Source organism: Rhipicephalus sanguineus, chromosome 6 (genome assembly GCF_013339695.2).
Source record: "Rhipicephalus sanguineus isolate Rsan-2018 chromosome 6, BIME_Rsan_1.4, whole genome shotgun sequence".
Taxonomy (NCBI): domain Eukaryota; kingdom Metazoa; phylum Arthropoda; class Arachnida; order Ixodida; family Ixodidae; genus Rhipicephalus; species Rhipicephalus sanguineus.
In genome coordinates this window covers 70,913,568-70,985,656 of record NC_051181.1, presented here as the reverse complement: position 1 = coordinate 70,985,656, position 72,089 = coordinate 70,913,568, and the positions used below count along the sequence as shown (strand labels likewise).

At 47.1% G+C, this 72,089-nt stretch overlaps 1 protein-coding gene and 1 long non-coding RNA gene across 2 annotated transcripts; one reads left to right on the top strand and one right to left on the bottom strand.

The window, feature by feature from the left end:
* Window positions 1–30,866: 30,866 nt before the first annotated feature.
* On the top strand, window positions 30,867–67,941 carry LOC119397901 (uncharacterized). The gene is made up of 3 exons (XR_005184663.2): window positions 30,867–30,914; window positions 65,400–65,462; window positions 67,862–67,941. It is a non-coding gene; the product is annotated as an uncharacterized LOC119397901 (long non-coding RNA).
* Window positions 54,076–54,773, bottom strand: LOC125758985 (uncharacterized). The gene is made up of 2 exons (XM_049416802.1): window positions 54,577–54,773; window positions 54,076–54,521 (listed from the first exon to the last, which is right to left on the bottom strand). Exons 1-2 carry the CDS (start codon window positions 54,631–54,633, stop codon window positions 54,204–54,206), a joined length of 375 nt encoding a protein of 124 aa, XP_049272759.1. The 5' UTR covers window positions 54,634–54,773; the 3' UTR covers window positions 54,076–54,203.
* Window positions 67,942–72,089: the final 4,148 nt, after the last annotated feature.

Below are 72,089 nucleotides of genomic sequence, written 5' to 3'. Positions count from 1 at the left end.
GCGATAGCGGAGGCTTTTTGTCCTTCCACTCACATCACTCGGCCGAGCACAAACGGTCTGTCGTGAGGACGTTCTTGTCCCGTTGCGACGCTGTTTGTTCTCATCAGCACTTGCGGCGACATGAGATGGAAAATATGGTCGGTGCGTTGGAGCAAAGGCATTATCTGAGGACGTTTATCAACGACACCATGAGACGTATGCGAGGGGGAACAAGAAGTGCGGCACGAGAAAACACAACATCCATTGTTTCCACCCCCTACGTTCAGGGCGTGTCAGATTCTGTTCGGAGAGCACTTCGTCCGCTGGGCATTAAAACCGTTTTGAGACCTCATTGTACCTTGAGAAACGTGTTCACTAAGCCCAAAGACCGCACCCCTGCGAACGATCAAAGCGGGGTTGTCTACAAGGTACCGTGCGGGGACTGCGACGCCACATACATCGGCGAAACAGGCAGGAAGCGGTCAACGAGGTTCAAAGAGCACAAAGGGGACGTCGCCAAAGCCACCCATGCCACGCATTCCTAGAGCGAACTCGTCGAGCACTGCTGGACGACGGGGCATGCCTTCGACTTCAGTAATGCGACGACGCTGGCTCGGGAACAAAGGTGGGGCAAGAGAAAGCTTCTCGAGTCGTGGTTCATCCGCCGTGACAGGTCGGCGTGCAACAGCAACCGTGGCCCCCTACCGGATGTGTACAGAGACATACGAGACTAGAAATAGACTGGGTTACCTTCGCTCATTTGGTGTCAGTTCATACTGAAGATGCCACCCGCATAGGTGGCGAAACGTCCGTGTAGTTTTTTGTTATATTTTGTTGGGTTAAGTCGGAGTATCTATTTTAATCATGAACTCTCCCGGCTTTTGGAACATTTTTGCATTTTTTGCATTTATATTCGGAGTAGTCGAGCCTTCACTACACAAGGACAGTGCCAAGGCCACTCCACTGGCAGGGCTTCCAGGACTGGCTACTTTTCGCCAATTTGGCTACTGTTATTGGCCGCTGGCGGCGGAAAACACGTCTTGACGACTTTACTACTTTTTGTCTCCCTTGTTGCCCCGATTCGAGCCAGATTATCAGTATGTGATGTCGTCGCAGTCGTTGGCTTTCTAGTATGCGGTGTCAAAACATAGCGACTGATGCGTGTTTTCAACACCCAAAAATGAATTTGGCAGCTGCATTACACAACAGAAAATACTTTTGGATACATGATAGGTACTCGCCGGAAAGTGTTGCGTGGGGACTCATTTTGCAGAATATGTATTGCTGAACGCGACTTTAAACCGCAATGGGAAGTCATCAAGGCAACTAAAAGCGCTCCGTATCCAGTGCGCTTTGCACTAATGACATCAGGAATCGGATGTGAAGCCAGCGCTTGTCATTTCTAAGGTTTAGGTACGAACTCGAGAATAGTAAATGCTCGGATTTCGTCATCATGCAAGAAATAACTGCCAAAGTGACTATAATGTATGTGTCAATCCTATCAATGGTGACTCTCAGCACACCCATCCTGTACTCGTTTTTGTCCTCACAAGGCGCTTTCTTTTGGTCCTTTTAAGTGAAACTAGGTAAGACGCGTGAAGAGAGTAATTTCTGAAACAGCGCAAGGATCTGTCATCCTGCGCCAAATGGTTGCTAATGCCAACAATTCATGCTTGAATCTAACAAATTACGTTTTTCGAGTGTTCATACTGTTGTTATTTACATTTTCGGTTAGAAACTTCTCAATTTAGTCATGCAAATAAAAACGTCGCAGTTTTTTTCACACACGCTAGGCTACTGTTGCTGCCCTTGGATAAAGTTCGCTAGTTTTTGGATAGCTTTTTTTTCAGTTCTTTTTTGGCTAGCTTTTGTCTTTTCGGCCTGGCAAGCATGTTCACTGGCGCCTGCATGTACTTAAGTTGCAGGTGCCGGGCGAACATGGCCAGGATTAGGTGGGGAGATTGGAAGGCGACAGTGTACTAAACGCGTCGTGGCGTGCAGACAACTAGCAGGTTATGTTTGAGCCACCGTGTAGGATCTGTGCCCATGGCGGTAAAAAATGCGAAATTTTGCAAACAAAACTCCCGAAATATAAGCACATGCCAGAAAATAGTGGAGGTCTTTGACGTTAGTAGGCTTTGACAATTTCGCGATAGCACGAAGTTTCTCTTAGACAGCTCAAACGACATGTTTGTTTAACGACTAAGCCTTACATGCTAAGACTTACATGTTACGATCTCGTGCGGCAAAGCGCAACTTTTGAAGTAATGTGGCAGGCTGGTGCTGGTCCAAACATGTCCTGGATGGGCAACAAAGTGAAGCGTGGAAATTGGAATGATGTGAACGTAAGATGTATATCACGACGTATACCATTCTGGCCTTCTAACACATCGCTATATGTCGTCCAAATGGGACAGATGTGCTAAAAGATAAAAAAAGCATAAACAGCTCCATACAGAAATAGCTCATGCATTCCGTCAGGTGTAACTAATCCACGTTTTTGACGATAAGCTTGTATTTTGTATGTCAGGCTATTGCAGCCGCCCCAATTTCTTAGTATGTCCTACTGTTGCGTTCTACTCTGCAAATGGAACTGAAAGAAATCACCATTGTCTTTCCTTATTTCTCTTTATTGATAAAGAAAAAAAATCTCACAGGGTCCCTTAAACATTCATCTAAGACGACTGAAAGGCGAAAGTAATCTTCTTCTTTTTCTTCCATTCAATGTATTGAACATTCCCTGCCTCCCTGTGAGATATTTCTGCGCCTAACGTGGTTTTCTTACAGCCTCAAAGATCGAAGGCAGTGCAAGCTTTCTGCACATCAGCGGAGGCATGCACTGCCTCCGTCATTGGCCCATTTTGACGAAGCGAATATGTAATATGACGACGTCACAAAATTTTATGATCTGATATCGCTGCTAGTTTGATTACTAGTGATCTATTTTAGGCAGACTCTCATACGCCATCGGGATCACTTCGAAAATGTCCCACTCGTGGCGCTCATCATGTGATACATTTAGCTTAATTTCTCCGTATGTAGGGCACTGCTGTTGATAATATTGTCGTTTTAGACGTTGTCATACATTGAGCTTTCACTCTGACATAAATTGTTATTAAATGCGAAGCATTTCTTAGCGAACCTCTGGCACTTTGAGCGTTTCTATCTACGTATCTATCTGTCTATCTATCTAGCCGCCTACGTCTGGGTGCTCTCGTGATTGCCTCCTTAACTTGGTGTAGACCAAAATTAGCATGGGAGGGTAAGAGGACTTGACGAATAAGACGGCGTGGTCATGACATGAATAACGTGAAAATCATGTCGCGCGCGTCGTCAAACCCTTTCCTCCAGACACGTGTGGCACATACCCATTTACCACCGGCCGCAGTGTACGGGTATGCGCCACAGGTGATTGACAGTCTATATCTACCCAGGAACGGCGAGAACACACAATGGTAATTTAAATGCGAGAGCGTCAAGAAAAACTGACATCAGCAGCGTTGACCCGACGAATGGAAATAAAAATCAGGATCGAAGCAGGAATCGAACCTAAGCATTCTGCGTGGCAATCAGTTATTCTACCACAAAGCCACGCCAGGTCTACGAACTGGTTTGGAAAAACAGCCTATGCAGGCCTGATGACGGTGCAACGTCAGTTGCGGTTGTGGTGCTGGGTATCTAATTTTAAGTTGGTGTAGACCAAGTACATATGTAGGGCAATAAGCACTACATATGTAGTCCTACAATACAGGCGTCATATCAGATTAACGTCCGTGATTCCAGTGTTGGCTCCACTTTTATAGCAGTCTAATAAGCATTACATTTGTATTCCTATGATTCAGCAAGCTATATTGAAGCATTGCTCGACCCCGGAGGAATACATTAATGAAGGTTTCGTATGATATTCACATCATCGCAGCGTAAAGTGCACTAAGTCCGCCAGAATGACGCAGTGTCCTCTTCATTTCTTACGAGGCTGAGTAATGGCCTCATGCTGACCGAGAATGATTACAGATTGATTGACAGCCGCTTTGTAGACTAGGCTACGTAGGTCACATACACCCATGTAGCCTACGAATACGACAAGCGTCATCCAGTAATGTTGGTCTACGTAGCCCTATCCAGGCCTACCAGCCTCAACGGCCTAACCCTCACCAACGCGATGGGTGACTTCATATTTCGACATGTCGCCGGCTCTACAGACAGACAATTTGTCGACGAAATGACCGAGGCATCCACTATTTCAAACAGCTGTAGTATAACGCATACTTCACTACACATGGACCCCTCGCCCCCGCGATCGCGACCGGATCTGATAACAAGTCATGAGCAGCGTCTAGTGCCCACTGATCACGGTAATGATGACATCGTTCAAGAACCGTTAGGAACCTCTTCCACACATGCACACGGGTTCGTGAAACGTGCGTGCTTTGTCCACGATAACAGCAAGTATAAGCACTACATATCAGCTTACTGCTTCTGGTGTTGGTAATACCCACGTTGCCGTTGCCAGCGTTACCCAACTGTGAACAACTGGCGTATAGCACATATGCGGCTCTTCAGCATATATGTGTGCGTATAAAATTTATACAAATCTTTAGCATCTTTTCGTGTGTTTTGCTCAGTAAAAAAATTACGCCACAGTCACCTTCCCGCCGCATGCTTCGCATAACGACGACTCCCACGGTACGTGGGATCTGCCGAATTTTTTGCGTTTAGTGTCCCTTTAAAGGGCCCCTCACCAGGCTACATAGCAAATTTTAGTTAGACGCTGGAAGTTGTTGTGTGCCGAATGAAGAGCAGAATGTCGCAAGAATTTTTCAAATCGGTTCACTACGAGCTGAGAAAAACAATAATTTGTAGCGGCGCGAAACCATGATGCGAGGAGGCGAGATTCAAACCCTTGCCACTCGCTTTGTGTAGCCTTCGCAAGCCAAATCCCTTCCCTGCCCTCTTCACTTAACACATACGCATGAACACGTCATGCGCATCCATGGTCACGTGCGCATGACGTGCCCGAGCCAGCCCGAGCACGCGAGCGGCGTTGCACGGTCGCTACCTTTTTTTTATGTAACGGCCGTGGGCGTTTCGTCGGCGTTCTTTGTGGTGTACTGCCTGTTTCTGCGGGACGGGCACGAAAGTTGAGACATTTGTACGGGCACGAGAGTGGCGGTATCATGAGCCAGTGCAGCATTAACGTTTACTTGGACGCGGTAGAATAAATGAGCATAATGGGTGCTCGAACGCGCCAGAACATTACTTTCGTTTCCAGGGCTGGCGTCTGCTCGATGCGCTAACCGCGGGGACACGAACGCACGGGAAAGGGAGGCACATTAGCCCCGCATCTCGCTGCAATTCAAGATAAAAAATGAAAAAGACGCACACATTCCCTTTGTGTGTCTCTATATTTCTCTCAAGTTTTATTAATCTATTCAAGCAACAAATTACACAAACTACACATGTTGTGTCAAATAATAATCGCAGTGTCACGTGCTACTGTTGGCGACGTCAGAGCACAGTCGTCTACGTCGCGGAGCGACGTCACAGCACTACCATCTACGTAGGGCCATTTTCTCATGTACGTCATCCCCTCATTCTCTAAAGCGCGCGCCCGCGAGAGGAAGGGCAAGCTAGTTCACCTTGAAATTTGACCCATTTCCGCGGCGCGTAGCGTTGCAAATTTTGGCAGACGTGATCGTGAACGCCCACTGTATGCATTGCGCTCGTTAGCTCAAAATTGTCAAACCTGGTGAGGGGCCCTTTAAGAAGGACGCAGTAGCGTCATTCTTTACAGACTACCCTTCACGTTTGCAGCCCAAGGTAGCAACTGAACCAAGCATGGCAAGTATCCCTAAACGTGACCGTGTTGCGTCCGAACAGTCAACGAATGCATGTAGTACCAGTAGCGACGCTGCCTCGCGATCACCGCCATGTGCATGTAGCGCCATGTGCATGCAGGTCCCGAAGCTGAAGAATCGGAGCCCATGGACACCGCATGCGTACCGGCGAAACAACCGACAATCATTATGTATAGTGTGACAACAAATGAGTGCACAAGGCTGAGCAGGCTGCCCCATGCGACAAAAGCGTACAGGTCGAGAGCCATTCGGCCTGTATACATTGCTCACTACCGAAAAGAGCATATGGAAGAGAAAAGATACCTGAGGAGCCAGATAATGAGGCTACAACAATCTGTCGACAAATACAAAGACGAGCTCAAGCAACTGACAACAAGCCGCGCCATTTTAGGGGCGTAGCTCCTCTTAACTAACCTTGTCCCATGTCAGGCGTAACCGCGGCAGCATCTCCCGAACAGTATTATAGATGGCGCTGTCCCATAGAAATGCATGCAAACTGCAGTTGGGTGACGATATACTAGATGGCGCTGTTCCATAGAGATAGAAAAGAAAAGAAAAAAATGTATTAAAAAGTAAAATAAAAAGATAAGAAATAATAAATAAATAAAATAATTAAAAATAAAAATAATAAAAAACGTAAAAATCAAGGAAAATGAAAAAATAAAAAAGAAGGAAAAGCGGAAAAAGGAAAAATAATCAAAGCGGTGTATCGCTTTCATTACTGCTGGGCAAAACCACTGAACATTTCATGATGATGATGAAATGAACTTTATTTGGTCCTGGAGAACCCCGATCAGACAACCCCCGAAGGAGGGTCCGCCGCAGTTGCTTGCCGCGCCCACGCCGGTACTGGAAGACCGTGGCCCTCCGCCCGTTCGCAGGCCTCCTGGACTGCCGACAGCTGGACTGAGAGCTCGTGGCTTTTAAGAGCCCTCTCCCAGTCCTCTTCTGTGCTGAACTTTGCGCTAAGTAACGCCGGGCACTGCCAGAGCATATGAGCGAGTGTGCAATTTTCCACCCCACAGCAGGACATCCTGGATTTATGCCTTCAGCAAAGTGGCTAAACGTGCTGCGAGACGGGAAGGAACCTGCCTGCAGCATCCGGAGAACCGACGACTGCGGCCTAGTAAGCTTGGAATGCGGGAGGGGGTATCGCCGCCTTGACAGTTGATAGTGCGATGTAACTTCGTTGAAGGTGCCAAGTGGATCCCTGAAGCTCTCCGTGAAGCCGCCTCCGGACCCGCCCGCACCGCCGCGGCACGTGATTTCTCGCGCACGGTTATGGGCAAGTTCGTTGACGTTGGGAACTATCGGATGAACCCTTGAGCCCATGTGGGCCGGGAACCAGGTAATTGTGTGAAAGCCTCCTACATCCCTCGAACTGAGAATAGCGGCAGTCTCTCTTGAGACCACACCCGAAGCGAAGGCCCCGAGGGCAGCCCTAAGTCGGTGAATATCTCAGGACGCCAAGGGTCCTTCATAGCTAGAGCTATCGCTACCTGCTCTGCTACGGAGGCAGACACCTTCCTAACGGAAGCTGAGTTGAGTACGCGACCGCGATGATCAACAACCACGGCCGCAAAGCTGTCCGAGCGGCCATACTGCGCCGCATCGACGAAAGCCACCTTTCCCGGGGATTTAGCTACGAAGTCAAGCAGAGACTTCGCCCGTGCCGTTCGCCGGCCAACATTGTACCGCGGATGTACATTACGCGGGAAGGGTTCCACCTCATATGTACCCTTCATTGTTTGTGATAAAAATATCTTATGTTCCGCACTGCCCGTATGATGGCATCCAAGCGACTGTAGGAGACGCTGCCCAGCCTTGGTGGAGGAGAGCCGCGCGACCTGAGCTAGTTGCTGTGCCTCAATCACCTCCGAGAGGGTGTTGTGCATGCCCAGGTTCATGAGCATGTCCGTGCCGGTACTCATGGGGAGTCCTAGCACCCTTTTAATAATTTTCCTCAATAAAGTGTCGAGTTTATCCTCCTCGCGTTTAGACCAATTTAGAGATGATGCGACGTAAATAATATGGCTCATGAGGAACGCGTGGTAGAGCCGAAGGAGATTACTTTCCCTCAGCCCTCCCCTGCGGTTTGAAACCCGTAAAATAAGCCGAATCATGTTCTCCGTCCTGGAGGTGATGCGGGCCAAAACCTGTGTGTTTCTGCCGTTGCATTCAAGAAGGAAGCCTAATACCCGAATGCAGTTCACTCTGGGAATCGCTTGCCCGTCCCTTGTGGTTAGCACAATCTGTACCCGATCAAGCGGTGAGTGGGGCCTCCTCCCACGCCTAACATGTCTGTACAGAAGCAAGTCCGATTTGGAGGGTGAAATCCGAAGCCCTGTACCCTCCAAAAAACTTTCTGTGATAGACAGTGCCGTCTGGAGCGCTTCCTCCACCTCAGCATCCGAACCTCCCATGCACCAGACAGTAATGTCGTCGGCATATAGGGCGTGGTTTGTATTGGCTACAGTGGAAAGACGCTCCGAGAGGCCTTTCATGGCTATGTTGAACAAGAGAGGCGAAATTACCGCACCCTGTGGCGTGCCCCTCGCACCCAGGGTGAAGGTTCCCGATTTTCACTGCCCAATCTTTATGGTTGCTTTGCGGTCCCTGAGGAAGGCGCGAGCATAGGCGTGGAACCTTGGTCCCAACCCCATGCTCTCGACCGCCTCCAGGATGAACTTATGTGAAATAGTATCAAACGCTTTGGCGAGATCTAGGGCCAATATTCCCCGAATATCTAGGGTTTGTCGGTCGATAATTTGCCTCTTAATCAGGAGCATCACATCCTGGGTGGACAGACCCGGCCGGAAGCCTACCATGTTGTGTGGAAAGAGCTCTTTATCCTCGACATACCGAGAGACCCTGTTGTGTACCGCATGCTCCATCACTTTCCCTACGCAAGATGTTAGGGAGATGGGACGTAGGTTCTCCTTGGCGAGTGCCTTGCCCGGCTTGGGAATGAGTACCACCGAGGCGGTCTTCCAGGCCTCCGGCACTCGGCCTTCTGCCCAGAGGAGATTGACCTCCTCGGTTAACTTATCGATGGACCTATCATCAAGATTACGCAGCAGCCTGTTCGTAATTCCGTCAGGACCCGGGGCTGAGCGACTATTAAGCGCATGAAGCACCTCTTCGATCTCAAGTTTCGTAAAGGGCGAGTCGATTTCTTCCAGCGGCCCTCCCCGGTAGTCCGGGTAGTCCCAGTCCCCGGAGGGGCCAATCGGAAGGTATCGTTCGGCCAATTACTCCACTGCTCCTCTGTGCTTGGACTAATCGGTCAATTGCCAACCTCTGATTACTTTTCGAGTTAGTTTCATTGAGGAGTACCTTCAAGAGATTCCATTTGCCTCCTGTGCGCATCTGTCCGTCTACTTTTGAGCAAATTTCATTCCACTGCTGCCTAGATAATTCCTGACTGTAGTCCTCGATTTCTTTATTGAGAAGCGCTATGCGCTTACGCAGCCTCCTATTGAGCTTCTGTGTGCGCCATCTCTCAACCAGCGATTTTTTAGCCTCCAACAAATGCGCAAGACGCGAGTCTATTGCATTCACCTGTAGGTCAGTCTGGACCGTCTTGGTTGCGAGGAGCGCATCCTCCGCTAATCGCGAGAAGAGTTCCTCCAACGTGTCATATTGGGCCTGATCAGCCTTGCGGCGCTTTCTAAACTCGTCCCAGTCCGTCACCTTGTACTCCTTATGTGGAGCCACCCGGGTTTCCTGCGTGACCGAGAGGATAAAGTGATCGCTTCCCAGGCTTTCCTGCAAGTTAGCCCACTGTACTCCCACCGCGTTTTTGGTAAATGCCAGATCCGGAGTGGTGTCTCTCGTAACGGAATTACCCACTCTAGTGGGGAACTGAGGATCCGTGACCAGCTCCAAGGAACAGTCCGTCATAGCTTGAACAAGGTTTCTCCCCTTAACAGTGGTTTTTGGATATCCCCAGGCCTGGTGGTGGGCGTTAAAGTCCCCGACAGCTACAAGCGGTGACTTGCCCGCTAGGGTAGCCGCCTTTGCGACCACCGAGGAAAACGCCTGCTTGTGATTCCGAGGGGTGCTGTAAACATTCAGTACGAATATGCTGCACTTAAGCCAATTATTCGGGATGCTTTCGACGAGCTGGGCCTCCAGAGTAGAGTTGCCTAGCGCAAGCTTGTGTTCTAAAAACGCACATTTCCTCGAAACCAAGACAGCCAGACCACGTTGCCCGTCTCCCCTAACCGCTACAGATCGATAGCCGGGCAAGGCAACCGCCGCGTCAATGGTTTCCTGTAAAGCAATTACATGCGGCCTAACCGCCAATGGGGCAATGTACTGCTGGAGGGAGGCCTTACGCTTCCTAAACCCCGCGCAGTTCCACTGCCAAATGACAAACTCATTTGCGTTGGGAGCCATGACTACTACCACTGGAAACCAGCGAGACGGGCGTCACCGGGACAAAAGAGTTCTCGCCTAGACCAAGCCTGCTTTCAATCATTGCGACTTTACATGCCACGAGGTCAAAGCATTCCGCTTGCCGCGCTAGCGACTTTTGCAAATCCCTGATTGCTCCAAGGACGGCCGAGTCGGACGCCGCCGCAACCTCTCCTTCCGTACCTATCCTTCGCTTAGCCGGCCGCGGCTCTGCTGACGAAGGCCGCACCGGGGCCTGTGCTGAATTTTTGAGAGCTTCGAACTCAACCCTCATCTGTTGAAGCTGAGCTTTTAAGCTGGCGTTCTCCTGAAGTAAAAATGCGATCCTAGGATCTTCCTTTTGCTCTGGCAGTGCCGCGTGCGTTACCTGCGCTGGCTGCTGTGCCGGCCTTGGCTTGGCTCGTTCCGCCCAGGTGGTGGGAACCTCTTGGAAGCGCAGCCTGGAGAGGGAGCGCCCCTTGGAGCGAGGGCGCCCGCGGGAGCGAGAGCGCCCCCTGGAGCGGCTGCGGCGCTTCCCAAAAGCTGGCGAGGGAGAGCGCAGCCTTGAAGGTGGTGCCACGCTGGAATCCCGTGACGTCAGACCCTCCTGGCCCCGAAGGTGTTTCTTGGCGCGCTTTCTACGCCGTCTTCTTTGCCTCACCACGAAGGGTACTTGGAAACGATGCCTGCAGGACTTGTCGGCCGTTAGATGTCCTCCTCCGCACAAGGCACATTTCGGCTGGCATTGGTGATCTTCCGCAGGGTCATTGACAGCACACCCACGGCACACTTTCTTCGTCGGAGTGGGGCAAACATCAGCACGATGGCCGAGAGCTCCACACCCATAACAAACGTCAGTCTGTCTCTTGTACAAAGTACACCTTAGCATGCTCGTGCCGCACATAACGTAGTTAGGTACCTTTAGACCACTGAAGAGAATGACGACTGTAGTCGTATCCTTGATGCGATGCACTTCCATGGCTTTAGGGTTGCGCTGGTTGACAATCATGGCCGCCAACTGCTGCGCATCGATGTCCACGTCGACGCCTCGGATGATACCTTTGCAGGCATCGTCGGAGGCTGCCGTGTAGGCAGAAACTTGATAGTCAGTGGAGCCAAGCCTGATGAGACACAGCGCCGCATAGGCGCCCGCATTCTTTGACTCTGGAGTAGAGACCACAAGAATATTCTGAGTTAAGTTTGGGCATACGATATCCTCCTTTGTGTCATCCGGGGATAGGTTTGCCGCCGTCGCCAGAGCTTGGGCCAGACGAATCAGGCTAACCTTCTTGAGATCCAGGCCTCCCTTCGGTCGGACAATGACTGGAATATGGCTCCGCGGCAAGCGGGGAAGCCTCGATGCGGCTGCAAGACGCCGAACGACGCCTTGCGCGGTGGCCGTGCAGCGGCCAGCCGTTCCGACACTTTGAGTAGAAGCACCCTCTTGCTGCCGGGGAGAACGCTTATTCTTGCTTAAAGTGGTCTGCCACCTAGGCGCGTTAGCTTCTTCCTGGGAAATAGCTTCCCCTTCAAACATCTCCACCTCCGGCATGATGCCGTCCGTCGGCGCGGGCCGGCGCCCGGCCCAATCAAAGTCTCAAAAAATGGCGAAAAATGGACCTACCGGGTCCAAACTGAGCTCGGTAGAATGGTGCACACATGATTGCTTCAGGAGCTTCGCCCAAGCTCTTCATTCACCCGTGGATATGCGTCTGTTCACACACCTCGGTCAGTGTTGCAGGAAGCGCCCGGCATATCTAGCTGTTCTTGTTTGTTTTTCGTACCATCACGATTTAACTGCTTTAAGCTCTGAAATGGTGGAATCACTTGGCATAGTTCCTCATTTTCTGGCACCAACTGTTGCTTTCTGCCGGTTGCAACAAATGTAATTCTCAAAAGGTTTACGAAGGGAACGGGCGATTACGCCTATCCCTGAAAGCAGTCTGATGACATTTCAAGCTATTTAGCGCATGAACTCCAAGCTTGCGTATAGTGTGCTACACCAGTAGAGTGCAGCACGCATCGGGGAACTTTTAGCACCCAAAGTTTTCAGTATTAGCTCTAGGGAAATGCTGCTTTCGAAAATCGACTTTCAGACAGTAAAAAACCTACTCTCAGTCAAGCGAACGTAACGGTGACAAAACAATTTTCCGCGCATCACTGGCATGCGCTCTCTGGTATCCGGCTAGCAAACGACGCGCGAGCGTCTCTATCAAATAGCCCCGAAAGACACATGCCTTCGAAATGGGCTGGTTGCCCAGAACGACAAGGGCTTCATTATTCTAGTTTTGCAAGTTTTCAATATACTTTAAACAACGCGAATACAGCCGAAAACTGAACCATATGGCAGCTTGGAATGCAGCCACGGCATTCGTTCCGCGAGCGACGACGCGTCGGCGGGTCTATTATGGTGGCGGTGCCCGGCGGCTAAAAGCCGCACTAACGCCGACGGTCGGTTCCCATTGCGCTCCGCTCCTTCGCCCAGGCACAGAAAAATAGAGGAGGCGCTGTTCAAACATGTCCTGGATGGGCAACAAGTGAAGCGTTGAAATTGGAATGACGTGAACGTAAGATGTATATCCCGACGTATACCATTTTGGCCTTGTAACACATCGCTCTCAGTCGTCCAAATGGGACAGATGTGCTAAAACATAAAAAAAGCATAATTGAGCTTCATACAGAAATAGCTTCTACATTCCGTCAGGTGTAACCAACGCACGTTTTTGACGATCAGCTTCAGCCATCGGGTACTGCGTCTTGTCAGAGCGCAAGCCTAGCGGCGAGAAATATTGATCTTTCAAGGCAGTCGAGTGCGTCGTTGATGTTCGCGGAACACGCCTCTGTTACTGCTGACCCTAAGGTCACGGAATCGAATCGAAGCCGCGACGGCCGCATTTTCGATGGAGGCGAAAACGCTTGAGGCCCGTGTACTTAAATTTAGGTGCACTTTAAAGAACTCCAGATGATCGAAATTTCCGGAGCCCTCCACTACGGCGTCTCTCATATTCAAATCACGGCTATGGGACGTTAAACACCAGCAATGATGAAAAACGACTTTGCGCGCTACCTTACCTTCGACGCAGAAGTACATAGGCCGGTCCATACTGCGAACGAGCACGAAAGGAGATACGAGGGGATGGTGTGGTGGTAAAATAGTGCCATGGTGTTGCGTATTCTTGACATGGTTTTTAATGATGTGGCTTTTGAGTAAAGGATGCTGTAAACTCCGGTTATTTTAGTGGCGCACTTCTATCGAGCGGCTCATGGGCGTCTGAGGAACCGTTTTATGTAAGTCTATGAATAGTCAAATTACACATAGCCCGCACAAAAGTTGGCGCGGTGCTTTCACTTTTGCACTAAACAGCACCTATGCGGGCTCATACCTAACCATTAACTTAAAATTTGGTGAACCTTTGACAGATTCAAGTTTGAATAATAAGGGAAGGGTGCATGCACTCACAGACGACAAAATATTATATTTATTTCACTGGTTACGCTGATATGTTGTTGCGAACTATTCGCTCCTTCGTAATAATCAATGGACACTCATCATTTTTAATTCACATTATCGGGGCGATCGCGGCGGCCAGGGAAACAGAACTAGGAGAAGGAAACTTGGGGCGCGCGTTTGCTTTGCGCTCGCACTCGTGGGACAGTGGACATTCAGCGCTCGGCGATCGGGTATTTTCTTCTTTTGGCTCGCCTTGCTCCTTCCTCCCCTCTGTCGATTCGTGTGGGTTTGGTTTCGGTTTCATACACCACTACTTTGGCCCCAGTGGGCGCTGGACCGGGGTATACATTAGATTGTTGCTTTGCATAAACAGTTCTCCGCTCGGGTCTCAGCTGCTGCCTTCTGCGTGCTCTTAAGGCCGGCTCTCAAGACGCGCCGTTCCTACACTCTGGCGACGAGACTCAATAATCCGCATGCATCCCGTCTACAAATAAGTCTTCCTCCTTCCGTCTTCTGCAGTTATTTTCTGCAACTTTCTTCCGCTCGACATGAACTGTATTTTTTGGATTCCTGCACTGAGTGACTTAGAATCATAAGAAGCCTAACCTGCTCGCTTCGCTTTTCTGGCCGAGTGTCGCGTCCCTTTCTGGGGGCAGTATACATGTTGACACAGTCACACATTTATTGTACTAATTGACACATTCTATTGTGTTTATCAAAAGACAGTAAGAAGATCTTTGATCATAAGAATGTTTTGATACGAAGTGTACGCTGTGAATCAGTCAGTAATAGAGATACCTTGCTGTAGAGATGGCGCACCGTTTTCTGCAGGCATGCCCATGAGGGTTTCGTGGCGAAGACTTTTTGCTGCAACTGCAAATATTTTGACTAGGTATTCTGCGCGCATATGATAATTTATGGAGTGTTTTTTTTTTTTGCTTTCAATGTATCCAGCTTTGACTTTACTGAACTGCCAGAGTAGCTCGTAGGTAATAAACAAAAACACATTCCCTGTTCTGCGATTTTACTTTTCTTGCCCCTTATTTCACCAATCACAATTTCTCGCGTTGGTTCTGTCGAGCGGATTTAGAGAATTAGTATTTCTGCGTAATACGCCTGTCTGAACTGGAGTTTGATGACCGACAAAAATACTTTGTAACTGTGAAAGGCTAAAATGCCATGAGGACGTTTGCTAGGTCTCATAGTAGCAGATATCGCAAAAGAGTGTTCTGGAGTTACTTTTTAATTGCAGTCATTCAAATAGCTGATTCTCCCTGTGACAACGGACGTCTCATTTTCTGGAGTAATTTGTACACTGTAGGATTCATGTCATTCACGTAAACTTTTAGCCTCAGAGGTCTCTTCGCAAATGCGATCGGCTTTAATAGGCACAGGTTAAACGGACTTAGAATGAGAGCATATTGCGTAATTTTCAGTTCAAGAGATTCCTGTGTTCAAAGAGCACAGGAATGTATTTCGATATTTTACTTTGGTATTGAGCGCAGAAAAATAAATTTAAAAAATGGCAGCATGAGCCATATACACGTTGTGACATTAAAAGCAGGTACTATATGTGTATATATCTTGTAACGGAAATGTTTTTCCTCAGTAAATTGAATCGGTTACAAAATAAAAAATAATGTTCGACTGTTTCGTCCCTGTTGCAAAACGAGCCAAGAGGGGAAGGAGCCAGACCAGCTCTATGCATATAAAATTTAGTGCTGGAACGCGACATCGCAATTTTGTAAAAAAAAAACCTTCGCTTTTTGTGTTGAATAAAAATTCCTTCGCCAAGAGAACATAAGGTGTCGATATTCATTTCGATGAGTGAATAATGTTTTACCAGAACCTTGAATTATGGCACGCGTTCTAAATCTGTAACGAATGAGGGTGTGGGACAACTGAGAACGGCTTTAGCCAGAGTGTCTGACATTTGATACATTTTTATCTGCTTGTAGCCCGGTACCCAGATTAATCTGATTAAAGTTACGTGGGTGGGAACGAGAAAATAAAAAGTACGTGATAATTGAGAATGTCTATTTGCTGGGAGCGCTGAACACAAAGATAAAGAATCTGTAAGTATAGCCACTCTTGAGGTTGATGGGCTGAGTTTTCGTCAAGCCATAATCACCACTAGAAATTCTACAGAAAATACTGACAAGAAATCGGGAAGTCTTAATGAAAATGACCAGGTGAAGGTCTCGGAAAAAATCCCAATGGCAGATATTTCTTCGGGTTGTGAGGGATCTGTAGCCGGATATTTGCTGTATCTATCCTCTCTAAATGCCTTTGTAGAAGGCTGTTTAATATCTGGTCAGGTCAATTTTTGGCATGAGTTGGATATATACCGTCAAAAATGATTTCAAGGTGGTGTCTTTCCTTGTCAATGGAAGGAACGTCACTCAGTTTAACAGCTAATGGTCCAACAAGCGCTTGTACGTAGCCCACCGGCGGTGTATGAAACCGATGCCAGTAAGATTGAAAAAATAATGCTGGCTGAGACATGAAAATAATTGTGAGTTTTATAGGATATCGATACATCTTTAGGAATGTTTGCACCGTTTGTATCGTAAATCTGCATGAAAAAAGGACAGTCTTGCCTCTAAGTAGAGGAGATTATTGGCTACGAATTTTGGTAGTCCAAAGCATAACCTTCGGGCCTCCCTATCCAGGAGTACAAGAGGACGCAATTTGTTAGCCGGTGTACCCGAATATAAAACACATCCAATTTCTAATACTGGGCGTACGTACATTTTGTGTATCATAATTTATGTCCCTTCGCATCCCCAATCGACTGTTGCAGAGTCTTCGTAAGACTGCTAGCGCCCATACTCCTTTCTTGGTTATGTATTCAATGTGTGTATGCCAAAGGAGGCGATTATCATAAATTAATCCCAGATATTTTACCGAGTAAACTTGTGGTATGTTCTGCAGGTTGCAAGTTAGTTCGACATTAATTGGGTTTTCAAAAGGGAAGACTATCACTGCGCTCTTTGAAACATTAAGACATAAATGGATAGCCTGTAACCAGCTTTCAAAGGCGCACATATACGTTTGTAAACGAGCATATAGCGAATGTATATGAGTGTCTGACTGATGAAAAAGGATTTTTAACAGTTTCCTAGTTATTCCTCACCACCTGGATGGCAATCAGGAAGTTCTTGCATTACCGTGGCCAGTCCAGTCATTGATATATCGTTAAAATCATCACCCGGTATTGCACTACGAGTTTTCCTTGATTTTTGTTCATCACGAGCATCTGATAATGAGGAAACTGCAGATATCCAGCCATTCTTGAATTTGATGTAGTTGATAAAAGTCTTGGTTTGTTCAGCAGCGAATGTCACTGGACGGGAAATTTTATAAATTACTGGTAGATGATCACTATTGATGGCACTGTCAATAGTCGACCACGAAGATACAGAGAGCCTATTGCTAGTGAATGTTAGATCGATTGTAGAGCAGTTCAGGCCTCGCACGAATGTGCATAATCCAGAGTTTTTGCAAGAAAAGTTTTTATCTAATGACGAGTTTCACAGCCAATTACCGCAGGAATCTGATTTGAAACCCCAAGAAATATGATGTAAATTAAAGTCCCCAGGAATCAATATATCACGCCCGAAAAAAATTATTGCCCTCTCAAGAAAGCTAGTACTCTGAACACCGCAAGAGAAATAAGTGTTTATAATTTATATCGGAAAACACCCGGGAAAGACCATCTCTACGGTAAACATTTCACAGTCAGGATCCATAATTTGAAAATTCATTTTCGCCTTATGACATATTTTCCATGAAATGAATCTGATTAGAACTCCACCTCTAGCAGGTCGGTCCAACGAAAACACCGGTAAGACTTTAAATGAAAATTTTTCTAATTAGTTAACCAAGTTTCTTGTAGTAAAGTCACATCCGGATGAAGTTGATTAACAAGACAGAATAGGCCTACAGAAGAAGCTGAGAAAATGGAGTGGCAGTTCCACTGAAGCACTTTCAACGAACATCTGGTGAAGAAAGTGCAGCAGTAGAAATTGCCTTCTCTAGTTTACTTTCTTTCTAAATTGATTTAGGCTGACTTTTCTTCGATTTCGTTTGAGGTAGAGAGGACAAGTCCTCGCTGGCAGACGACATGGCTCTTTTGGGCCCTAGCAATATGCTCTGCGTCTCTCATTTCCATATCTTTGACGGACTAGTTTTCAAGCACAGGAGGAGTAAAAGATGAACTCATTGACGATATATCACACTCAGAGTTGGGTATCTGATTTCTTTCCTCACTGGTACGCTGGGTAGGTTTAGTGGTCAAAGACGGTGCCGAGCATTGGCCAGCAGTTTGCATAGCGGTACTCATTTTTTCGAAATATCCTGTGAAATGCCATATCCCGTGCTTGCCAATAGCTGGTCCATAGCCTTCGCTACTGCTTCCTGCACAGCTGCTTCAACAATTGTAGCGAGGGATTGTTCTGAGACTATTATGTTTAGAGGCAACTCCTGCATAACCAAATGCCCTTTCGTTCCCAGTGTTGATAACTTCTCTCCTAGAACATCGTCGTTTATCAATTATTTCCAGAATCCGTACTTCTTCGGCGCGAGCTGAACAGTTGGGAAAATCAGCAGCGTGATCTCCACCACATAGGCAAGACCACTCATCGTTTGAAGCAGTCTTTTTGGGCATGGCCTTCCCCACATTTGCAGAAATTCGCCCAAATTACAGCCGCCAACACTGACCAAATCGCCAGCAATTATGACACTGAATAGGACGCAGAGCTAGCTGATCTACACTGAATACCAGTGGCCATATCTTAATCTCTGAAGGGCATGTAGTTGCCGCAAAAGTGGCAATCACAGACTCGGAGGCACCCTAGTATAATCAACTACTTTATTACAGAAATTGAGCGCATGTCGATTCATGATGATGATAATTTTCTAGCTACGACGCGCGGCAAACCTCGACCATAACAGCTCTGCTGTAAGCTTGGCGCGATTAAACCTTCCCAAATGAAAATATTTTTTATACCCTTGCAAAGAAACACAAGCGTACTTTTTCACTTGGATCGAATCAACAACCTGCATGTCCCTCAGTAATTTCACGCGTTTTTTCAATGCTTGTCCCCCTTCCACTCATTTGCATCCTCTTTCAGCTCTTGTCAATATGCTCCGAACGAAGCTGCTTAACTTGAGGGCGGTGTCGGAGATATCGATGGAATCATGGGCGGCCGGATAGAGGGAATTTCGTCGCGTCTGGATCATACAGTTATGCTTGCAGTGTAACGCTGAGGAGGATAGGCTGATGTTCATAAAGTAGTTATGGCACGAAAGTGACTTCTATATGTATGTGCTCATGTAAGGGGCATACGGAGGTTGTTAAAATCGCGGATTTGAATATGCAGTACTGTGGCCGCCATGGTGAATTGTGCGTATTCTGTGACGCCACAATCCGCAAAATTGAGTGACGCACTTGCTATTGACTTTCGCAGGTCGCCAGTTATGCCACCCTCGCCACCACCCTACAACAGGCCCCACGCCTCGCCGATCATCCGACCTTCATCGCTGGATCCTTGCACCATTTCATCACTCGCTGCGAGACTTTCCGCACGAATCAAATTTGTTCGTAGCCTGACTTCACTGGTGTATATATATATATATATATATATATATATATATATATATATATATATATATATATATATATCTATATATATATATATATATATATATATATCTATATATATATATATTATATATATATATATATATATATTGTAACGCGGCGCTGGCAGAGCGCGAAAGATGACCGAAGAAGAACGGGCGCGAGGAATTTGGTGCTCAGCATCATCGGATCGTCCCGTGTCTTTTGCCTGCCGCGTTACATATATATATATATATATATATATATATATATATATATATATATATATATATATATATATATATATTTTCTGGTTTGCCATTAGGCAAAAAAGAATGTAACCTCGGTCACAAAGCAAAACTGGAGCGTAGCTATCGTTCACAGAGAATTTCGGAAAATTACCTGAAGCTGAATGTTCGTTTATAATCGTAGGCCATTAAGTTTTGCTGAGAAATAGAAGTGCGCATTGGCTGAAGTGGCTATGTAGTGAAAGTTACTGGTTTGTTTTTTAATAAAAATTGATTACATCTGCATCCATGATTTGCCTCAAATGAAATAAGTATTTAAGAGGCCTTCACGAAATACCGAGCGCTATTATACATGAGAACACAAACATTTGGACGAGTTGGAAGCTGCATATGAGGACAGCGACAGCGTCCCTAATAATGTCTTCGTTTAAAATGGCGATGTTTATTTTCCAACGCAATTAAGGCACACGGTGGCGGGGCGGAGGGGTCTTCTCCGAAGTTTTTGTAAAATCCTTTACGATTCATATTTCCAAACGTGAGCATGCATTGTGCAGGGCTCAACAACCTTAACGTGGTAATCTACCCTCACTGTTGCCGGCACTTTTAAACTACATGTGAACGCTTGTGGAACGGATCTGGCTCATTCTAATAGAGAATGAAAACGGCACCCTCGGTTCCTCGTTGTGAAAGTGTGAGAAGCGAACACCCATCACTCAACGGCGTGATGAAAACGCTACAGTCCCTCTGCTGGCCAACGCTCACATCCCGTTCTCAGGGCAGTATACATGTTAACACATTGACATATTTATTGTACTGATTGACACATTTTGTTTTCTTGCGATAGCAATTATATGAACAGTCTCGGCTGCTTTTTACGTCGCCGCCGTCATGCTGCGTATATGTATAAGTATGTATATATACATCAATATCCCACAGAAGAAAAAATCAGAAGAATGCTTCCGAAGCGCGGAATCGAACCACCGACCTCTCACTTTGCAGCTCGGTGCGCTAAGCACTACTCCACAAAGCGCAGACCCCTCAGATAGCAGCACTGATCTCCACTAGGAGGAGCTGGATGGCGCATCGAGCACGCGGGCGTGAAGCCACCGGAAGCCGCCGTTTTTGTCCCGGAAAAGAACTTTTCTCTTCTTTTTTTTAAGAAATACCTGCTTGTAGCGCAGTAAACTGTACGAATCGACCGGAAAAGTCGTCAGAGAAGACATTTCACGCGTAAGTACCTCAAAGTTGCATTACTTTTTATGCATTTTGTACGTTGCAGCACTCCGCCGTATTCGGACGGTGTCGGCACGGCGTCTGTCATCTTTCGTGTAGCGTTCGTCGGCGTCTAAAGCGACGCGTAATCGCAGAGTTTGAAAAAATAAAAAATAAAAACGATCATAACAACAGCTGCCACCCGAGAATATTTGAATTGCGCGACTGAGACGCACAGAAGACGCCGGCTTCCGGGACAAAAAGGGCACCTTCCGGTGCCTTCACAAGCGCCCGCCTCGCAGAGCGGGGATGCGCCGTCCAGCCTTTTTAATGGAGGTCAGTGGGTAGCAGAGACGGCAGGCGCTTCTTCATTACCAGTGAGATGGCGATAGGAGCGCGACGAGCGTAGAGTGCCCCGATTCGCACGCCCCCGCTTAGAGTGATGTCAGCTTTTGAAAGGGCAGGTGCCGCCTGCTCGGCCTTGGCGGCAGCGTGGCCGCCATTTTGAATCCCTCGCCCGGTCACTTGCGCGTGGCGCGCGTGCTGTTTTAGGGGCGAAGCTCCTTAAGGCAGCACCCATTCGTCCCTCGTAGTCGTAGTAGTGCGTAACCAGTCGTAAACGATCTTGACCTCCAAGGTGGTGCCGGTGGGAGATTTTTCCTGTGCGTTGTTGAACAATAAAAAATTCGCAGCGTGCGCGTTAACTAAAAGCCGAATTCTTCTGTCTCTCATTCCCCATTAGCAGCCATTGGCATGTTCCAGTAGGAAACGTTAGTAGAAGTAGAAGTGTAAGTGTTAGCTAAAAGCCGACTTCTTCTGTCTCTCATTCCCATTAGCAGCCATTGTTTACCTCCACGGTAGTGCCTGGTGAGATTTCTCGTGTGCGTGATTAAACAATAAAAATTTTGTTCAAAACGCCGTTGATTGATGAAATAAACCAACGAAAGACGCCAGATGTTTTCTAAAAGCAAAACGAAAGAAACGCCAGATGTTTCAAAAGCAAAACGAAAAGACGCCAGCTGCTTAACGAAAGACGCCAGAAGTTTTCTAAAGCAGTGGTTTTCTAAACAATGAAAATTCACAGCGTACATGTAAAGTTAAAGTGAGCTGCAAGTCGTCATAACTCTCATCGAACCTTTAGTATAAAGGCGCCCGATCTCACGTCAGTGATGATGTACTGGGCAGAATTCGCGGAAGATTCACGGTTTACCGATGAACCTCCGCAGCTTCGCCCACTCATCATCATTCACTCCGTGGATATGCTGTGATTTTTTGCCTTCGCTATTTTTGTGATTTGAAATGTATCATGGAATATATTATGCGTGTTTGTCTGCAGATCAGATCCTTGTTTTTTCCTAATAATAAATATTTGTGGGAATTTACGTACTAAGAATCCCGGTATGACTATGAGAGGCGCCGTATATAGTGGAAGGCTCCCGAAATTTTGACCATCTGTTGTTCTTTAACGTACACCTAAATCTAAGTTCACGGGCCTCTGTCATTTCACCTCCATCGAAATGGGGCCGCTGCGGCCGGGATTCCATCCCGCAACCTTCGGGTCACCAGTCAAGCACCATAACCAAAACCACGCCGGGTTCTTGTTTTTTATATTCCTTTCCGTGTTTCAAGTACGTCTTCCGTGCTGGTCTGATGCGCATGCATGTATGTGTGCAGTTAAATGTTTTTTATCCTTCCCCGTTTCTGTGTTTCAAGGTTGCATTTTCGTCCAGTCTTAAATATTTACGCAGTTCCTGTTTTTTTAAATAATTTACGATCACTGTGAATCGACTAGTGGTAGTTTTGTTGTATTGTGTAATTTGCGTTTTATTTGTGTACTTGCTTCTGTCAGCGCATCATTAATGCGCACAAATAAATGGCCTGTACACTGGATATTAACGCGCAAACGCGCGCACACACGCGCACGCACACACACGCGCACGCACAAAGAAGACGCATGAAAACAACAAGAAGACCGGGAAGCATTGTGTACAGTAGACACGCTGTGTCAGTATAAAATACAAGAAACAAAGTCAAATTGTACAATGAGTACGTCATGGAAAACCAGTTAATGAATTAAAAACTCACAGGCTCCCTTATGCGTTCGCTTAAGACGGCTGGAAAGCGAAAGACATCTTAGTTTTTTACGCACAAAGCGCGGTTTTGAATTGCCTCCAAGATCGGAGGCACCTTACCTGGTTTTGCACTGCCTCCGTGATCTGCCCACTTTTGACCATACTACGATGTCATGTGATAACGGCATCATATGACGTCACGTCAAAATTTGTGAAGACATGATGACGTCATACGGTGACGTCATCACGTGACGATGACTTTTTGCATCCCTCGTCCCCGACGTCGTGGTACGCTGACGCCGTAGACGCGGGACGCCGACGGTAAAACTTCGCGTTTGATGAGGCATTTAAGGCTTTCGCCTTAAAATATACGTCCGCCACGGTGGTATAGAGGTGACAGAGAGGTGATTGTGTTGCGAATGGTAAATTCTTTCGATGAAGTTATATGAACTACATTCACGACACTCGATCACACACTTCTGAGAAAGCGCGCGCACTCGACAGATGATTGCTTTAGCGTATACGTACGTCTGTCGCTTAACTAAAGCTAAATCTATATGTATATGTGTAGGACACAGAATAAAATAACATTTTAAAATATTCTATAAGTTTTTCTTTCGACTTCTGGGGACTCAATACCAAATTTTATACGAAATCCACCCAGCGCGCCCAGTTTTTTCCAATGTGCTGCCAGTGTTCCCTGTGAGCGGGAAGACACTGTACAGCGTGGCCAGCGCCTCTCAGTGCGTTGTAAGACACTGGGCCACACTGTACAGTGCTCGTCAAATGAAACTCGAACACCGGCAAGCCTTCGCAGTGGTGTAGTGCGCGTCGTACAGTTATTACCATGGACAGGCGCGCATATGCGCAGTGCGGTTAAACCGGATGCGCGCGCCTGTCAATGGTGATAACTGGACGGCGCGCACTATACCATGCGAAGGCTTGCCGCTGTTCGGGTTTCGTTTGACGAGCACTGTACAGTATTCCCATCCCAGCATCTTTCAGCGCACTGGACGGCACTGGCCACGCTGTACAGCCTGTCTCAGTGCCTCCCAGCGCGCTTTAGTACACTGGGACACACTGTACAGCGTTTCCAGTGCCACCCAGCGCGCTGAAAGGCACTTGGAGGCCCTGGAAACGCTGTTTCTTCCGATAGGGTAGCTAATAAAAGACACACGATTGATCCCTCCATCATAGGCATCTGTGCAACACGAAAGTGAAACGTGTCCTTACAGAAGTAATTGAATGTTTACTGTATATTGATATAAGAGAGCTTGCACAGCGTCTATTGGTGTTTGGCAGCACCGTGTAACGTGCATGCAACCATATTGACGCTTGGTGGCACAACTCCATCCCGGAGACTCACGTCCATGATCAATGATTAAACGAACTTTTGTGGTAGCTGTAATAGTTGACAGTGAGAGCGTAATCAGAGAAAGCGGTGTGAAAGCCAGAAGAATTAACGTCGCTTATTGGACGAATAACTTGGGCTAATGTCACTGTCGCGCGGCAAGTCAAAGAGTAAGTTGCACACCACGGGTGACTAGAGGAAAAGGTAACGCGCGTCGTGTCTTCTCTCTTGCCCGGCAGCGATTTTTCTCGAGGAGAGCGTAAGCGGGGACACGCTGTTACGGCCGGGCGAGCGAGGCGCGCGTCGCAGAGCTATTTTTTAAGGAGGGAAGCTCCTTAAGCTCGAACTCATGCGCGCCGTCGAAGCTCCCTTATCTTAAGAATCGCTTTAGGTTGCAGTTACCGATGATTTACGAGGAAATGTTGAGGCGTTGAGCGGTTTCGTTCTAGCGCACCAGAAGTTCGAGAGAGAGAGAGAAATAACTTTATTTATAAAGTCCAGCGAACTTGACTTGGGGTAGGCCTCAATCGAAGTTCGAGATTAAAAGAAATAAGGTCTTTGCAGAACTCGTTGTAATGGTCGCCTTCACTTTCACCATGCACTTTTGCCGTGGATTGTGAAATGACAACCATCATTCTAGCGCACTACGGGCGCTTTGTCGAAGGTAGTAGCAGACGGTCTTCCCACCCGGCGCCGGCGCAAAAAGATAATGAAACGCTGCGCGCGCCGAATGCCGCGAGCAGCGTTCTGTCGCCGCCGCATCACCGCTCGCACCCCTCTCCCACCTCTCTCCCTCTGCTTGCGCTGCGCGCGCCGCACACTCACTCGCTCAGTCGTTCCCGGCACCGAGCGCAGCAGACGTTCTCCCCACGCGCGCCCCACCCTACCCCTTTCATGAAAGCCAGCACCGAGATCAGGCGCATAGTCGTTTCCGTGCTATTTCTACTAAGGCTCATCAATTGTATTGGTACACGGAACAACTGCTAGTTTCATATGGATCGATGCTCTGAGCGAGGCCGAGCGTTGGGCTGCTAAGGTCGTCACCTGGCAGTGCGTTTAAGGCCTTGAGAAAATGGCGCGTCTCTTATTGGAAACGCGCGGAATGGGACGAACGCGAAGCTAAGGTCGCGATCTCACGGTGTGTTAGAGCGTTGACAAAATGGCGCGTCTCCTATTGGAAACGCGCAGAATAGGACGGATGCGAAGCAACGATGCATTGCTGGAGGTAATCACGGAGCTCAAAATCATGATGCATTACTACACTTTAGCTCTCCCAGAGGAGGACGCCACCCATCTCCCAAGAGCACTGTGAGAGGAAAGTGTGATAGAGAAAAGGCGCATTTGTAACCCGTCCATAGTATGTTACGGAGGCGTAGGGAATAGCGTGCCTGGTGTCTGTTGTCACGGACCGATAGGCCATGGATTCGACTACCGTTGATGGAACTTTTCTTTGCCATCTGATCGTGTGAATACTTCCGTGACGGAAATACGTCACAGAACTCTTGGTGGACCCCGGCATAAAACATTTTCGTCTAAAATACACGTTGACTGTGCTGCGATTTTACCTTTCGTGCCCCTTATTTCACCCATCACAATTTCCCGCTTTGGTTCTGCCGAGCTCATTTAAAGAACTACGATTTCTGCGTACTCTGCCTATCTGATCTGGAGTTTGTGGGCCAACAAAATTACTTTCTAATAGTGAAAGGCTGAAATAGCATGAACGTTTTGCTACGTCTGATTATAGCAGATATCGTAAAAGAACGATATGGTGCTTCTTTTTTAATTGAAGTCCTCGAAATAGCTGATTCTCCCTGTGACAACGGATGTCTCATTTTCTGAAGCAATTTGTACACGGTAGGATTCATGTCACTCACGTAAACTGTTAGGCTCTGAAGACCCTTCGCCAATGCGACAGGCTGTAATAGGCACGGGTTAAACGGACTTAGAATGAATAGCGTATGCCACATTTTTCAGTTGAATAGTTTCGTTTGTAACGACATGACTGATGTATCAATGCTGAGCACAGGAATCCATGCTCGTGTTTTACTTTGGTTGGGGAGAGGAGTAAATTACATTAAAAAAAAGATCGCTCCAAGTGCTACATACCCATTGTGACATTAAAACGAGGTGTAATATATATACCTATATTTATCAGAGTTGTCAGATGCGACCGAGATAACAAGCACATAATCATCATAAAAGAAGCCCCCAAAAGGTGGCGTGACGTTCGCGTAGCAGCCCTAAAGATGTGGAAATATATTGAATTTTCACCTTCTTCAAAATATGTAAATTATAATAAAGAAAGATCACTCAAATACAAAGGGCAGTTGAAAAAATTCACATTATATATATTTTACAGCAAAAATATGCGCAACTATGAATGAAAGCACATATTTAGAGAGCGAAAGAGCGAGAGAGAGATGAAAAAAGGAAGGCCGGGAGGTTAACCAAATATTAGCATCTGGTTTCCTACCCAGCACTGGGGTGGGGGGGGGAGGTGATTCTTAAAAGGAAGAAGGAAATGAAAATGGAAATTTGGTGTGGAGTGCACGATAACTGTCTCTCAAGTGAGGACACCTCAACCGATACACTCACGGGGGATTGGGGATTGAAGGGACAGTGAGAGTGAAAAGAGTATGGTAAAAGAAGAAAAAGAAAGGTATGAGTGGAAAAAAAACAGTGAGGGGGTGGGGGGGGGGGCAGGAGAACGGGCGTCCGAGTCGCCGTGGTGAGCGGCTAGAAAATTCGTTCGACTAGGCCGGCATCCTCGAGAAAAGCGAGTCGCAAGAAAGAGGGTGTAGTGAGAGAGAGTGAGAGAGGAAAAAACTAGGAGAAAAAAAAGCTCTCGTACACACACAGGATGAAAAACAACACACACAGGAAGGGCGTTCTGGTTAAAACATTCAAAGGCCGGTCGATCACAAGAAGCGCACTAGCGCTTGCACGGCCTTCTGCGACGTTGTGTCCTGCCGATGGCGTAAAATTCTTTCCTCCGCGAAAGGCCGGTCATCCAACTTGTTGAGCGTGTTGCTAGTTTATTTTATTTTATATAGAAAGAAACCTTACAGGCCCTGTCGGGCATTGAGAAAGGGGGGCATTGTTACAATAACAGGTGAAATACAACGGAAACAGCTCGAAAATACATTAAAAGAAAACACACACATGATGAGCAAACAGAACAGCATAATAAATCAAGGCAGTTTAAATAAGAAGTGAGTACAGACGCTCTCGAAATATTTTGGGATCGCTTATCGAGACAACTTGATCAGGAAGACCATTCCAGTAAGATATGGCACGTGGTACAGCTGATAAATAGAAGGCAGTAGTTTTACCAAAGATGTGTTTGAAGCTGAAATGATTATGTAATCTTGATGACGTGCGTGTGGGAGTTTCGAGGGGTAATATGCGTGGCTTATCAGAATGGACATATTTGTGAAGCAGACAAAGCAAAGGAATCCTGCGATGGATATCTAGGTTCTGTAGAGAAATATTGAGCTTAATTTGTGTTAGCTGGAGTTCCGATCGAAATTCCGAGTGATATACCGGGCAGCCCTATTCTGTACGCGTTCAATCGTAGTTACTAAATATTCTTGGTATAGTGACCATACAGCCCATGCAAATTCCAATTGCGGGCGTACATAAGTCAGGTAGGCTAATTTACGAACGTCAGCAGTTGAAGTTTGCAAGTTGCGCCTCAGAAAGGCAAGTGTTTTCCATGCAGTAACGCAAACATTGGTAATGTGCGATGACCAAGAAAGGTTAGTAGTGAGGCTCACGCCAAGGTATTTGTAGTTACTGGTACGTGACAAGGTCGTATTATTTAAGCAGTATGAAAATATGGAACTATTGCGCTTGCGTGAGAACGATATAATTTTACATTTAGAAGGGTTTAGAGACATTTTTTATTTGGTGCACCAGTGTGAAGGTCACGTTGCAAGGTATCGTGATCGTTAGTGGAATTAATTGCTCTGTAAACAACACAATCGTCAGCAAATAATCGTATGCAAGAGGAAATGTCTGAGGGCAAGTCATTAATAAATATTAGAAAAAGTAAAGGCCCCAGGACACTCCCCTGTGGTACACCAGACGTGACCTCAGTAATGGAAGAAGGACAATTGTTGACAACCGTGAATTAATGACGAAGTGATAAAAAGTTTCTTAGCCAGGAAAGGGTCAGTGATTGGATACCTAAATTAGATAATTTAGAGATGAGTCGGCAATGGGAAACACGATCAAGTGCTTTAGAGAAATCTAGAAAAATGGCGTCTGTTTGTTGACTGTGGTTTATGTTGAAGTGTAGATCAGTGGTGAATTCGAGTAACTGTGTATCGCAAAAAAACACCTTTTCTGAAGCCGTGTTGTTTCTGAAAGAAAAAGTTATTTTTTTCGAGGTGGGTGTAAATGTGCGAGGCGATTATGTGTTCAAGTAGTTTACATGATACCGATGTTAGCGATAATGGACGATAGTTTTCAGGTTTACGTTTATCTCCAGTTTTGAAAATGGCAATGACTTTCGCAATCTTCCAGTGTGCGGGCAAAACACCGGATGATAAGGAGTGCTTAAAGATATGGTACAGAATTACACTTGAAATAGATACTGTGTTTTTAATAGCTTAGTGTTAATATCATCGATACCGCAGGCAGATGTTTTTTTTAAGTTTGTTTTAAATTAATGTCTTTGTGCAGAAACTGTGGGCAGTCGAAAAAATATGTCCCGTTGTTTATGCGTTGCCACAGTGGTCACAGGCTGCGTTGTGGGCCATCCCGATGCGGAAAGCACAGGCGTCACAATGGAATCAGCTGCAATTCAAGCATGTTCGATTGCACTCATTTGACCCTACCTTAAGTCTTCAAGTCCCATCGAGGCTTCGCCGAGCAGACGCGACCCTTTTGTGTAGGTTGTGGTCGGGCGCTACGTTTACCAAAGCGCAGATTTACTTTTTAACATTGTCTCCAGGGCAGCCTCCATTCGGTGGAATGCACGTTCACCAGTGATGATTACTTGTTCATTCCCCCAACGTATGTTTGATTTCAACGCTCAACTACTCTAACTCATCGAACGCGCAACTAGAGTACGACAAGCGCGCTAGTGGTGAATGAGATGATAATGAAAATACCTATATTAACGCGACAGCGTCAAAGGGCTCGTTTCGTAGAAATTCCAGAGTCGGTGTTGGCGTGGGTGTCGGCGTCGTTGATTGTGAGCGAAAAATCATCAACTTGTCCGTGGCCGAAAAATGGAGAAAGATGCAAATAAAATAAATACTAAATTTTTGGGTCCGAGTGAGAATCCAACCCAGGCCGCCTGCGTGGCAAGCAGGTGTTTTACCGCAGAGCTATGCTATTTCTTTAAACTGCTTCAGAAAAAAAAAACACCATACGAATGTCATCTGGTGCAAGGAGTCTCCTTAATTCATCTAATATTGCGTGGTAGAAGCGCAGAAAGGCGCCAGGCATCAAAAATTGCGAATTGCGCAACGAGTGTATGTTTTAAAGACCCACCCATTACAAAGCGCTCACACATATTTATTAATCATCATCAGTAAAAGCATGAACAAGATGAACAGCTGCGCCGGTTCGTCTGTCGCCTTACGGACGCGCAATGGGCCCTTCGCTGATTCGCAAAAGGAATAATTATGACTTTGTGGGCCGTTAACAACTTTACTTGCAGTAGATATTCTAGGAGACCTTGAAATGGCCAACGTTACGCGCGCAGTCACAGCTTTACTTACGGCACGGTTGAGGCAAGCGCAGAGAACCGAAACTAGGCTACCACTTGAGGCTCGATTACTCTATCGCGTTTTGCTCTTGAAGGTGAAGCTCAAGCGTCCTCCAATTTTTTTTTGCTGGAAGAATGCAAATAAGCCCTGAACACGCCAGAAGCAGTTGCAAAATTTTACTACAAGCGACACCGCGAATAAAGAAGCCCAAATCCGCTTACTATAAACGCAACTGGCAACTCTCATATATATATATATATATATATATATATATATATATATATATATATATATCCTGTGCGTTGCATGCTCTAGAGTCAAGAACGTAGACTGAAGACGCTGGCACGAGGCTCAGCAAGGCATGGTGCTCTTCTATATACGTATAATGGGGGATTAGCGTTATTCGAAAAGAATGTACATTCTATCAAGTGAATCTTCCTTGGTATGTCTTGGTATTATTAAACGGAGTACAAATTTATATTCGCCAAGCCTTCAAAGGGCTGCTTGTTGTTTGTTGTAGCTGTGAAACTAATAATGAAGCTTGAGAAAACGAGATAATTACAAACTAAGCGCTGTAAAGCGCTGCTTTACAGCGCCTCGGCAATTGAAGAGCATTCGACCGAAGGCTCATGGCAAATGATCAAATTACCATGGCACTGGTCACATGTATCCAATTACTTTTCTAATTGGAACAGAAACTGAAAGGAGATGCATTTTTCACAAAGCCTTGCCTCTTAATTAGAACAGTGTGATTGTGTTTTCGAAAGATATTATTGTACTCATTTCTCTGCTCCTATTTTTGATTGCATTGTAAATGAAACATGTAAGGCGGTAAAATTACCCGTCACAATCAGTGTGCTTTAATAAAGAAATATGGCACGTGCTCGTCCAATTACAGTTTGCAGTGACACGCCAATATTGGTTAGGGGCAGCATATAAAAGCCACGGGTACAGACACTGCTGTACCTAACCTTCCATTGAGGCTGCAACGGAAGAACGCTTGTGAGTACATCTTTGCATATTGCTGACTTTGACCACTGAGTTGTAAAAATATGCGAGGCCACATTCGTGGTGCTTCTCGTTGGTAAAACTTGACTGGTGAGTACTTGGCCCACTCAGCTAACGTTGTTACGGAATGCAGAGCGACAGAAATATGCTCTTAAGCGCATTGGATATAAAAATAACATATTTTAATTGCAGATTGTGCATTTCGTTTAAGTGGAATCACTCCTAAAACAAAATCACCTTTTCCGTGTGTGGGGATCGAGAGCGTCCTCCTACCTGGCGCCTCGTTCCCCAGCTGCCGCGCGCGTGCCGGCAGCGTAGCCCGGGCGCACTTAGGCACCGGCAATCGCCAAGATGGTGGCCAGGGCGCCTCTTTGTCTGGGCGAGCCAAGCGTCGGCTCCGTCCCGCGCTGGCATGTCCGGGCACGCTACGCTGGCGCGCTGCGCGGGCCTACGTCACAACGCAGCGCCATTCCCCATTGGGCCGCTGGTGACATCCTCCTCTCCTATGAGCTAAGATGCGCCCGACGTTTCGCTCGTGGCGGCAGATGCTCTCAGGCTAGCACGAGAGGTTGACGCGCTGTTCTAGCAGGCGGCTTCTCGTTCGGGTGCTCGACCGCTGCCCTTTGTGTGGTAGTCTTAGCGCCGCTGGCAAGCGTACTCGATCGGTCTTGCGGAGTTCCCCTTACGGCCTGCAAGCCTGTGAGTGTCGTACTGTGCTGCATCTTGGGTTAATAAACCCGTTGTTGTTGTTACCCTGCCTCGTGCGTGGTTTCTGCGCCGTGTCGGAGAAAACGACGAACCCGGCCGCAGCGTCGTCGCACGCAGCGGCAGTGGAGAACGTCGCGTCCCTACACGGTCGCGCTCGTAGGTAAGCCTAGTGCAAACCTATCTCCACATAACTGGCGCCCAACTTGGTTTCGGCATGGCTTCAGAGCAGACCCCCTCGAGGCGCTCGTTCCTGTTCGATCCTGTGGCGACGGACTTGATCTCGTTCGAGGCGGACGGCTGCGACAGCACGGGGTACGGCCCTCTCGGCGACCCTCTGCTTTCGTTCACCGGGAGAGATCCCTTTTTCGGGGCCCCCTAAAGTGATGCGAGCCGCTTGAACGAGGACCACAGTCCTAGCCAAGCCAGTAACGGGCTGTATCAGCTGTTCGAGACTCACGCACTTACGGGCCCGTCCCCGGCGCAGTCTCCGCTCGCTGGCCTTTCCTTGTCAGCAGCGCAGTTGACGGCCCAAACCGCCGCACCCGAGCCTTCCTACCTAGGCCACTTAGGTGTCGGCATGCACGCTCTCACTGACCCATCTTGGTCAGGAGCGCAAAGGGTTGAGAACGTCGTGCGCGAGCCAGCTCGCTTGGCCGACAACGTCGCCGTGTTTCCCGACGCTTGCATGCCTCAGACTCACGTAGGCGGTACTTTCGACAGACGTGGGCCACCGTGCTCCTCGGTCGATCCGCTTGCCTATCGTGTGAGGCCTCATGCGCCCGTCGGAGCGGAAACAACCCTACACTCCTCCATGCCGTTTACTGGCCCTTTTCGGTCTGACGTGCATGCCGGAGAACAGGCGCGCGACCCTGTTACGGCCGCGCCTGCGTCGGAGCAATCGCAGCTGCACGCAACTGCGGCGCAGCTCCTAAACGTCCTGTTGGAAGCGGCGCGCTCGCAGCCTTGTGCTGTAAAGGGAGGCCTCGAGCCCCCTCAGCCAAGCGCACCGAGTAGCCTAAGGGTACCTCTGCCTGAGTACAGCGGTTATTCGGACCGCATGAGTGCCACAGAGTACCTCGAGGCGCTGCATCGCTATCAGCGGGCGATGGGGCTGAGCGACAGCGTTATGCTCGGTAGCGTATTGCCTGTATCGCTGACAGCCCAAGCGGCGCGGTGGTACCGACTTGTCGGCCACCAAGCTCGTTCGATGGAGGAGTTTAGGGCGCTCTTCCGTAGCGAATTCCTTCCTCCCGACTACGAGCGCCGCATGCGTCGCGAGCTAGAGCTTCGCACACAGCATCCCGACGAATCTCTTCTCGAGTACGTCCGGGCTTTGCAGGAGCTCTACCTCCTTGCCGATCCTACGGCATCAGACGCCGAGAAGGTGGAGCGAGTCATACGTCAGGCTCATCCAACCTTCGCCGCTTACCTTCGGAGCGCCCGTTATCGTGACCTAAACGAGCTGGCATCCGATGCGAAGCGTATTCAGGGCGACATACTGGCGGCGAGAGCCTACCGCCCGCCGCCGCCGCCGTCCGCTTCTCTCGAGCCTCGTTGTGCGTGGGCTGGTGGTGACTCGTCACCCCGTAATCCCCCTAATCACGAGGTGGCCTCGGCCGTGAGAGAGCAACGAGACGCGCCGGACGTTTCGGACCGCGCTCTCGACCCGTACTCGTACGCCCGGGCGTGCCCCTTTGCACTGCAGGGCGAACGAGAACGGAACCCCCGTGCCCCAATGCACGAGGGGAGATCCGATCGCGGAGCCCACCCTGCGGCTAGCGAACGGAGGCCTCCTAGCTCTCAAGGGTCGCCAAAATCCCTCACTGATGGGGGAAAAGGCGTCGTCTGCTACCGTTGTCATGAGCGTGGCCACACCGCGCGGTCATGCAACGCGCCCCAACCGACGCAAGGGCCTGCTCGCCCGTCGGGAAACGGGGTGAGCCGTCGGTGAGCTCCCCCTCGCCGGCGGCTACAGCAGTACGAGAGCATGGGGGTGTAACCCAACCTCTGGCACCGATGGCGTGTCGCGCTGGACATGACTTTCCAGCCACGCCGGCGCCGTTCATCGCCCTTACGATCGCTGGTCGAGAGTTTGCGGCGTTGCTGGATAGCGGGGCTTCGATCTCGCTGTTCGGCGAAGAGGTTATGGCTCATTTGCGCGACCGCTCTGTCCGCATTCGAGCTTGCGACACTGCCTTCCATCTCGCGAGCGGTACCGCCACCTCGTGCGGCGCTGCGCGGTTGGTTGTGCGCTGGGAGAATCGCGCGCGCCGACAGCGCTTCGTGCATCTCCCGGGTCTCTCCGTGCCCGTGATTCTTGGTCGCGACTTTCTCGCGCACACGGGTATCGTGATAGACGTCGCGAGCGGAGGCTACAGGGACGGCCCTTCCGGCGCCCTACGGCCATTCGCTACACCTCCCGTGGTCTCGGCTGCCCGTAAGTCGCCGGACGCCACGAGAGAGCAGGAGGAGAGGAGACAAAGCGTGGCCCCCTCGGCCCGTGTCTCTCATTCCGGCGCCAAGACTGGCCCTTTGGTCGGCGCGGCGGCAAACGGTCCGTGCCTACCGCTTTCTCTCGAGCATAGCGTTACCGTGGTGGACGAGGTCTCGGCTACGCCGGTGACCACCCCGGTAAGCAGCAGCTCGGATCGCTCGCTGCCGCCTTTGCCGGACAGCTTGTCGACACATGAGAAGGCACGCCTGTCGTCGCTGTTGACACGTTTCAGTGACATGTTCACGGAACGCCCGGGTTGCACCTCTCTGGTGAGGCACCGGATTGACACAGGCGACGCACAACCGTGGAAATGCAATCCTCGCCCCGTCAGTGCGGCGAAGAGGAAAGCAATTGACCAGGCATTGGATGAGCTGATTGAGACCGGGGTTGTCCAACGCTCGAACAGTCCCTGGGGTTCACCGGTGGTAATGGTCCCCAAAAGAGACGGCTCTCACCGGCTCTGTGTGGACTACCGCCGGCTGAACGAGGTCACGAGGAAGGATGCTTATCCTATGCCTAACGTTGACTCGATCGTGGCTGCGCTAGGCGGTGCTTGCTACTTCAGCACCTTGGATGCTAGCCGCGGTTACCTGCAGGTTCAGATGGAGCCGGCTGATGCGGAGAAAACTGCGTTCACCTCCCACAGAGGTTTGTACGAGTTTACCCGCATGCCGTTTGGCTGTTCTGGAGCTGCAGCTACGTTCCAGAGACTGATAGACCGCGTTCTCGGGGACGCTAAATGGCAACACGCCATGGCGTACCTCGACGACATCGTCATCTTCTCTCGAACGTTCGAGGAACACCTTCACCACTTGGAGGATGTCCTCGGGAGGTTGCGTGCCGCCGGGTTGACCTTGAACCCGAAGAAAGCTCAAATAGCTGAGACTCGCATTTCACTGTTGGGCTTTACCATCGAGAGCGGTCGCGTTCTGCCGTGCGAGGAGAAGGTACGTGCCATTGTGGAGTACCCTACGCCGGCGAACATTCAGGGCCTGAGGCGCTTTTTGGGCATGGTGAACTACTACCGGCAGTTCATCCCAAATTGCGCGGACCTCCAAGCGCCCTTGACCGCACTGTTGAAAAAGTCGGCACGATGGAGCTGGGGGCCAGAGCAAGAGCGAGCCTTCAAGGCTCTATCTCAAGCTCTAGTGGCCACAGCCGACCTGAAGCTGCCCGACCTCAACAGGGAGTTCGTTGTCCAAGCGGACGCGAGCGACCTGGGTCTCGGAGCGGTACTGCTTCAGGAGCACGACGGCGTCCTCCGGCCAGTCGCCTTTGCGAGCCGGTCACTTAACGCCGCCGAGCGCAACTACAGCGTGACTGAACGGGAATGTCTCGCTATAGTTTTGCTCTCCGGAAGTTCGACTGCTACGTCGACGGCGTGCCATTCGTGGTGGAGACGGACCACATGGCACTCACCTGGCTTAAGCGCTTGCGCGAGCCCTCGGGCCGCCTCGCGCGCTGGGCGTTGACCTTGCAGCGGTACAACTTTGTTGTGCGCTACCGGAAAGGGAGTTCGAACGTCGTGGCCGACGCCTTGTCGCGTGCCCCCGTTCTGACTTCTGACACTTATGTCCGCCACTCCCAAGAGCACTCGCACCGAGTAGACTCAGGGGCCTCTGGCTCCAATGGGTCGAAAGGCGTGAACCCCGACGGCGCAGTGACTTTCGAGTCGACCGCCTCGGGTGAGGACGCATACCTGGTAGACCCTGTAACGTCCGCCGGTATCGTCTTCAGCAGAGAGGACCTACTTAAGGCACAGCAGGACGATCCGTTTTGTCAGCAAATTGTTGACGGGCTCAAAGAGCTGAGCTCCCAAGAGGAGCGGGGCGGTCAAGCCGCCGGGCGCAAACGGGCAGCTGGTATTGCTGTCGGCGCCGAGTGCCGGACGCAGACTGGTATTGCTGCGGGCACGTTGGATTCGTATCTGCTCGATGCTGATGGCGTTCTCCTGCGCTATGTCCCATCTGAAGAAGCTCCCCAGGAGTCTTTCAAGGTGGTGATACCCCGCAGTCTAAGGAAAGCCACCCTCGGCTATTTCCACGACTCGCGGTTGGCCGGACATGCGAGTGGCCTTAAGACTTTTCAAAAGTTGTGCCGCTCTGCTACCTGGCCTGGCATGAAGCGTGATGCCCTTCACTACACCCGCTCATGCCGCGTGTGCCAATGTGTGAAGCCTCGTGGTGGCAAGCCCCCCGGGCTCATGCAGCCGATCGACAGCCAACAACCCTGGCAAGTCGCGGCCTGTGACATTATGGGACCTTTCCCAAGAAGCCGGAGAGGCCATGTTTTTCTCCTGGCTGTCACAGATCACTTCACGAAGTGGGTCGAGCTGTTTCCCCTTCGGAAGCTAACGGCACGCGCAATCTGGGACAAGTTGATCGAGGTCTTTACCCGCTTTGGCTTTCCGTCGGAGTTGATCACGGACAATGCGTCCTATTTCACGGCCAAGGTGTTTGTGGATGCGTGTGCTGCCTTTGGTAATAAGCACCGCAAAACAACCACGTATCACCCACAGGCCAACCCGACTGAGCGGATAAACCGAAACCTCAAGCCCTTGCTGACAGCCTTTGCGCAGCAACACAGGGATTGGGATGCCTATCTTAACGAGATAGGCTTCTCCTTGCGGTCCACGGTGAATCGTTCAACCGGGTACACGCCCGCTTTCCTCAACTTTGGGCGAGAGCTGCCTAACCCCATGGACCGCGTTCTGCGGGGCGGCAGCGGTGCGTCCGCCACAAAAGCCGGCCCGTCTGGCTACGCGGCGGAACTGCGCTCACGGATGGACGCAGCCCTCGACCTGGCGCGTTCCAACCTGGCAAAAGCGCGAGCTGGACAGAAGGCTCAATACGACCGGTCGCATCGGGAAGTGCACTACGATGTCGGCGATCTCGTCCTCAGGCGCAATCACGTCTTGAGTGACGCCGCCAAAGGCATCTCTGCGTCCCTGTCGGCCAAGTGGTTGGGCCCATACCGAGTGCAGACCAAAATGTCGCCTCTGGTGTACAAGCTGGCTGACTCCCAAGGGAGACAAGTCGGTGGTCCAGTTAACGTCTCCGACCTCAAACCTTTCGTTGCCCGCAGCAACGACTTGGGAGGGGGGGAGGCGGTCACCGAACCGCAGGAAAACCGTGAGGAGGCTGGCTCCAAGCCACGCCATCGGTACAACCTGCGGAAACGCACCTAAGCAACCTTTCTCCCACTGACAGGTAGCTGGACTTTATTCCATACCATGACAGTGAATGGAGAATAACCGCTAAGGTGCGGCGGCACACGTCTGTAAGTGGTAGAAGGCCCTCTTGGCCGAAAATCCCCTCTGACGTGTTGTCCAAGCCATAACCTGGCAAGCGCCCCCTTTCGTTGGGCAGCACGGTCAGGCAGGCACCCCTTTTCGGCAAGCCGGCTATGCCGGGGACATTTCTGTCCACTCCTGCGTCGCCCAGTCGTCTCCCTGCGCTTGGCTCTTCCGTGCCAACAGCCTGTTCCAGACCTGATGGCCTGCCGTTCCCTGGTCCTCTCAGCTGTGGCCTGCTTTCTGCCTTCTGGCCTGCAGCCACCACCTCCACCCAGCCTTATACCCACCTGGCAGCTTCGGCAGCCGCCCTCGGCGATTGGTTCGCCACTCAAGCTTTGGCCCAGGCCCGAGCGTGGTCGCTCCGGCCTCCGTTCCTGGCTGCCTGCTGTTCCGGCTTGCCGTTCCTGTGTGGCCCCCGTCCCAGCGACTTTCGGCGGTTGGCTGCCGCACGCAACTGGCAGCCACGCCTCGTACGTTCCCGGCTGCCAACCTCTCCAGTCCGGCGAACTTCAAGCGGGCTGGCTGCCCGCCCTTGTGCAGTCTTGCCCCCGTTCCTCCTGGGCTGTGGACCTTCCTCCCGGCGGTGGGCCCTCCCCTTGTGGTGGAACTTTTGGTGGAACTTTTGTGTGGCCATGGCCGACTTTTGGACTTGTACCTTCAGGAAGACGACACCCCCCCTGTTGGACTTTGCCCCGTTGGCCAGCCCCCTTGCGGCTGAGCTGACCTTGCCACTTGGCCTCGGACAGCCTCTTTCACAGGCTGGCCTCGGTCTTTAGGAGGGGGGAATGTGGGGATCGAGAGCGTCCTCCTACCTGGCGCCTCGTTCCCCAGCTGCCGCGCGCGTGCCGGCAGCGTAGCCCGGGCGCACTTAGGCACCGGCAATCGCCAAGATGGTGGCCAGGGCGCCTCTTTGTCTGGGCGAGCCAAGCGTCGGCTCCGTCCCGCGCTGGCATGTCCGGGCACGCTACGCTGGCGCGCTGCGCGGGCCTACGTCACAACGCAGCGCCATTCCCCATTGGGCCGCTGGTGACATCCTCCTCTCCTATGAGCTAAGATGCGCCCGACGTTTCGCTCGTGGCGGCAGATGCTCTCAGGCTAGCACGAGAGGTTGACGCGCTGTTCTAGCAGGCGGCTTCTCGTTCGGGTGCTCGACCGCTGCCCTTTGTGTGGTAGTCTTAGCGCCGCTGGCAAGCGTACTCGATCGGTCTTGCGGAGTTCCCCTTACGGCCTGCAAGCCTGTGAGTGTCGTACTGTGCTGCATCTTGGGTTAATAAACCCGTTGTTGTTGTTACCCTGCCTCGTGCGTGGTTTCTGCGCCGTGTCGGAGAAAACGACGAACCCGGCCGCAGCGTCGTCGCACGCAGCGGCAGTGGAGAACGTCGCGTCCCTACACGGTCGCGCTCGTAGGTAAGCCTAGTGCAAACCTATCTCCACACGTGTTATGCGAAACTCTTGTGATTGACTTTCACGTTAATAAGGCGAATTTTCATTTGTTGTTAACGCCGCGTTGTAATTGCGTGAGTTTAAATTGTCTCTATTCCTTTTGGAATACTGTACGGACGCTTTTTGGTGTGTACCTACAAACTAGTGCGGAAAATAGCATCCAGAAGAGCACCCAATTCTTATTTGGACATAGTATGCATTGCTACAAGTAAACGCGCGACAGTATTTTTTCACATTTATATAAAAAGAAAGGACAAAATATCAATTCCTTGTTATAGTACAAAATCAAGAAATACCTTGTTGTGAAGCGCGGCAGGAATGAAAAAAAATGTGGATTATTTAGGTGTCGTTGCAGTGCACTCATATATATTTATTTACTTTTGCAGCACCAGACATGAACGGTGTCGTTGGAATTAACGCCCTTGTGTGGGTTGCCGTCGCATTAGGTAATGCTTTATAATGCACATCATTTTTATACACTTTCACACAATAATATTTATATATGATTTCCATAAATACCATGTGGTGCAGCATCTAATCCAACACAATCGTATCTGAACGTTCTCAATGGAGGGAAAAAAGGAAATCGTAGCTTACGAGAGAAAGCGAAGAAGCTCACTGAATATAACAAGTAAATGAAACGGAAGTTTTATACTACTTCCGTTTATGCTCTAACGCAGTCTGTAGAAAACAAGCTATACCTTGTACGAAGCGTGCGAAAAGGTACATGTTCGTACCCTGTTGTGCGCACTTGAGCAAATTGTCGCCCTGGCTATTTCTTTGAGGTGCGCCTGCACTAGACTGTCTCCTTGTAATATAACTCTTCCACCGCACCACCATATATATATATATATATATGTATATATATATATATATACATATATATATATATATATATAATATATATATATATATATATATATATATATATATATATATATATATATATATATATATATATATATATATATATATATATATATATATATATATATATATATATATATATATATATAATATATATATATATATATATATATGTACATATATATATATATATATATATATATATATATATATATAGATATATATATATATATATATATATATATATATATATATATATATATATATATATATATATATATATGAATAAAAAGAAGACACACGTCGAAAAACAGAATGGTTTCTTTACGTTTCGGCCGTGGGACCGGCCTTCGTCAGATTAACATATATATATGTATATGTAGAGAGAGAGAGAAGAATCTGTAGCTATCGAGACACGCTCCAGAGCAGTATCCTATATCTGCGGAATATTCGATGACGCCCCGCTAAGCACCTCGCGCGCGCTACATTTCTGGTACACTAGTTGCACGATCACAAAGAAGCAAGAGAGTAAAAATGCAAGACACTTTCACATATATCAACAGTGGGCAATTATTAGAATGATGGCCTAACAACCATATTATTAAAACACCCGTTCAGCGAAATGATGGCTTCAATATTACGCGATACATTTCCACCTCTATCAAAAGTAATTAGAAATCGTCGAACAAGGCATCTCGCCGAAGCCGAGCGTCCGACAAGTCCACTTACCGAACGTTCGCTTCAGCGACGTTCTCTCTTCAAAGATTTGTCCCTGCATCAAGTCGCCATCGTGCCCTCAACTCGTGCCCTGTCTAGATTTTGTCAGAAATAGGTATACATCATATGTGGAAGTCTATGTCAGCGCACGGTTTATTTGCTCTGTAATAGAGAGTGCTGGTGCTAAAAAATAAGTCTTTATAACTAACGTGAAACATTATCTTTCCATGAAGAACGACCTGCTTTCCTGGATATACGAAAGCGTACCCTGAGTTGTACATTGTAATGAAGGATCATGAATACCACTGAAAAACAGAAACAGTGTTGGATTCTTGCTCATAGAACAGATATCGCGCACTTATGAATGATGAACTAATAAACTAAGCCCATTTTGCCGATTTCTTCCAGCTGTGCTCATCAATGAAGCTGCCGCTCTTGGTGGTGGTGTTGGAGGCAGCGGAGGAATTGTCGGCAAGAAGTGAATAACTGCGCATCAAATCTGTAGTCATGGCTCTATAGAGATCCTAATAAAGTAGATCCTAATCAAGTAATGAAAGTGAAAGCTTGTCCTTTTTTCTTCCATAAAAAGGTAAATCAAGAAGTACCGTTGCATGCGACGCGGCACAGGTATGAGACGCATATAAAGTTTTTGATATAAGCATGGTAATATGCTCCCTAGGGCCTCATAAGCACAGCCCCAAAACTTATTTCCTGCAACTGAGCCTGCCTTCTACCTGGAGTTATAACTAAAACCATGCGACTAACTGCATGACTTTTCGCGTAGAAACAAAGGCACACTGGCAGAACCAGCATTAGATGGAGAGTGCCCTAACTAAATATGGAAGAGCATGCGTGATTCAAGCAGCGACCAACGGTTATCTGTGGCATATAGGATACCAACAAATCATGTTCTGTATGAGCGACTTCCCTTCGTTTTGCGTTCCACTTTTGTAAGCACTAAATGTCGCTGCACAGATCTAGTACTACGCATGATATGAACAAAATGTATTCCAGCAACCTTAGCTGGTGCCAATGTGCATGGCAGCCGGACATACTGCTTATTGCATTGTACATTCACTCAGATCGCCCACATAACGGGCCCAATGCAGGACAATATTAAAGAATCATGTGTTATTCTGGTATAGTCTTGATGTGTTCAAGTTTAGAATAAACGCATTTCTGTTTCAAGAAATGTAGTGGAACATTTATATACGATTCCTAATGGTACACGCACGTGTAGTATATAATAGATGATAGTACTCAATGTCCTCTCTTTTTCACTATTACTCAGCTAAAACTCCTCAGCACAGCTTCACCAGTTCCCGAAGAAAAAAGTACTCCTAGCAGCGGCTATCATAGTTAACTTCTCGCCGCCGCTGTCTTTTGTCCCTCGCGTGTATACGTTCATATGGGCTTCCGACTGGGTCCGAGATCTCTCCATCATAAATCACCCTTTCGTGGCATACTGAAAGGCTGCGAATTTGTTAGACCCTTGCACTCGGGGTGGTCTCTCAACTTGAGTACTTGGAAGGCGACTGCGTCGCGCTGGTAGTTCTCGAACGATCTGTGTGTCTCTCGTTCTCCGAGAGAACGAGAGACACACGCCAAATGGCAGAAAAAGAGTGTTCCACACTCGCCGTCATGGCTATTGGCGGCGCTGACTGACATTTCACGTTTAAAATGCACATATATACCCCATAAAGTGGACGGGGGGATGGCCGTCACGGTAGCTCAGTTGGTAGAGCATCGGACGCGTTATTCGATGGTCGCAGGCTCGGTCCCTGCCCGCAACAAGTTATGTTTTCGTCCACTTTTCTTTCTTCACATTTACATTACATTTACTACTAATGACATCCCCTATACTTTCCTTGGCATTATTGTCTGTTAGTTCTCATTAATATTGTGTATAACAAAGAAAAGCGAGTCCTTACAATTTCCACTTTCCTTCGTTCTCTCGGAGAGTGAGTTGCGCTAGTCGTGGCCATGGTGTCAGGCAAGCTCGGTCGAAACTACTGTGGGACTGATGCGATCCGACGCAGGCTTAGCAAACCCTTGCGAGCACCTTATGTTCCCTACGGTAATTTTTGTGACACTTACCACTTACCATAATATTGCAAATTTATTCATAGAGAGGTAAGTACCGGGTAGTTTGTTGATACCGATGATTAGTGTCGGTGGAATATGACGGCGCGCATCTATAAAGGAAATGAAAAAGAATGAATTTCTGTGATAGCTTGCATAGCGGTGTGTTATAAGAACTTTGCAAAAGGGAGAACATGTACCCAAATATTTATTTCATACGGCTCGTGCGACACGCGCATATAACAAAGAGTACAGTTAAATGATAACGTGAGCTCGCATGTCTGCGGCTGGTATGTTGCGGTGGTCTGCTCCTAATATTGCATTCTGAAAGGACAGTCTCCACGACTCCAAAAAGGAAAGCGTTTCTTATCATCGCCAAAGAGTTCTTGAGGTTCGCCATGCCAATGGATGAAGCGGTTTAACAAAAGAGACTGCATCCTGCGCTGTAGCAGTTCAGCCGCAGTTTCGGCATAGAGTGGTTAATGGAGGACAGTAAATATTGTCCACCGATTGTTATCCGAAGTAATTAAAAGCGTGTAATGGTGGTTAAAGCACAAGAAATTAGAAGTTAAAAGAAATAAGCTCTGTGCAGAACTGGTTTTAATGGTCGTCTTCAGCTTCACCACCTTTATAGTGGATTGTGAAATGACAACCATCATTCTAACGCACTACGGGCGCTTTCTCAAAGGTAGTAGCAGACGGTCTTCCCACCCGGCGCCGGCGCAAGAAGACAAACGCTGTGCACGCCGAACGCCGCGCACGGCGTTCTGTCGCCGCCGTCGAAGGTCACCGCCTCATCATCGCTCGCACCCCACTCCCACCTGTCTTCCTGTGCTGCGCGCGCCGCACACTCACTCGCTCAGTCGTTCCCGCCACCAAGCCCGGCAGACGCTCTCCCCACGCGCCCCACACTACGGCCTTCATGAAAGGAAGTAGCGAGATCAGGCACATAGTCGTTTCCGTCCCATTTCTAAAGGCTCGTTCACACCTGCGACAAGCAACGGTCGCGCGACTAAGTTAATCTCAAAGCGACTGGTCGAAAACGGTCGCAAATGGCCGTTTTGGTCGCAAGGCGACTGCTTTGGCTCAGTCGCTCGCTGCTCGATTTTTCAGTCGCGCGACTGCAGTCGCAGTCCTGTGAACCAATCAGATGCGCAGGAACAGGACGTCAGCCTATTTTACGGGGCAACGGCAATGCAAGCTGTATGCGAGCAGGCGTGAATTCTATGTGGCAACGCGAATAGGTCGCAGGCAGGTGTGAACATTGGTTGCTTTGAGTCGCTTTTTTACCGCCAGTCGCAAACGGTCATGCGACCAGCGCTAGTTGCAGGTGTGAACGAGTCTTAAATCTCATCGGTTCTCTTCGTACATGGAACAACAGTTAGTTTAATATGGATCGATACTGTGAGCGCGGACGAGGCTTGGGTTGCTATGGTCGCCACGTCGCGGTGTGTTCAGGTGTTGACAAAATGGCGTCTCCTATATGAAACGCGCGGAATGGCACGGACGCGAAGCAACGTTGCATTGCTGGAGCTAATCGCGGAGCCCACGGTCATGATTAGAGACCGGAGTTTAGGCAAATGCATATTTTGTTCCTTGCGTTCCTATAGCGGCACTTTGATATATGAACATGAATTAGAGGTTAAGAAGTGCTTTTATAGTGTTCTTATAGTGCCTATAAATGCCTATTCTTGGTGTTTGTGCTTAAATGCTTACAAATGCCTATCAATGCCTATTTTCAAAATTGGCGCTTATATGAACGTTCTGTAGCCTTAAGTTTCGCTTTTAAGTGCAGCTGGAGACTATTATTCATGTTACCGAGCAATAATGACTATTCGGAACTGCTTGGAATTCAACCTAGTCCTATAGTTCAGCCAACTTCCGGACAACAACTACTAGCAACAGTTAAGTGGGACACACCGGCGAGCATCGAGGAAGGAAAAACTAAGGAGAGGGCCTATCGTATCCCAATGTATTGCGAAAAGTGTGGCGGAAGTGACGTCAGATTTCTGGGGCAAACAAACCGGTATGGGGCAAACAAAACAGCAGACGCCCCGCGGCGCGCTCTCCGAGGTGGTTCGCTTCTGCTCGGATTTGTAGTCCCGACGGTTCACACGCAGTAAAATGTTGGAAGCAGACGTTTACCAGGCTCTTCGTGCGTCGCAAGCCCGAGCGCTCCGTGCAGAAATTCTTCGTGGAGCGTTTTAGGGGCGAAGCTCCTTATAGCGGCACCCGTTCGTCCCTCGTAGCGTAGTATGTAACCAGTCTTACGCTTTGACCTGCAAGGTGGTGCCGGTGGGAGATTTTTCCTGTGCGTTGTTGAACAATAAAAAATTCGCAGCGTTAGCTAAAAGCCGACTTCTTCTGTCTCTCATTCCCATTAGCAGCCATTCTTTACCTCCAAGGTAGTGCCTGGTGAGATTTCTCCTGTGCGTGATTAAACAATAAAAATTTTGTTCAAAACGCCGTTGATTGATGAAATAAACCAACAAAAGACGCCAGGGGCCGAATTCACAAAACTCACTTACGAGCAAATTGTCGCGTAAGAGAAATTTTGTCGCGTAAGTCGATTCACGAAGCGAAAAAAACGTCGTAAGAGGCCATCGTTATCACATCGGCCGCTGCGGTAAAGCGCGCTGTGACTGTCCAGGAACATGTCAGCGATGGTGATGCAGTTGCTATATTTGGTGACGTCACTGAAAAAGGCTCGTAAGTGGATTCACGAAGCAAAAAAATGCGCGGAAACAGCGTGGCTACGAGAAAATCCCAAGAGTGGTCCGGACCACTCTTACGAACAATATGGCTGTTTAGAACATGCAACTGCGGCGGGTATCTGGGTGCCGTGGCTAATTTTGAGCTAATTCACGGCCATTTAAGGCTTCTTGATGATTGCTGGTACGTTTTATTTATTTCGGCGCTTTGAGTTTCGTGTGTTGTTTCGCTTGTACGCTATGGACTGTATTGGCACTCGTAGTCGTCCAATAAACTGGGAGTCGCAGTAATAAAGAAGCCTATTGGGTGTCAATGGCGAAACATTATGCATGCGAAGACTTGTGGTTCGATTAAAACCAAAGGTCTACATGAATGGTCGATGAAGTCCAAAGCGGCGCGGTATTTGGTCAACATTTTTTTGTTATGTTGTTGTGTTGCGTCCGACTTCCTCCATTGAGACGTCCAACTTATCATGATGTACGCAGCATTGGTCTAAACCACCACCAAAGAGGTTCAGAGGAGCACATCAGCTGCACGCTATTGGAAATAAAATTGAGCGGAGCATTTCAGTTAGCCGTTATTAAAGCCTATTATATGATTCCACAACATGTCTAGTTGGATTGGCTTTAACTGCCCAATAGGCACGATCGCTGAAACGCAGCTGTCACTAAGCGCTTTGGGTCAATCCAGAGCAGGCTCGTACATTGCAAATCGCAGCATATTATAGATGTGCGAGATTATGCATGAAATCTCAAACAAATCAAGCTTTTCGATCTTCACTGTTCGGAAACCGAAACGGAACGTGTTTATACGGCGAGCAGTCAGAAGTAAATGGATCCAGTAATTTGAAACGACATCAAAAATATGTGCGAATGCTCACGATTCTCGAGTATAAACAAGCCTTTGCCGGATTCACGTCCCTTTGATTACTAACTGCCATTTAACATGGCGTGAGAATATCAAGTGAAGGTGGCTTCACCCACTCATAAATGTATTTTGTGCTCATAAGCGTCAGCTTGACCTAGAAATCATCGCGTAGATAAGGCGAAACCCCCGCAGGAGGCTACTATCGTAGCAGACGACAAACGATAGCAGACGACGGCTTGGGCGAGAGGTGCAACTCGTGATTGGTTGGGAAGCAGTACTCTCTACAACAGCCCATCTTATGACGTTGACAAAACACTTCTTTCATCGCGCGCTCCTGTCGTGTTCGTCATATCTTCCCCCTCGCACATAAGAGAACTTTTTATCTTCTCGCGATCAACGCGAAAGAGCTTTTTCTAAGTTGTCTTAGCGCCTACCCCCTGCTGCGCAGTTTGTAAGAACAACATGGCGCCGTAAACTGTAGGTGTCGGCGCCGATTTTCGCAAACGCATGAGTTCCTTCAGCGTTCGACTGGATGTGCTGTGAATACCGCTGCTTTTCCGGTGCGCGCAAGCAGTGTGAAGACCGACGGCAGTGTCTCTTGGTGCGCCGTGAAGCGTAGCGAAGCCTGTGCCACGGAGTGTTTATGAAGCGGGGATCGGCGCCTGTGTACCGACGGTAACTGGCACTGGAGGAGCCTGCAATGTGTGTTTGAGTGTCGGTAACAGTTCGTTTGCTTCGCGTTCCTGTGTCTCATTAAGGTGCAGTGCGGCATTTCGAATTGACAGCATTTTGGCACGTTACTTGAGTGATTCCGTGCTTCCGTGATTCCGTACGGTAACGCATGAACTACGCTCTGTATTTGGTTCTTGCTTCGCCAGTGGTTAGCCCGTGCGCTTCTATTTTCTTGTGAGCAGTCCAGGCAAATGCAGTGTTCGGGAGTGAAACGATGTGCGTTGTGAACAGTGGTGCTGTGTTGACATTTCCAAGACTTGTGAAGAGGCTGTGCCTGTGTGACAGAAGGTTAAAGCGTTGATAACCGTGTTTCGTCCTACGAAGTTGCGATGGTGCTCTTTGAGGGCTTTAAGGATTTGGCGCTGGGCTTGGCGCTTTCTTTTTTAACTCGTTGCTTCTCCTTTTTGTGATAACCGTAATTCGAACGTCATAACGTGTCGAACCGAAGTCGCTCGCCGAGACATTGTGCTGTAAATGTGGCTGCTTTGGCAGTATGCCTTGACTGTTCTCCGGTGAAAACTTGGACTTGTACCTGGCAGCGAAAGCACGTGGACGTCACGCTTCGCTCCGGACAGAACACAGTTCTCACTGGTGCTTTGCCTTGGATGAAGTCGTAGACCAGCACCTGCTAACTACAGGTTTTCGAGCCCATCTGTCGTGTCGTTTTGCACGGCACTGGAGCCTTGACTACAGCGGCCCACGGCGATTTCTCACGCTTCACCAGTGGACGTACACGTCTTGCTAGCGTTGCATTTCTACGTCAACGGCAGCTTCTTGTCCACGGACGTCTTTTGCCTGTGGCTGCAGAGCACATTCCATTCCCGATGACGCTGACGGCTGCTAATATCGTTGTGCCATCGGTGAGTTGAACTTGCCCAACTAATTTCGTTGCTATTCGTGTAGTGCTATAACGTACGTTTGTAAGTTTTTCATCCCAGCAGATGTAATACCACCCCTTGTTAAGTTCAAGTACGAAAAATGTACTACTACCGCTTGGTATATACGTATATATGGCCTATATACATATATTGCAACATGAGCAAGTACGCCAGCAGTTTTTATGATTCTGCTTAAGCAGGCTTTTATCTGATTATTAAGAGGAGCCTGTCTGTTTACCACGCTTGACAGTTGAGAGAAAAATATTTGATGCGAATTTATCTTCCAGGAGCCATTTAGCACTTTTTCAGGAATTCCCTTTATATTGCAAAATTACTTGTATAGAAGATTGCCACTGTGGCAGCACTATACTTTACCAGGACATATACATTACAGTATGTAAAGCTTACATGGGGCTTCAGTTTGTTTCAAATTGAATAAAGCATATTTGATAGCTATGACTAAGCGATAATTTTTGTGTTTCTGCCAAATATGTATTAAGAGCGCTTTCAATGATGGTTTTTTTAATATATCCTTCTTGGCCTCTTCACAGATTGCAGATTTTCGTAAGGTCGTGGGATACATCGATTGCAAGCACTGGCAAATCAAGCCACCTTATGACTTGGAGCACCTGTACAGAAATAGGAAGGACTTGTGCTCCCTAAATCTACAAGTCTTTTGCAACGGTGGGGGTGTCATCATCCAGCCGACCTCAAAGGGGCCTGGAAGCACGCATGACAGCCTCATCTGGATGGACTGTGCTCTGTCTGGGAGCTTCAAGGGTAGAAAACTGCATAATGGCTGGTTGCTAGGTTAGTTTTTTTAGGTGTTTTAGGTGTTTAACCACAGTAAACACCGGTTAATGTACACACCTTCACAACCAAAACATTGTTACTAACAGTGGATGCTTGTATTATTTTCACACAGCGATGCTAATTGGACGCGTAAAGAGAAGCAAATTATAATAGAATTGACAATGTCGAAAGTGTAAAGTCTACAGCTTATGAATTTTACTCCATAGATGTGAGACTGGAAAGTTGTGCTTTTGAAATAGCACAAGTACTTTTATTGCTTATTGAGCTCTTGTGCCTGTCACTCACACAGTGTATCAAGTGCTCTGCATGGAAATAGCAAGCGGGAGAAAATCGCCTGGCTGTTCGCAACATGCAGGGAGAAAGAACTCTAGTTCAAGCCTCAGGCCACACAGGAGCAGTAAATGCGCATTTTACCTGCCGTAGCTTATCTTTTTTCAATGTTGTGGCACGTTGTATTTCCGCCGTACATGTTCTCAGCACAATTGCATAGTGGCACGGTTATTTCTACAAATCGTATGTGTCCTGAGTATACGCTTGTTGATCTCTGAAGGTCACTCTCACTATGCCTGAGAGCCATGGGTGCTCACCCTCCTGTCCGTGGCTGGCCCAGCTGAGCAGCAGTGCAGTGCAGCCCCCACCCATGCAAGACAGGTCATACAGTGCACCTTTGGTGTTCTGAGCAGGACACAGCGTATCCGTCCGGCATGGCAGTGACATCAATAATAATGATGGTGAGTGTTTGTGGAAGCCATAAGAGCCCATTAACATGCATTTATGGATTATGAGTGTGTTTGTTGCTCGGAATCATTTCTCCTAATCAAGTGCATTTTTTTGCAAAGTGTAATTTTGTTAGGAAAAACCATTTCGAGCAACAAAAACACACATAATCCAATAATGCTTTGTGTTTTCAAGTCTTCAAAATTGCTCCTTCACACTGTATGATGAGGTGGCTATGTTAGATAACTTTAAAGTGATGAACAATAACTGTTGTCTTGTAACATAGAAATACATGAGTACACTCTAGGAACAAATCGTCTATTTGGGAGTATTTCTGCTACACAGCAATAATCAAAATCTTGCTTGCTCGCATTTCCTTTTATCAAAACTTCGCTCTTGGCACTTTTCTGTCAAGAATGCTATGTCACTTTGATAACACGCGCGTCATTCGTGACCCGGAAGTCCCGGGACCGTGGTGATAACGCGTGGAAAGTACGTGAGGTGGATGACGTTATAGTTGTGGGGTAGCAATACTCCACAAATACTTGATTTTTTCTTAGAGTGTAGCATAGTAAACTCATTTTTGGTCGGCTTCTTGCACCTAGTGTAAAGTCGAAATAGAAGATACTTTATTGGCTGATGTCTCACTATTAGGCAGAAGTTTGTTGCCTTCAAAATGAACATCGTAGGTATACATTTATATCATAAAATAATTTTTCAAGGTCTTCATTGTTGGTGGCTCTATGTTCAGACCTTTTTTCCTTGTTTTTTTTTATTATATTTCATACTTGTCATTGGATTCTGAAAATACGACAGCTAGACTTTTTCGCACATATCAGCTGTCGATTTTTACACATAGCATGGTTGTAACAATGACCTGTACTTTTCTATGTTCCAGCAGTGCCATGGGATCAGGTGCCCCACTGTCATGTAATTGTACAGTGTATCTCGGACAAAACACACAAGGCCAACAAGTAGAGAGCGACTACCAGTGACTGTGTCCTGTTCAAAGTGCACGTCAACAGAAAGAATGCATTGTGATAGTTGAAACAGCTTGAATTGTATGGTGAGAATCTGCACAGCTGCAGTTTAATCGTTGAGCAGTGCATCATTCAGCAATTCCTTGCACCTGAGGATTCAAAATTATTTAAATTCTGCATTTAATATACCAAACCTTGACGTTGATGTAAATCACACTGTAGTGGTAATGTGCAAATTAACTTCGGCTTCCTTGAATTTTTAACATGCACGTAACTCAAAGTGCATGTGTGTCTCTGCATTTCACTGCCATTAGAAACAGCAGCCATGGTCGGCAACCAAAACCGTGTTTTCATGTTTGGTAGTGCACGAATGAAACCATTGAAGCGCGTAGTTTTGCTTTTGGTCTATATAGTCGTTCACGATACACGCAATATTATAGCACAAATGATTTTATGTATATATAAGCTCTGGAAAGTCATTTTCCGCGGAATATTTAGATGCAAAAGGAGCGTCACTATTCCTAGTATGTCCAACAGGCTTTAGCACCTGTGTAATGTTATCATATCGCATGCTTGTCCTCTTCAACGGTCAACGTTTCTGCATGTACTGTGTAAGTTTTAATTTTTTTTCATATAGTGTTTGCTGCCATAGGTTTCTCTATAATGTACTTGTATACTCTGAAAATAGTTTATCATCTATGCAGCTTTGCTCATATTACTGCTGAAAGTATTTATTGCTTTTTGTATGGTGACTATGCATGCATTTACTTATGCCTTTTGATGCGCCTGTGCAGTGGTTTAGCTTGAAGAGGGCTGCTGGTGTGCTCTAAACTTGAAACTGGCGACTTCGAACAAATTTGAAGGCTGATAACCATTACTACTATATTCAGACAAGCTGTGATAGCTCCATGAAAATATATTTAAGATTCTGTAAACTGTGCCAGGTAAATGTTCTTAAATTCCTTTATTGTTGTCCATGTTTCATGCACCTGAAACATAATTACTTCGTCATGGCACATTATAAAATGTTATTCTGCCCATTTGTGCTGATCAACATTGCAGCTGAGGCCAGCAGCAAGATATACATGCAAGGTACTGAATCTTTGCATCGCATTCCTTGCCCAGCAGTGCACTGAAATTTTTTTCAAGCGAAATGAGAGACTGATATACAGCAGTCTCTCATTTGAAGGAAGTCGGCACATGTGCACACTTTGAAACCTTTTTGAGGAGTGTTTTCAGAAGAAGCAATAGGGTATTTACATGTTAACAACAGCATTATTTGTACCGAGGAGCTTAGTAACAGTGAATTGTTTTATTTATGTATTGTCGAGAATTTGTCCGAGCTGTGCCAATCTTCCAGCCCACGTCACCTGACATGGCTTGTTATAGTGTTGTCAATATGCCGGACTATGTAAATAAACTATGTGTCATCTTGCAGACATGTACCAGAATGTGATGCATTGCGTTTTTCCTTGACATCACATTGTCGGGGGCTCTTTTCTTATATATCGTCGTAGGCTGCCGCCCACGAAAATGTATAAAAACTGCTTGTGAGTGGGCAGAAACAGAAACTATACATGAAATTGTTCCAAGAGGGTTCGAGAAATGCCGAGTTGGCACATAAGAGTGGTGAGAGATTTCTCTCGTAAGTTACTGCCTTGAAACCTCATGTGCTCAAGACTGCGTGTATCAGCATTGTTGTTTTATAGCAGTTCATCCTATTAACTACTACTCAATGTATGTATGTATGTATGTATGTATGTATGTATGTATGTATGTATGTATGCATGTATCTTTTAAACAAAAACTTACGTTTTTTTTTTCTTTAGTGTAACTTTCATAAAAATTTGCTATTTGATTTCTAGTTCTTTTTCTATCTCATTTTCATTTCTCAAATATGTTTTCTACTGCGCAAAAATTAATGTAACCTTACAAAAAATATGTGCATTCAAACAAGATGTTTCACTTAACAACGTACAGTTCTCAGCAAGAAGTTGGGAACTATGCAACCAACCAGCAAAAATAAGTTTATAGGACAGCTCCTCTGTGTAACATTGCTTCTACACATCGCGTTTGTCTAATATGTACAACAGACTAGGCGACTTCAACCAGGAGAACCAAGCTTTCGCCCGTGGCTGTACATATTTTTACATATGTGCGTGGTATCTCTACGTATTGTCATACGTGTTGCCAATTACTATTAAGGGCACAAAACTAGGCTAGCTGAATATGCGGATTTTTGTTTGTTCACCTGTCATCTATACTGTAACTGCTGTTGATAAAGAATAAATTCGCGTTTAAAATTTTCATGTACTTACCAAGGGAAGAGTAGCCCTTTATGACGCAAATGAATTTGCGGTAATCTTTTCCCAGGCCTACAGTTTTGCCCTCTCCTCAGAACTCGATAGCCTGCTGGAGTCCTTTATAGCCATTGACAGAGGCATTACACGGAGCTGCGCAACACGACAGAGACCGAGAGAGAAGACACAAACACATCACTGTGTTTGTGTGTTTTCTCTCTGTCCCTGTCGTTTTGCGCAGCTGCTTGTAATGAATCCCACCCAACTAGCACGCAAACGTGTCCCGACAATGGCACTCATCTTGGCCGCAAGCATTTTGGCCGCCGCGTGTCTCCTGATGTTATTGAAAACACCGCGATGTCTGACCGGCAGTCGAATAGCCAGAGTCGTGAAAAGTAATGCCCAGGTATGATAATTGGGTTTCGGGACTGGGCACCCTTGCGATAGTAGTGGTTAGAGCAAAAAAAAAGATACTCTTATTTCTATGATCCGTGAGGGAGCACGGCGAAGCGCATTTGGGTATAAAGGGGCGTGAATGAAGAGAGCGGAAAGGCCACCTTCTCAAGAAAAGAGTGCTCGCAACACATAGCCTCAGGCCGTGCTATCCATTTTTCCATTAAAAAAAAAAACGTGGGTGCTTGGCGACACTGCGAATCGAACCCAGTACCTCCCGCATTGTAGTCTGACGCTGTAACGACTCGACCACCGCTGCAGTGTTTCAGAAGAGAGCTGGCCACTGTAACACTTACTTCATTGTATATATATTATCTTTCCCTCGAAAGACACGTAATTCAAGACGTCCGGTGAAAGTCGATCAAAAAAAGGAGAAAAAAACTCGGGATCCTAATGCATTCGCCTAAGGTGACTCGAAGGTTAAAGCCATCAAATGGGGCTATATTACTGTGCACTTTGTATCGAGTGCGACATCACTGATCAACTATCGCTAATTGACTGTCACTAATGTCACTTTCACTAATTGAATATTCAATGTGTTTCGATTATTGTCGTTTAAATAAACTTTCACTAAACAAATCACTGCTCACTTAATTTGCTTCGATTCTCATATATAAGCACAATCACACGTTCGCTCGCTTTTGTATGGCTTTCGCTCCCATAGGGTGTATGCACGACCGGCATCGACAGCGACATGCAGGCAAGTCTCGCTGTGCACTCTGGGTAATCCGCCATTTTGAAGCAATAACAAGCAGACGAGCAAAGCAGCGTGTATGACCAGTCGATAGCTGTCATGGTTTACTGCGCCGTTGTAGGCTGCAAAAGCCGTACGTACACCAAAGCCGAGAAAGAGAAGGCTAAGCAGAACAGTCAGAACCTCAGCAACTTTCGGTTTTTCAAGATTCCAAAGGTGCGGGTTCATGAATGCGGCAAGACGAGGCAGCTGTCGCAACGCCGGCAGCGCGGGTGGATCGCCCGCCTCAACAACAAGGGTGTCGCCGATAATCCGCAGAAGTACAAAGTGTGTTGCCGACACTATTTATCACGTATGCAAGTCTCGCACCTACGTTACCTATTTTAAAGCGCTGCCCGTTCCTGTCACTGTAAAAGTGTTATTTTGGGCACCGCGGATGCAGGCATTGCTTTGAGCAGAGCGTTGGTGTACTCTGTTTCGCAGGGCCACAGTCTCCAGTGGGTGCTGCTGGCTCTGCAAGGGCTTTTCGGCTCACGAGCTGCACTGGCATCGGCACCTAATCGTCGTTTTTTTCATCGTCGATGACGCGAAATCCATTTCAGCGATACTAGGCCTCACATCCAATTTCCTGATGTGCATCGGCAGCCACGAGTTGGCGCTGTCCGTGCACGAACGCTCCTGCCGCACGCACACGCCGTACTCTACGTAAAAAAGCAGTGCCACGACATCGGAGCACGCATCGCCGTTCCCGGCCATGCACGTACAGTGCGCGGCAACGACTTTACCGTCGCACTTGCACAGGGCCCATGAATCCACAGGTTGCCTGTTGAGGCTCTGCGAGTGGTTGACCTGGGCAAAAAGATAACATTGTATTCCGCTAGAAGAATAAAACACTTTAACGTACCTTTGTTTTGAGAATCACGGAGTCTGAGGAAACTTCCTTAACCGATGGCTCGCGCATCCAACCGCTGGTCACAAAATTGTGGCCTTCTAATCCTTTTTAAGCCTTTAGTTGCTGGCGGGTAAGGAAGCTGATCCTCAAAACAAGGAACTCGCTTATGTCTGCGGCGTCGATTCACGGCCACAGGTTGACGTCTCTTACGCAGTCGCTTTCCCGAAGCTCAAAGGGGTCCAACCACACAGGGCAACTTTCTCACTGTAGCGCGCCTGGTCTTTGACGCACAGCGTCGCTGCATAATCCGCTTGATCATGCGTCATTTTGCCGCAAAACAATGTTGCATTCTTGCACAGAGATGCCAAACCGCACGCCCGGAGACCGACTGCGACCACACATCGACGACCAGTCCACAAACGTTGCCTGCTTTGGTCTGCTTGCTATTGCTTCAAAATGGCGGATTACCCAGAGTGCACAGCGAGACTTGCCTGCATGTCGCTGTCGATGCCTGTCGTGCATACACCCTATAGACGTTAGTAAGCAACGCGAACGCCGTCTCTTTTTTTTCTTATTATTAATCAAGCGAACGCGCAGCACGCGCGCCCTGTGAATCCAGGCGCATGTGTAGTCATGTCACTTCAGGCCGAGACAACACCGCTTCTTTTATGTTTGCTCACGCAAACTCGGCAAGGACGAGGTGACTGCGCCGTGTTTTCTGAAAAGCATTAGCACGTAGAAACCTCCCGACGAATCTTCCTTGTTTTACGCGTGCACATATCTAAGCGTATACGATTGCTCTCTCATTCCAGCCCTGTCAAAATGCTGCGGTGAATCGGACCTGCGGCATTACGCTATGATAGCTTTCTTACTGCTGCTTTGTATTTCTGTACAGTTCTCCGTAGGCTCAAAAGCCGCTCCTATGTCTTGTACTGAGATCTTCGTAAGAAATGCAGAATTTTACGTCTAGCTACAAAACGCCCTAATGGCAACCACCATACCGTGCTCGAACATGCCTAGTTAGTTTAGTGGCAGCGCAGCTTCATGAAAATGTAACTAAACTGGTTGTGGTAAACAGGGGGAGACGTTTCGGTCACATCTTCAAACCTTCAATGTTTCAATTTACTCGCGGTTTAAATATGCAGTGCGTTTGGAGCGTTGTTCGCCTGCACTTGACGGGATAGCGCACGGATTATTAACGCCATCGAGCAACTAGATTTTTGTTAGCTATGGTCATCGATGAAACACGAGCACTGGGCTTCGCGCAAGACCCCAGGACGTCTGCGGCAACACGTAAGAGCTGTAGCAGACGCCCGGAACTGGAAGCTGAGATGCAGCGAAAATACATTGGGTATCATCGTATACCCTCGATGCTAGACGCTTCGCGTGCAGCCTTGCTATCACCTGCGCGCACTTCTTTCTTTCCTTGTCGTTTGATCGGCTTTCGCGTTGCCTCCTTGCCCTCAAAAGTGGCTGGTAAGTTAAATTCCTACCATTGTTATCGTAATCCCTCGAGATACGAGAATTCTTCGCTAAGAAATTGCGTAGGCAAGAGAAAGCTTTGTGAATTCGGGCCCAGATGTTTTGTAAAAGCAAAACGAAAGAACGCCAGATGTTTCTAAAGCAAAACGAAAAGACGCCAGCTGCTTAACGAAAGACGCCAGATGTTTTCTAAGCAATGGTTTTCTAAACAATGAAAATTCACAGCGTACATGTAAAATTAAAGTGCGCTGCAAGTCGTCATAACTCATCGAACCTTTATTATAAACGCGCCCGATCTCACGTCGGTGATGATGTACTGGGCAGAATTCACGGAAGATTCACGGTTTACCGATTAACCTCCGCAGCTTCGCCCACTCATCATCATTCACTCCGTGGATATGCTGTGATTTTTGTGCAACAGTACAGAAAGTACCGGTACGTGCCGTAATCAAAAACATTCAGCCTCTGCCTTATCGTATTCGAACTCACCTCGCAGTGACTTACACGTTCTGCTGGGCGTTAGGCCTTCCTTTTCCTTTCTCGTAGCCCGATTTCCAGATCTATTGCCCGATTAGCGGTGACCCTACTGAAAAAACCTATATGGTTTCATACAGGATCCGTATGGTTTTATACAGGACTTACAGGACTAAATATAGGAATTGTATAGGACCGTGTGGGGGTATATAGGATCCAAACAGGATCCAAATGGGACCTAAACAGGACCCATATGGCGGTATATAGGACGCAAGTAGGACCTACAGAGGACCCATATGGCGGTATATAGGACTCAAATAGGACCTCCAGAGGACCCATATGGCGGTTATAGGATACAAATAGGGCCGCCCAGGACCTATATGGCGGCATATAGGATCAACACAGGAGTTATTTTCTTTCATCCGCTCTCATTCAAACCTCTCACAATCTCTTCCTGATCAATAGTTCGCCTTTTTATCTCTATAAGTGGCAGGACAGCACCTAATGCTCAATGTTATCTTTCAAATTCCCTTTCATCTCAATGTAGCTCTCGAACCAGCTGACTTTTTTTTTATTTTGACAAGTGGCAGTGTAGCACATAATCATCCGCTTTCATCTACACCTCTTACAACATCTTTTTGCACCCGCACCCCTTACAAAAATGCACTTTGCGTGTCAATTGACCCCGAACCGAGGCCTTTTTGACTTAATATCTGGTCAATTAAACGGCAGCTTCTAATGAGTGCCCTCAATAAACATTGAATTGACATTAGGTTTGAAATATTCAGTTGACTCTCACTCATTTTATTTTTAATTGACATACATTAAGAAAGTTTTAATTGACCCACGGTCACTACACATTTAATTGACCTAGTATTGAGCGCTCTCAATGAGGGATGTTGACACCTACATTAGCTTCTGGGGTAGAATTCACAAAACGTATTGTGTGTGTGTGTGTGTGTGTGTGTGTGTGTGCGCGTGCCTGCGTGCGTGCGCGTGTGTGTGTGTGTGTCATATGGCCAGCACCACTATTGGCTGCAGTTTTCTGTTACGCATATTTTTCCATTTTTCTGTAAGACACGTTCGTTAATAAAGGTCCTGAATTAGGCATAAACCAAACTTGAGGATACAGTTACAGCACTCAGTGGAGGAGCATTGTATTACATAAAACTGCATACAAGCATTTGCTTTCAGGCACTGACTGTGCGGCGCACGTGTTTCTGAACTGTGTAGACGGATCGTGTCGCGGTCAAGTGCGACACGTGCATTTGCTTCAATGATGCGCTATAACGCTGCCTTCCAAAATTAGCAAAAATACCCTTGATTCAATGTTTATCGGAATGTGTATTCAATGCTCTGACAGGCAGTGTCTTTATTATTATTATTTTATTACTATTTATTCATGAGAAGTACGATAAAAAAGGAGATAAAACACGTCGTGGTAGCCGGCTTACGCGAAAGGAATGCGCATTCGACGAACGCGTCTTTCAACGGTCGTGCATTTTAAAGCTGCTCTCCCCCGTTGGGGGGAAAAGGCGCACCCTATTGTTCCGAAACTCGCCTGTCTGGTAAGTCGCGGGCGGTAGTCTTTGCACGTGGCGAGACCATGAGCGGGGAAGAATTCTGAGAACGCATGTCGCAAACTTTCGCTGCACAGGTGCAAGGAGGCCCGTCTTCTGTTGCGATCAAGAAAATAACGCGAGAAAAGATCAATTTGTATTTTATAGGGTGCTAATATTGCGCCATGAAAACTTGATAGTTCACAAATAAGCTTCGCAGAATTTATTGGGAGTTACACCCGTGTAAATTTCTGACGGCCACTTTAGTTCTTGTTGTGTATCCCTCCGCGCCGCACTTTCTTCTTCAGAATTGCTCACCAGCGTCACGAGTGCGGATGGTGTTCGTCACTTGCGATCTCTCTTGCTCTGATGTCGTGGACATCGAGTACCGCGATGTGCACAGGCTATCAGCGAGAGTGAAGGACATACTTCGCTTATGTGCTGCAATTGTGGCCGTACATGGAAGTTTGTTTCGGCGGAACGGTTGTTCACCAGACCCAGCATCGCAACATTCCTGCGGAAAAATGGACACCTCAGCCTACATGCAAGACTCCATCGCAGCTTCCCTTCTGCAAAGCTGCAGAGACAGACACCGTCACCATGATGTGCCATCAACATTTTCTGTATTTGCTGGATCTCCAAACAACGCGCCTCTGTTGATTATATTTGAAGGTAAGTTTACCATTTTCACTGCCTTCGTACGTTCTACTCGAAAGTCATGAAAACTGAAAAAAAAGTATTGTGCGTTGGATGTTGTATCAGTATGCAACTACGTAACTATTGTGGTTTACATTATTAAACCGTCCTCTTCTAGCTATTTTATTTTTTATGACAAGATTTTCTCTTTTTTTGTATTTCTTACAGGCAGGTCTTGCCCTGGTTATTCGGAAACAGGCGCTACGCCAACTAAATGATGGCATTCGTCCCTATTGGAGTTTTCGTAAAAATAAATATAGATGTTAACAGATCTGTGTTTTCCATTTTGACTTGAACACTTTACAGAACACCGAAGGTCCGCTGCAGCTTACACAATGAAGAAATCACAGCATCTGCATCACTGTGCATGTGTGTGTATGGTGCCGTTTTATTGCGGAGATGCTTAAAGATTTAAATAAATAATCAGTTACCAAATATTCTTGCCTGATCGTTTTTCTTCGAGTATATAAGTGCAACAGTGAATTCTTACATTCTTATAATTAGACTGCTGCGAGATATCATTACAGCTTGAATTGCTGTATATATTTGCTTTTATTACACGCTTCATAAACTGGCATGTCTTTATCAATATGTTCCTTTGCTGCACGTCATTTGTGACCCAAATCGCTTATTCGGCCCATGTTACCCATATCACCTGTAACACCCATATAATCAACCTACCTATATCACCTATACGACCTATATCACCTATACAACCTATATCACCTATAAACCTGTATCACCTATAAACCTGTTTCACCTATAAAGCCGTATCCCCTATGCGACCTGTATCCAATAACATCATATGTATGGGTCCTGTATATATAGGAATTTTCAGTAGGGGATTTGCTCGTGTATATAGAGTGAGCGCAGTAGGTATTCGGCGCAACGCCAACCTATGGTTGACGTAACTTCACGTCGAAAAGAAGACACCGCTGTATTGTATACGCGATCGTGCACGTAAAGTTTGTAATTCCAGTGCGCACACAACACAAGCACGCAACGAGCGCACACCGCACAATGCATACATCACGTAGTCCGATAACAACAACAAAAATTTATTGCAAAAGTTTGAACAACACAGCCTCTAAAACGTACGATGCCTAACGTACGCACCGTAAGTACATGGTATGTACTTACGGTGCGTCAGACGCCAAAAACAAAATTTCACGTGTGTTCCGAGCTGACACAACGAGTAAGAAGCAACAAAGCGCACATCCGAGAGCTCCGCATGCAAATACCATGCCTTAGTCATCAGTAATGAAGCGAACGTATACGTACACATGAAAATTGACACCCGGTACTGCCCGCAGTGCACGCGATTTTCACGGGGTATACGCAACAGCTGGGCATTGCGTAGCTTTCCTAACGAACACACAGAAGGAGCAGCGCGCGTGAATCGACTACGCCGCTACAGTGACGCCGCTTGCACGGCGAAAAACAAAACAAAAAAAAAGGCTGCAAAAGTTTCGCGACTCGCTCAATGCGCGCATGCGCTTGCAAACGACGAGACGGAAATCGCGAAATGGTTCGCTGCTTCTTCGCTAGGAGGCAATGCGGGCGTTTGCGATGCGGAGGCTTCATGAATGTGACGTCAGGGCCTCTCCTTAGTTTTTCCTTCCTCCATGCCGGCGAGCATTCGCCGCCGCACTGATATGGCGCGAGCGGTTGGCGAATGCGAGATCGCGGAGAGTCGTCAGCGGAAAGGAGAGTGAAGAGCGAAAAGAGAAAGAAAAATGTGATGTGAACGGACTTTTGTTTTGTTTGTAATTTGCATTGTAAGAGGTTCATACAGTAGCATGGTCAGAAATTTTTTCGGGAGGGGGTTCAACCATACTTTATGTATGTTCGCGCGCGCGTTTGCACGTGTGCCTGTATTATACACATCCAAACTGAAATGTTCATGGGGGGGTGGGGGGTGGTGTTGAAGCCCCCGAAGCCCCCTTCCCTCCCTGGCTATGCCAGTGGTTCACTGCCAGGGGAGAAATTGCCTCTACCCGATTCGACCCGGCCAATAGGAGGAATCCCTATACCTTTGGTCTTTTAGCGATCTGGCTATCTGCTCTTGCTCTGCCGTTCCCTTTCATGCCGAAAAGACACCTAGGAGTGTGGTGATGCGACAGTGGACACTTGACTCACCGTGCAGAACACGGGAAAGTCCGTGTTCTGCGAACCGTGCTGGACGGCTATATTCAACTGTTGGCGCCTCCGTGCCATCTTGAGCAATAACATTTTTGTTTTCATGTCGTAGATAGAAGTCGCGCACCTCTTCCTTTGAAATTATTTGCATTTATGTGCAAATTTATTGTGCCTATATTTACGATTTTGGAAGCCTAAAAGGTTGTTTTGCCTGCCTATTTTCGCGCCTAAAACGGGCTTTTTTATGCCTCAAAATCCGGCCTCTAGTCATGATGCATTACTACACTTCAGCGCTCGCAGACGGTGACACTACTCGCCGAGCAAGAGCACTGTGAGAGGAAACTGTGACAGAGAAAAGGCGCGTTTGTGAACCCTCCACAGTATGTGACGGAGGCGCAGTGGATAGCGTGCCCGGCATCTGTTGTCAATGACCGATGGGTCATGGGTTCGACTCAAGTTCATGAAACTTTTTTTCTTTGGCATCTGATCGTGTATATTTTTCGGGACGGAAATACGTCACAAAAGTCTTGGTGGACCCCGACATAAAACATTTTCGCGTTAAAAACACGTTCCCTGTTCTGTGAGTTTACCTTTTGTGCCTCTTATTTCACCCATCACAATTTCCCGCGTTCGTTCTGTCGAGCTCATTTATAGAATTAGGATTTCTGCCCAATCGGCCTGTCTGAACTGGAGTTTGTGGGCCGACAAAATTAATTTCCAATTGTAAAAGACTGAAATGCCATGAACGTTCTTGCTGTATCTGATTATAGGAGATATCGCAAAAGAATAATCTGGTGTTTCTTTTTTAATTGAAATCCTTGAAATTACTGATTGTCGCTGTCACAGAGGTCGTGTCATTTGCTTAAGCAAATTGGACATTGTAGTGACATTCATGTCACTCACATAAACTTTTAGGCTCAGAAGTCGCTTCGCAACTGCGACCACTTGTAATAGAAACAGGTGAAACGGACTTAGAATGAATAGCGTATGCCGTAATTTTCAGTTGAATAGTTTCGTTGGCAACAACATGACTTATGTATCAATGCAGAGCACTGAAAAAATTACACCATCTCCCGCTAAATGGGACCATGAGGCGATGCGAAGCCGGAGCACTTGCACGATCGCGTTCCGTTGGCGTTCGTTGGGCATGCTACCGACCTCGCGTCGTGGAACGCGAAGAGGGACGCTACGCGCGTCGTATCTTCCATCTAGCCTGGCCGTTAATTCTCACAGGGCGAGCGGGGAACGCGGTCGACAGGCGGGCGAGAGGGGGGCAGCGTAGGAGAGGAAAGAGAAGGGGAGGGGACGCGCATGCGCTTGAGCTCATCGCGGCGTTGCGCAGGAGAGAATTTCGGCATGTCTAGCCCGCGTTTCAGAGGAAGAGTGCAAAGGGGGAGGGGAGAGGGGTATGAGAGAGGGGGAGGGGAGAGGGAAAGTGGAGATGGGAGGGGGAGAGGGGATATGGAGAGGGAAAGTGGAGAGGGTGAGTGAAGAGGAGGTGTGTGGAGAGGGTATGCGCATGCGCAGTAAGGGTGGTCACGCCGCACACCACCAGATTGAGCTCGGCCTTAAGATACTTCGCATCTAATATATGCTCGTATTTTACTTTGATAGGGATAGGAGTAAATTCCCAAAATCGCAGCAAGTGCTATATATACATCGTGACATTAAAACCTGTTATAATGTATATACGTATATTTATCAAAGTTGCCAGATGCTACCGCGCTAACAAGGAAATAATAATCACAAAGGAAGCTTCAAAAAATTTGCGCGACTTTCGCGTAGCAGCCCTAAAGAAGTGGAAATTTATTGGATTTTTACCTTCTTGAAAATATGACAATTATAATAAAAAAGATCACTCAAACACAAAGGGGAGTTGAAAAAGTCGCATTATATATTTTGAACAGCGAAAATATGCGCAACTATGAATGAAAGCACATATTTAGAGAGCGAAAGAGAGAGAGAGAGCGATAAAAAAGGAAGGCCGGGAGGTTAACCAGATATCGGCATCTGGTTTGCTACCCAGAACTGGGTTGGGAAAATGTAGGCGAGAAAGAGGGTGTAGAGGGAGAGAGGGGAAAAGATGAGGGAAAAACGCACGTAGACATACAGGATAAAACGTAAGAACACACGCAGGAAGGGCTTTCTGGATAAAATTGTTTAAAAAGGCCGGTCGATCGCCAGAAGCGCCGGAGCGCTTGCACGGCCTTCTGCGACGTTGTGTCCTGTCGATGGCGTAAAATTCTTTGTTCCGACAAAGTTCGGTGATTAAAGTTGCTGAGCGTGTTTGCAAAGGGATTGTCGCTGTGCACTGTACTGTGGGCAGTCGCAAAAATATGTCGAATTGTTTCTGCGTTGCCACAGTGGTCAAAGGCTGCGTTGTCGGTCATCCCGATGCGGAAAGCATAGGCGTCACAAGTGAATGAGCCGCACTTCAAGCATGCTAGATTTCACTCATTTGACCCTACCGTATGCCTTCAATTCCTATCGAGGCTTCGCCGAGTAGACGTGACCATTTTTTGTAGGCTGTGCTGGGGCGCTGCGTTTAGCAAAGCGTATATTTACTTTTTAACATTGTCTCCAGAGTAGCCTCCATTCGATGGAATGCACGTTTGCCAGTGATGAATACTTGTTGATTCCCCCAACGTATGTTTGAATTAAACACTCAACTACTCCGACTAATCGAACACGCTATTAGTGAAGGACAAACGCGCTACATATGAATGTGATGGTAATTAAAATAACTATATTTGCCGGAGGAATGTAAATAAGCCCAAAACATGCGACAAGCGGCGGGAAAATTTTTGAAGCGACTCCACGAATAAAGCAGCCCAAATCCGCTTATTATAAGGGGAACCGGCAACTGTTATATATATATATATATATATATATATATATATATATATATATATGCCTTTAATAAATATATACGCCTCTATAACATAAGCAGAATGGTAAATGTAGTAAACAGTGTCTGTTTCCTAAATTCCAATAACCGGTAGTTTCAGTGATTTATTTCTTTACACAAATTGGTGGTCATTTTATGTGCCACCTATAGGTTCGTACAGCTACGCGCTTTTATCCTTATACCGTTCTCTACGTTGCATACTCTAGGCTCAAGATCGTAGACTGAAGACATTTACACGAGGCTCAGGAAGGCATGGCGCTGATCTATGTACGTATAATGGGGGATTGCCTTTAGTCGATAAGACTGTACACCTTATGAAGTGAATGTTTCTTGGTACGTGACACTATTAATAAATGGAGTACGAATTTATGTTCGGCAAGCCTTCAAAGGAGTGTTTGTTGTAGTGCTGAAACTCTTAGAGAAGCGTGAGAAAACGAGATAATGACAAGGTCAGGCTCTTAGCTGCTTTACTGCGCTCCAGCAATTGAACTTTCGACCGAAAGCTCATGGCAAATGATGAAATTACCATGGCACTGGCCACATGTATCTAATTACTTTCCAAATTGGAACAGAAATTAAAAGCAAATGCATTTTCCAAAGACCCTTGCCTCTTAATTGGAGCACCGTGATTGTTTTCGAAAGACATCATCGTACTCTTTCCTCTGCTCCTATTTCTGATTGCATTGTAAATGAAACACGTCAAGCGGTAACATTGCCCGTCACAATCAGTATGCTTTGTTAAAGAAATATGGCACATGCTCGTCTAATTACAGTTTGCAGTTACACGCCAATATTGGTTAAGGGCAGCATATAAGAGCCACGGTTAAGACACGGCTGTACCAAACCTTCCACTGAGGCTGCAACGGAGGAACACTTGTGAGTACATCTTTGCATACTGCTGACTTTGCGACGACTGAGGTGAAAAAATATGCGAGGCCATATTCGTGGAGTTTCTCATTAGAAAAACTTCACTGGTCATTACTTGGCCAACTGAGCTAATATTGTTACGGAATTCAGAGCGACAGAAATATTCTCTTCGGTAACTTCGATACAAAAAGAACATATTATAATTGCTGATTGTGCACTTCGGTAAACAGGAATCCCTCCTAAAACAAAATTACCTTTTCCGTGTTATGCGAAACTGTTCTGATTGACTTTCACGTTATTAAGACAAATTTTCGTTTGGTGTGAACACCGTGTTGTAGTTGCAACACCCTAAATGGTCTCTATTCCTTTAGGAATATTGTGAGGATGCTTTGTGGTTTTTAGCTAGAAGCTAGTGTTGAAAATAGCATCCAGAAGAACACCCAATTTTCATCTTAATATCATATACCCAAACGCAATTTTCCTAAAACACATTGTATGAACGTCTTGTAGCTATAACACATATTTATTGTTTATCACGCATTGCTAGAATTTAACACGCGACAGTATTTCCTGATATTTAGATAAAAACAAAGGATCAAAAATAAATTCGTTGTTATAGTACAAAATTAGGAAATACGTTGTTGTGAAGCGCTGCAGGAATGAAGAAATGTGGATTATTTGCACTCATATGTATTTATTTATTTTTGCAGGACCAGACAACATGAACGGTGTCGTTGGAATTAACGCCCTTGTGTGGGTTGCCGTCACATTAGGTAATGCACCTTAATTCATACAGTTGTTAAACAAAAACATTTTTATATTATTTTAAGAAATACCATGTGGTGCAGCAACTAGTGCAACACAATCGTATCTCAACGTTCTCAATGGAGGGAGAAAAGGCAATAGTAGCTTATGAGAGCAAGCGAAAAATCTTACTGAATACAACAAGTAAATGAAACACTTGAGCAAATTCTCGCCCAGGCTATTTCGTTCGTGTGCGCCTGTAATAGACTCTTTCGTCGCACCTTCATCTATATATATATATATATATATATATATATATATATATATATATATATATATATATATATATATATATATATATATATATATATATGTATATGTATATATATATATATATATGGGTCATTCCATGCGAAATCACAAAGCATTTTCCCGCCTGTTTGTGAGAGTCTGTAGTTTTGCACCGACTGAGCTAAAGGGCATCAAAGAACAATTTTTTTCACAGGGCGTTTATAGGATGCACTCAATAAAATAGTATTTCCGGCAAGCTAATGAAGTGATGCAACTGTAAAAATAATGACTTATTTATGTATATCGATTCTTCGAGGGCTTTTCGCACGAGGAAAATTGAATAAAGTTGCAAAGTTCCATATTTTTTTCAAGGAAAAAGGCAAACTCAAAGGGTACAAATGAATCATATACTGGAAGCCTGTTTGACATACTACAAAAGAAAAATAATTTAGTCGCTGAAGGTGTAGCAAATCGTCTGAAAAAAAATTGCGAATTTAACTTTTTTGAGAAAAGCTCTGTATTCATCCTCAAAAAACATGCCTTGGTGATGGGACGAAAAATATGCACTATACTTCATTTGAAAGCTCTATGTATTAGCACAACATAGACACAGTTACAAAAGGGTATTATTTTTTTAACTTGAGAAATATTTTTTTGAAATTTTGTATCTCCACCAGCTTTTCACCGACGTAACTCAAGCGGCATGAAGTACTCGCAAAGGCAATCTTCAGCCCATGCCCACTGACCTGGGATGCAGACGTCAAGTCTATATATATATATATATACATAGTCAAGTAGATCCTCCGTGAGAAGTCACAACGTTGTTTATTTCGACGATTCAGCCAGAGTCTGGCCTTCATCAGGAATGAGGGTACAGTTTGTTGGTGCTCAGTTTTATACAGTAATAAAGAAGAAAGGACAAGCGGAAAAAAAAAAATATTGACAGCATGGGTAGACCCCCCGCCCCTCCGACGATCACTTTTAAGACTTAACTTCTTTAAGTCTTTAAGGCTTAACTTCTTTAAAAAGCTCTTTTTTCCCCACACTGCACCACCGGAGCCACGAGGCGCTGCCTGGTCGGGAGGAATACGTTAATAGAGGGAAAGATATGCAGGCCGCGGACATCTTAAAAGTGATCGTCGGAGGGGCGGGGGGTCCACCCCATGCTGTCAATATTTTTTCTTTCCGCGTGTCCTTTCTTCTTTAATACTGTATAAAACTGAGCACCAACAAACTGTACCCTCATTCCTGATGAAGGCCAGACTCTGGCTGAAACGTCGAAATAAACAACGTTGTGACTTCTCACGGAGGATCTACTTGACTACTTGCAACGCTACGGCCACTCCACCACCATGCCTATATATATATATATATATATATATATATAGAGAGATAGAGAGAGAGAGAGAGAGAGAGAGAGATCTGTAGCTTTCGAGACACTGCTCCAAAGCAGTATCCTATATCTGCGAAATATTCGATGACGCCCCGTTAAGCACCGCGCGCGCGCTACATTTCTCTTGCACTGGTTGTATGATCACAAAGAAGCAGGACAGTAAAGACGCAGGGCACTTTCACATATATCAATGGTGGGCAGTTATTAGAATCACGGCCTAAATACCATATTGTAAAAACACCCGCTCAGAAAAATGGTGTCTTCATTATTTCGTGATACATTTCTACCTCTATCTAAAGTAACGAAAAATCGTTGAACAGGGAATCTCGCCGGAGTCAAGCTTCCGACAAGTGCACTTACCGAACGTTGGCTCCAGCGACATTCTCTCTTCAAAGATTTGTCCCTGCCTCGAGTCGCCATCGTGCCCTCAACTCCTGCCCTGTCTAGATTTTTTAAGAAATAGGTACACATCATATGGAGAAGTCTATGTCAGCGCACGGTTTATTTGCTCTCTAAGAGAGAGTGCTGGTGCTAGCAAACAAATCTTTATAACTAATTTGAAACAACATCTTTTTATGAAGCAGGACCTGCTTTCCTGGATATACGAAAGCGTACCGTGGGTTTGCATTGTAACGAAGGATCATGGATACCACTAAAAAACACAAGCAGTTTTGGACTTCTTGCTTATAGAACAGATATCGCGCACTTATGAGTGATCAGCTAATTTCTTCCAATTTCTTCCAGCTGTGCTCATCAATGAAGCTGCCGCTCTTGGTGGCGGTGTCGGAGGCAGCGGAGGAATCGTCCGTAAGAAGTGAATAACTTCTTACGGACGTCAACCTGGTAGTTCTCGAACGTCAACCTGGTAGTTCTCGAACGATCTGTGTGTCTGTCCTGCTCTCGGAGAATGAGTTGCGCTAGTCGTGGCCTTGGTGTCACGCGAGCTGGGTCCAAACAATTGTGGGGCTGATGCGATCCGATGTAGGCTCAGAAAGCCCTAGCGAACGCCCTATGTTCCCTACGGGAACGTTTGTGACACTTACCACTTACCATAATATGCAAAATTTAATATTTGAGAGGTAAGCACTCGGTAGTTTAGGGTTGGTATCGATGATTATTGTCGGTGTTTTATGAGAACTTTGCAAAAGGGAGAACGCGTACGCAAATATTTATTTCATATGGCTCGTGCAACGCGCACATATTACCGAGAGTACAGTTAAATGATAATGTGAGCTCGTACGTCTGCGGCTGGTATGCTGCGCTCGTCTGCTCCTAATATTGCATTCGGAAGGCACAGTTTCGACTACTCCAAAAACGAAAGCTTTTATTATCATCGCAAGTGAGTTCTTCAGGTTCGCCATGCCGATGGATGAGGTGGTGTTACAAGAGAGAGACTGCATCTTGCGTTGTAGAAGTTGGTTAAGCCACAGTTTCGGCATAGAGTGGTTAATGGTCGACAGCAAGGATGGTCCACCGAAGTAATTGTTATCCGAAGTATTTAAATGCGTGCAATGGTGGTCAACGCGGACGCAGTTGAAGAGTGTGGTTTCACACAAAGGTCGAGCCAAACAGGCACGTCGCACTACGCGTATCTCGCACGTAGAGCGGCGATTTGCGGCATCGGAGACAATGGCAGCATTGAAGATATTTTAGTATGAAATTCTTCATTGCGACATATTTGTGATATTGACCGACTGGACGAGACCAGTAGCCGTCGTTACGCGAGAATGGTCGCGTCGGTGCAGTCACCGAACACTGTACTACGTTTAACACATCAGGTGCAGCGTTGAGGATGAAAGAGGTAGATGGAGGGAGCATTCTATCTACAAATTTCATAGTCTCATTTTGGCGTTGTAAATACGATGAGAGAGAATAAACGTTGATTAACTATTCCTATTAGCACCTAAAGTGGGTGGGGCCCTTCGTCCAGTGCTCCATTGGCTATTGTGCTTGCCGGGCCTGGTCCAGGGTTGCCAGTTCGCTTCCCAAGGCCTGATCCGAGAGTCGCGCCTCCCACGACCAGTGTGGTAATGTGTGTGTTTTTATGAGCGTGGAGTTTGCCGCTACAGGACGCGAGGTACAGCTCTATGTAATGTGTGTCAGTGTTGGTATCCCTCCGCACCAGGGGCATTCATCTCGATATTCGGAGGGGTGTATCTTAGAAAGTGTGTGTAGGTTGGGGTACGTGTTCGTCTGCAGTCGGCGCCTGTCTCTCGATTGCTCTCTGTTCAGATTCGGGTGAGGTGGCGCCATAGTGCGTCGCTCGAGCCGTTGAGCTTCGAGGATGTCGGCTCGACCGCTTGGTCGCTCGTCTTTGCAAGAGACTATGGTTTCGTCGACAGGGGCGTCCGTCGCTCGGTATGTACTTGCGCGAGCGAGTCGGTCGGACCGTTCATTCCCGGGAACACCCATATGTGCCGGGCACCAAATGATGCCGTGGTCAGATGCGATGTGCGAGCCTAGGATTCTGAGAACAGTTCGTGGTAGTGTGCCATGCATGTAAAGTCGACATGCTCTTTGTGAATCCGTGAGGACGGTGGAGTTTGTACCTGGCTTGTCTGCATCTGTGATGGCCAGGGCGATTGCAGCGGCCTCCGCTGTTGCCACGGAAAATGTGCGTATCGTGGCTGCTGCCACCAGTTGTCCTCTATTACTTGCCACTGCCGTGTACGTGCGGGACCCACTTGGAGTGGGGCCGGAGGGGCAGGCGTCCGTGTAGTACACGTCAGGATTAGTGCCGTAGTTGCGAAGCTTTCGTGCACGAGCTTGGCGTCGCGCGCTGTGGAAGTCCGGGTGCATGTGACGCGGTATTGGTGCCACGTGAATACGATGAGTATGAAGAACCTGCTATGGACTCTCGTACCCTATATTCTTACTAATCTTCAAATTCTCACACTTGTTCAGAATAAGTCGAGTGCCAATTTTTCCTAATGTAATAGCCCTATAATGTAATATCTTTCTGAAGAAGAACAGGATGTCCAGTCGAATAGTTTTATGGAAATCACATTGAGCTAGTTGTATACTATAAGATTGTGAATGACGACGAACATATGTACTAGGTGTCGTTCCTTGCCCTCCCAGCTTGGTTGGGAAGTGGAGAGAAAAGTGGTGAGGTGGCCCTTTACTCCTCCTCTCCGGCCCCTCCTAGTAAATACGCCTACAAACTGTGTGAGCTCAACTTCGTTTTTTTTTTAAATGTGGATGATTATCACGTTAATGTACACCGCATTGTGTTGTTCCGTATGGTTGGTTAGCTGTTAATGATTGGTAAAATATTCTGGGTCATGCTCAGAGCACCTGCTCGTAACACGACGCAACAAATGACGCGCAAGTGATCCACCACCTAATAAACACTTACGTAAAAAAAAACTACTTTGAATACGGCCTATTGTTGGTCATTGGTCGTTCGATATTCTTCAGAAAATTTCGGTGTGTCATAAAATGGCCTTTTTGTTACGCGACGTGACAAGTCTGCGAAAACTTGCGGCGTTGAACTAAAGTGTGCACAATAAACAGCGCACTAATATGCTGAACTAAATTTTTTTAGAATAGTCAGACAGTGTCTCATTGTGAACGTAATTAAAGAAGGCCGCGCGCGAACCACATTGGCAGCGGCTACTTATACCATCTAACGTAATGCATTCATATGCGTATAAAAGATACTTTCAGTTCTAGTGCAACGATGTTGAGCCGTGTTTGCGCGTAAACAACTTTCTATTAAATCAAACTTGCCGAGAGAGAGGTAGAGAGGTAAATAAACATTATTAGGAACAAACACAATCCTTTGCAGGTGGGCAGCCTTCTTAGTCCAGAAAACCGTGGACGCTGATGATCTCTTTGGTGAGGTAGATCAAGTTACGCGGCAAACTTGAAAGCTGGGCTTCTCAATGTGCTCATGCCCACCGCCACATTTATCGCCTCGTTACAAGCCGCCGCGATTGCTGCAGGCTGCCCTATGATAAGCAAGGCGAAGCGGGTTAATCCGAGACTAAAGCGAGAAACTTTTAAGGTCTCGTGGCTCGGCACAACTAAAAATACAGTAAACTTCTGCACGCCATCAACTCACAGCAGCTTAGATAATAATCAGCAGCGATGCTATCCGTATTTAGAGTAACTATATTTTCTGAAAGAGGAAGAGCATTTGATCGGGTTATAAAACGGTTACTGCTTCCTGCCCGCATTTGGGTCGCCGATTATGTAAATGTCAGGCCAGGCAGAACAAAATGAAATCATGACACATTGATCTAATGTTTTAGAGACCCTACTGAGCGGTAGCCTCCTGTGCATTGCTCGTGCGCAAGGCGGGAAAACGTCGCATAGCCAGCCCGCACCGCAGAGAGCCTACAGTGCGTGGTCACAGCAGGATCGTAGGACAAATTTTATTACATAGTTGCCTCATTGCTGCGTTCAAGTAAAATGTTTCTCCACTTGTTAGATTCCCAGTTTGCAGCCTACAAAGACCACTGACAAAAGTGGTCTGCCCCTCTAACTTTTCTTAGTGAGGGCTAGCGTCCTCCTTGCCCCACTCCCCCCCCCCACCCCCAGTATATAAGCCTATGAATGCACCCCGCCAGTCCGTTAGAGTGGCTCACATCCGATGGTCTTGATCATAAATGAAGTTGGAGCTGCCCAATTTTTGGTCTTCCAGGTTGACTACAACCACTTGACCACGGTCAACAACGTCGTCGATGATGTGGTCAAAGTCTTCTCATTATGTTTTCCTGTATGAGAACGTGCTCCGCGCTGCTCTTCCATTTTTCAGCTGTCACTTGCGTGATGCCTTGTCATACCACTGGCTCCGCCTATTGGGGTTTAAACATCTTTGCACGCGCTACGAAGTCCATGACGCCGTTCTGTCCAGAGCCCGGATCGACATGCTTCGTAGTGCCGTCAATCTAAATATGGCTACGCGGTTGGCCGGTGTTGAGCCACGTTTCGATGGTGTGAAAAATGAAGGCAGTTCGCTGTAGTG

Bases quoted from the DNA above. Each gene is read 5' to 3' on its own strand.
- LOC125758985 (XM_049416802.1), bottom strand. From the start codon at position 54,633: ATGCGCGAGCCATCGGTTAAGGAAGTTTCCTCAGACTCCGTGATTCTC. The intron at 54,522-54,576 runs GTACGTTAAAGT...CTTTTTGCCCAG, and splicing joins CCGTGATTCTCAAAACAAAG to GTCAACCACTCGCAGAGCCT.